This window comes from Ichthyophthirius multifiliis (assembly GCF_000220395.1).
Source record: "Ichthyophthirius multifiliis unplaced genomic scaffold scaff_1120509251397, whole genome shotgun sequence".
NCBI lineage: Eukaryota > Ciliophora > Oligohymenophorea > Hymenostomatida > Ichthyophthirius > Ichthyophthirius multifiliis.
This window is the reverse complement of record NW_004085913.1, coordinates 1-69,866: the sequence shown is the minus strand read 5'-3', so window position 1 is coordinate 69,866 and position 69,866 is coordinate 1. Positions and strand designations below refer to the sequence as shown.

The 69,866-nt window shown below is 15.5% G+C and overlaps 11 protein-coding genes and 1 non-coding gene across 12 annotated transcripts, besides 143 other annotated features; 3 read left to right on the top strand and 9 right to left on the bottom strand. All coding sequences in view use genetic code 6, as the record gives it.

Moving 5' to 3' along the window:
• Positions 1-15: 15 nt before the first annotated feature.
• Positions 16-86: a microsatellite.
• Positions 22-73: a microsatellite.
• Positions 87-1,838: 1,752 nt separating the features above from the next.
• Positions 1,839-1,878: a microsatellite.
• Positions 1,847-1,909: a microsatellite.
• Positions 1,910-3,832: 1,923 nt separating this feature from the next.
• Positions 3,833-3,866: a microsatellite.
• Positions 3,867-4,226: 360 nt separating this feature from the next.
• Positions 4,227-4,271: a microsatellite.
• Positions 4,272-4,516: 245 nt separating this feature from the next.
• Positions 4,517-4,550: a microsatellite.
• A 1,472-nt stretch (positions 4,551-6,022) lies between these two features.
• IMG5_195560 (peptidase family c54 protein, putative) lies at positions 6,023-7,735 on the bottom strand. Its single transcript, XM_004024335.1, has 3 exons — positions 6,902-7,735; positions 6,686-6,855; positions 6,023-6,626 (listed from the first exon to the last, which is right to left on the bottom strand). The coding sequence occupies exons 1-3, from the start codon at positions 7,411-7,413 to the stop codon at positions 6,154-6,156; spliced, it is 1,155 nt and encodes a 384-aa protein (XP_004024384.1). The 5' UTR covers positions 7,414-7,735; the 3' UTR covers positions 6,023-6,153.
• Positions 7,736-9,644: 1,909 nt separating this feature from the next.
• Positions 9,645-9,689: a microsatellite.
• A 961-nt stretch (positions 9,690-10,650) lies between these two features.
• Positions 10,651-10,675: a microsatellite.
• Positions 10,676-12,142: 1,467 nt separating this feature from the next.
• Positions 12,143-12,181: a microsatellite.
• An 803-nt stretch (positions 12,182-12,984) lies between these two features.
• Positions 12,985-13,036: a microsatellite.
• Positions 13,037-15,462: 2,426 nt separating this feature from the next.
• Positions 15,463-18,387, top strand: IMG5_195550 (tubulin-tyrosine ligase family protein, putative; the record flags this gene model as incomplete). The annotated part of the gene is made up of 5 exons (XM_004024334.1): positions 15,463-16,791; positions 16,830-17,271; positions 17,509-17,668; positions 17,711-18,132; positions 18,179-18,387. The coding sequence occupies 5 exons, from the start codon at positions 15,463-15,465 to the stop codon at positions 18,385-18,387; spliced, it is 2,562 nt and encodes an 853-aa protein (XP_004024383.1).
• Positions 17,358-17,399: a microsatellite.
• A 110-nt stretch (positions 18,388-18,497) lies between the features above and the next one.
• Positions 18,498-18,545: a microsatellite.
• Positions 18,546-19,783: 1,238 nt separating this feature from the next.
• Positions 19,784-19,826: a microsatellite.
• Positions 19,791-19,830: a microsatellite.
• Positions 19,831-19,987: 157 nt separating this feature from the next.
• Positions 19,988-20,369, bottom strand: IMG5_195540 (hypothetical protein; the record flags this gene model as incomplete). Its single annotated transcript, XM_004024333.1, has 3 exons — positions 19,988-20,060; positions 20,115-20,248; positions 20,301-20,369. 3 exons carry the CDS (start codon positions 20,367-20,369, stop codon positions 19,988-19,990), a joined length of 276 nt encoding a protein of 91 aa, XP_004024382.1.
• Positions 20,370-20,679: 310 nt separating this feature from the next.
• Positions 20,680-20,717: a microsatellite.
• A 123-nt stretch (positions 20,718-20,840) lies between these two features.
• Positions 20,841-20,888: a microsatellite.
• Positions 20,846-20,888: a microsatellite.
• A 1,194-nt stretch (positions 20,889-22,082) lies between these two features.
• Positions 22,083-22,119: a microsatellite.
• A 115-nt stretch (positions 22,120-22,234) lies between these two features.
• Positions 22,235-22,341: a microsatellite.
• Positions 22,264-22,343: a microsatellite.
• A 434-nt stretch (positions 22,344-22,777) lies between these two features.
• Positions 22,778-22,832: a microsatellite.
• Positions 22,785-22,832: a microsatellite.
• A 145-nt stretch (positions 22,833-22,977) lies between these two features.
• Positions 22,978-23,066: a microsatellite.
• Positions 23,067-24,350: 1,284 nt separating this feature from the next.
• Positions 24,351-24,387: a microsatellite.
• Positions 24,355-24,472: a microsatellite.
• Positions 24,473-24,544: 72 nt separating this feature from the next.
• Positions 24,545-24,602: a microsatellite.
• Positions 24,563-24,602: a microsatellite.
• Positions 24,588-24,646: a microsatellite.
• A 31-nt stretch (positions 24,647-24,677) lies between these two features.
• Positions 24,678-24,719: a microsatellite.
• Positions 24,720-25,684: 965 nt separating this feature from the next.
• Positions 25,685-25,723: a microsatellite.
• A 15-nt stretch (positions 25,724-25,738) lies between these two features.
• Positions 25,739-25,803: a microsatellite.
• Positions 25,804-25,843: 40 nt separating this feature from the next.
• Positions 25,844-25,890: a microsatellite.
• Positions 25,852-25,925: a microsatellite.
• Positions 25,865-25,923: a microsatellite.
• A 554-nt stretch (positions 25,926-26,479) lies between the features above and the next one.
• Positions 26,480-26,532: a microsatellite.
• Positions 26,533-26,917: 385 nt separating this feature from the next.
• Positions 26,918-26,965: a microsatellite.
• Positions 26,937-26,997: a microsatellite.
• A 953-nt stretch (positions 26,998-27,950) lies between these two features.
• On the bottom strand, positions 27,951-29,771 carry IMG5_195530 (selenoprotein o, putative). Its single transcript, XM_004024332.1, has 3 exons — positions 29,649-29,771; positions 28,293-29,540; positions 27,951-28,232 (listed from the first exon to the last, which is right to left on the bottom strand). Exons 1-3 carry the CDS (start codon positions 29,742-29,744, stop codon positions 28,050-28,052), a joined length of 1,527 nt encoding a protein of 508 aa, XP_004024381.1. The 5' UTR covers positions 29,745-29,771; the 3' UTR covers positions 27,951-28,049.
• Positions 29,743-29,780: a microsatellite.
• A 128-nt stretch (positions 29,781-29,908) lies between these two features.
• Positions 29,909-29,948: a microsatellite.
• An 854-nt stretch (positions 29,949-30,802) lies between these two features.
• Positions 30,803-30,849: a microsatellite.
• A 478-nt stretch (positions 30,850-31,327) lies between these two features.
• Positions 31,328-31,386: a microsatellite.
• Positions 31,330-31,394: a microsatellite.
• Positions 31,395-32,994: 1,600 nt separating this feature from the next.
• Positions 32,995-33,053: a microsatellite.
• Positions 33,001-33,051: a microsatellite.
• Positions 33,007-33,054: a microsatellite.
• A 676-nt stretch (positions 33,055-33,730) lies between these two features.
• Positions 33,731-35,630, bottom strand: IMG5_195520 (hypothetical protein; the record flags this gene model as incomplete). Its single annotated transcript, XM_004024331.1, has 4 exons — positions 33,731-33,786; positions 33,968-34,026; positions 34,125-34,310; positions 34,469-35,630. Coding segments are annotated over 4 exons (1,463 nt in total), but the record flags the coding sequence as incomplete, so codon positions are not given.
• Positions 33,807-33,947: a microsatellite.
• Positions 33,807-33,948: a microsatellite.
• Positions 34,068-34,120: a microsatellite.
• Positions 34,358-34,412: a microsatellite.
• Positions 34,358-34,420: a microsatellite.
• A 327-nt stretch (positions 35,631-35,957) lies between the features above and the next one.
• Positions 35,958-35,991: a microsatellite.
• Positions 35,992-36,220: 229 nt separating this feature from the next.
• Positions 36,221-36,254: a microsatellite.
• Positions 36,255-37,166: 912 nt separating this feature from the next.
• Positions 37,167-37,240, bottom strand: IMG5_195510. Its single transcript has one exon. It is a non-coding gene; the product is annotated as a tRNA-Asn (tRNA).
• A 64-nt stretch (positions 37,241-37,304) lies between these two features.
• Positions 37,305-37,370: a microsatellite.
• A 1,070-nt stretch (positions 37,371-38,440) lies between these two features.
• Positions 38,441-38,492: a microsatellite.
• Positions 38,454-38,492: a microsatellite.
• Positions 38,493-38,853: 361 nt separating this feature from the next.
• Positions 38,854-38,902: a microsatellite.
• A 3-nt stretch (positions 38,903-38,905) lies between these two features.
• Positions 38,906-38,936: a microsatellite.
• A 186-nt stretch (positions 38,937-39,122) lies between these two features.
• Positions 39,123-39,158: a microsatellite.
• Positions 39,159-39,266: 108 nt separating this feature from the next.
• Positions 39,267-39,324: a microsatellite.
• Positions 39,314-39,356: a microsatellite.
• Positions 39,339-39,374: a microsatellite.
• A 1,553-nt stretch (positions 39,375-40,927) lies between these two features.
• Positions 40,928-41,014: a microsatellite.
• Positions 40,928-41,058: a microsatellite.
• Positions 40,928-41,105: a microsatellite.
• Positions 40,953-41,157: a microsatellite.
• Positions 41,158-41,361: 204 nt separating this feature from the next.
• Positions 41,362-41,508: a microsatellite.
• Positions 41,509-41,639: 131 nt separating this feature from the next.
• Positions 41,640-41,699: a microsatellite.
• A 1,070-nt stretch (positions 41,700-42,769) lies between these two features.
• Positions 42,770-42,809: a microsatellite.
• A 389-nt stretch (positions 42,810-43,198) lies between these two features.
• Positions 43,199-43,228: a microsatellite.
• Positions 43,229-43,268: 40 nt separating this feature from the next.
• Positions 43,269-43,321: a microsatellite.
• Positions 43,322-43,597: 276 nt separating this feature from the next.
• Positions 43,598-43,645: a microsatellite.
• Positions 43,607-43,647: a microsatellite.
• A 416-nt stretch (positions 43,648-44,063) lies between these two features.
• Positions 44,064-44,127: a microsatellite.
• Positions 44,110-44,175: a microsatellite.
• Positions 44,176-44,841: 666 nt separating this feature from the next.
• Positions 44,842-44,917: a microsatellite.
• Positions 44,853-44,937: a microsatellite.
• Positions 44,871-44,940: a microsatellite.
• Positions 44,871-44,961: a microsatellite.
• A 96-nt stretch (positions 44,962-45,057) lies between these two features.
• Positions 45,058-45,115: a microsatellite.
• Positions 45,076-45,116: a microsatellite.
• A 474-nt stretch (positions 45,117-45,590) lies between these two features.
• Positions 45,591-45,651: a microsatellite.
• Positions 45,643-45,694: a microsatellite.
• Positions 45,695-45,726: 32 nt separating this feature from the next.
• IMG5_195500 (hypothetical protein) lies at positions 45,727-47,070 on the bottom strand (the record flags this gene model as incomplete). Its single annotated transcript, XM_004024330.1, has 3 exons — positions 45,727-46,245; positions 46,465-46,775; positions 46,845-47,070. The coding sequence occupies 3 exons, from the start codon at positions 47,068-47,070 to the stop codon at positions 45,727-45,729; spliced, it is 1,056 nt and encodes a 351-aa protein (XP_004024379.1).
• Positions 46,254-46,307: a microsatellite.
• Positions 46,257-46,338: a microsatellite.
• Positions 46,974-47,023: a microsatellite.
• Positions 47,071-48,285: 1,215 nt separating the features above from the next.
• Positions 48,286-48,342: a microsatellite.
• Positions 48,316-48,365: a microsatellite.
• A 1,446-nt stretch (positions 48,366-49,811) lies between these two features.
• Positions 49,812-49,877: a microsatellite.
• IMG5_195490 (ribosomal protein, putative) lies at positions 49,837-50,602 on the top strand. The gene is made up of 4 exons (XM_004024329.1): positions 49,837-49,879; positions 49,929-50,143; positions 50,198-50,330; positions 50,439-50,602. Exons 1-4 carry the CDS (start codon positions 49,877-49,879, stop codon positions 50,502-50,504), a joined length of 417 nt encoding a protein of 138 aa, XP_004024378.1. The 5' UTR covers positions 49,837-49,876; the 3' UTR covers positions 50,505-50,602.
• Positions 49,882-49,923: a microsatellite.
• Positions 50,350-50,410: a microsatellite.
• Positions 50,593-50,629: a microsatellite.
• Positions 50,630-50,967: 338 nt separating this feature from the next.
• Positions 50,968-51,022: a microsatellite.
• A 25-nt stretch (positions 51,023-51,047) lies between these two features.
• Positions 51,048-56,457, bottom strand: IMG5_195480 (hypothetical protein; the record flags this gene model as incomplete). The annotated part of the gene is made up of 7 exons (XM_004024328.1): positions 55,830-56,457; positions 55,499-55,767; positions 54,101-55,363; positions 52,644-54,020; positions 52,402-52,591; positions 51,980-52,340; positions 51,048-51,799 (listed from the first exon to the last, which is right to left on the bottom strand). The coding sequence occupies exons 1-7, from the start codon at positions 56,379-56,381 to the stop codon at positions 51,048-51,050; spliced, it is 4,764 nt and encodes a 1,587-aa protein (XP_004024377.1). The 5' UTR covers positions 56,382-56,457.
• Positions 52,613-52,642: a microsatellite.
• Positions 54,022-54,081: a microsatellite.
• Positions 54,022-54,088: a microsatellite.
• Positions 54,023-54,076: a microsatellite.
• Positions 55,773-55,828: a microsatellite.
• Positions 56,458-57,180: 723 nt separating the features above from the next.
• Positions 57,181-57,246: a microsatellite.
• Positions 57,247-57,964: 718 nt separating this feature from the next.
• Positions 57,965-58,013: a microsatellite.
• Positions 58,014-58,100: 87 nt separating this feature from the next.
• Positions 58,101-58,161: a microsatellite.
• Positions 58,113-58,161: a microsatellite.
• An 80-nt stretch (positions 58,162-58,241) lies between these two features.
• IMG5_195470 (hypothetical protein) lies at positions 58,242-59,718 on the bottom strand (the record flags this gene model as incomplete). Its single annotated transcript, XM_004024327.1, has 2 exons — positions 58,242-58,929; positions 58,997-59,718. The coding sequence occupies 2 exons, from the start codon at positions 59,716-59,718 to the stop codon at positions 58,242-58,244; spliced, it is 1,410 nt and encodes a 469-aa protein (XP_004024376.1).
• Positions 58,413-58,460: a microsatellite.
• Positions 58,421-58,461: a microsatellite.
• Positions 58,935-58,980: a microsatellite.
• Positions 58,939-58,986: a microsatellite.
• A 135-nt stretch (positions 59,719-59,853) lies between the features above and the next one.
• Positions 59,854-59,934: a microsatellite.
• Positions 59,883-59,934: a microsatellite.
• Positions 59,935-59,937: 3 nt separating this feature from the next.
• Positions 59,938-59,976: a microsatellite.
• Positions 59,977-60,104: 128 nt separating this feature from the next.
• Positions 60,105-61,512, bottom strand: IMG5_195460 (ribosomal protein, putative; the record flags this gene model as incomplete). The annotated part of the gene is made up of 4 exons (XM_004024326.1): positions 60,105-60,338; positions 60,400-60,532; positions 60,587-60,801; positions 61,495-61,512. The coding sequence occupies 4 exons, from the start codon at positions 61,510-61,512 to the stop codon at positions 60,273-60,275; spliced, it is 432 nt and encodes a 143-aa protein (XP_004024375.1). The 3' UTR covers positions 60,105-60,272.
• Positions 60,158-60,194: a microsatellite.
• Positions 60,344-60,377: a microsatellite.
• Positions 60,814-60,846: a microsatellite.
• Positions 60,938-60,970: a microsatellite.
• Positions 61,417-61,488: a microsatellite.
• Positions 61,513-61,651: 139 nt separating the features above from the next.
• Positions 61,652-61,690: a microsatellite.
• Positions 61,691-62,082: 392 nt separating this feature from the next.
• Positions 62,083-62,124: a microsatellite.
• A 91-nt stretch (positions 62,125-62,215) lies between these two features.
• Positions 62,216-62,278: a microsatellite.
• Positions 62,279-62,425: 147 nt separating this feature from the next.
• Positions 62,426-62,483: a microsatellite.
• A 413-nt stretch (positions 62,484-62,896) lies between these two features.
• Positions 62,897-62,950: a microsatellite.
• Positions 62,913-62,978: a microsatellite.
• Positions 62,953-62,977: a microsatellite.
• Positions 62,979-63,105: 127 nt separating the features above from the next.
• Positions 63,106-63,174: a microsatellite.
• Positions 63,107-63,185: a microsatellite.
• A 276-nt stretch (positions 63,186-63,461) lies between these two features.
• Positions 63,462-63,522: a microsatellite.
• A 1,308-nt stretch (positions 63,523-64,830) lies between these two features.
• Positions 64,831-64,864: a microsatellite.
• Positions 64,865-64,898: 34 nt separating this feature from the next.
• Positions 64,899-64,955: a microsatellite.
• A 130-nt stretch (positions 64,956-65,085) lies between these two features.
• Positions 65,086-65,114: a microsatellite.
• A 660-nt stretch (positions 65,115-65,774) lies between these two features.
• IMG5_195450 (protein kinase domain protein) lies at positions 65,775-66,120 on the top strand (the record flags this gene model as incomplete). The annotated part of the gene is made up of 1 exon (XM_004024325.1): positions 65,775-66,120. A coding segment is annotated over one exon (346 nt), but the record flags the coding sequence as incomplete, so codon positions are not given.
• A 673-nt stretch (positions 66,121-66,793) lies between these two features.
• Positions 66,794-66,846: a microsatellite.
• A 171-nt stretch (positions 66,847-67,017) lies between these two features.
• Positions 67,018-67,060: a microsatellite.
• An 81-nt stretch (positions 67,061-67,141) lies between these two features.
• Positions 67,142-67,187: a microsatellite.
• Positions 67,142-67,220: a microsatellite.
• Positions 67,221-67,410: 190 nt separating this feature from the next.
• Positions 67,411-67,451: a microsatellite.
• A 10-nt stretch (positions 67,452-67,461) lies between these two features.
• Positions 67,462-67,524: a microsatellite.
• A 258-nt stretch (positions 67,525-67,782) lies between these two features.
• Positions 67,783-67,884: a microsatellite.
• A 175-nt stretch (positions 67,885-68,059) lies between these two features.
• Positions 68,060-68,102: a microsatellite.
• Positions 68,103-68,268: 166 nt separating this feature from the next.
• Positions 68,269-68,317: a microsatellite.
• Positions 68,318-68,351: 34 nt separating this feature from the next.
• Positions 68,352-68,412: a microsatellite.
• Positions 68,356-68,403: a microsatellite.
• Positions 68,407-68,467: a microsatellite.
• Positions 68,413-68,468: a microsatellite.
• An 861-nt stretch (positions 68,469-69,329) lies between these two features.
• Positions 69,330-69,360: a microsatellite.
• Positions 69,361-69,778: 418 nt separating this feature from the next.
• Positions 69,779-69,866: a microsatellite.
• Positions 69,795-69,866: a microsatellite.

Genomic DNA, 69,866 nt, shown 5'->3' with positions numbered 1-69,866 from the left:
TTAAATGTTTTAAAATTAATATTATTAATAATTTTAATTGTTATTTATTTATTAATCAATTTTATTATTATTTTGAATATATTAATTTTCAAAAGCATTATTATTTAAATTATAATTTTATTAATTTGATTTTACTCCATTAAAATTTATCATTTACCCATTATTTAAAGAAAATTTCTAATCAATTATAACATCATTTTTTATAAAATCATTCTTATTTTAAATTTATACAACCTACATTTTCTCATTAATAGAAACACTCTAACTATTTTTTTTATGATTCGAGAAAATACTCTAAATCCACTAAATAATTCGATCATTAACTTCTTAACTTCTAGCATCGTTATGATTCCCTTCCACATACTATAATTACTTTAATCCTTTATATAACTTATACAATAATTCCGTATGTTCATAACTAATAAAACTGTCTTATTAAGAACACATAAAAAAGCACGGCACATTAATATTAGCAATAACCTTAGTCAAATCAATTGAGTGTATATCTAAATCACATTTTTCCTTTACTTGATTTTCCACATACAATAAAACCGTTTTAGCCATAATTTCAGGCATTCCTGTTTTTTATTTAGCTAAATCTAACGCCAACATTTTTAAACTGGCAAATCCGCTATCAAAAATTACTGCTTTTATTAATTTTTAAAATTCTTCATTTTTTGATAAATATAAAAGTATAGTTACTGCACCCATACTTTTTTTTTTTTAAAAAAAAATATTTATATATTTATTACCTCCTACCCCATAAACATATATTATTTATTAAAGGTTTTTATTTTAAATATTCAATAACACATTCTAAATCTTAACTTTCATTTTTTCCTAAAGTTACATATTCTCCATCAGATTTGCCACTTCCTGTAAAATCAAAACAAAACAAACCTAATCCCTGCGATAGGACTTGTGGTAAGATATATAAAGCTTCTAACTTCGAACCTGAATTGCAATGACAATATACTATAATATTATATTTTTGGTGAGGTTATTCATCATTTTTTTAATATTAATTTAGAGGTTCGTAAAATGAGCATTACAATGATTATTTTTTTTTATTTTTTATTATAAAATCAGTTCTTTTGGATTTATATCTACCATAATTTTAAATCGAATTTCCTTATTTTTTTAGTAGTTTTTATGTTTATTTTATGATTTTACCTAAATCTTATTGTTCATATTCTTATCTTATTGGCCTAATAAATGCCTTCCACATTAAATTTTTGAAAATTATTTATAAAAAATTAATATGATATATTAATAATCATTTAAAGTAAAACAATTTATAGAGAAAAAATAAATATATTTTTTTTAAATAAATAAAATATAATTAATTTTTTTTTTTAAATATAAGATAAATGGAATAAAATTTAAATTTTAAAGAAACAGATAAACAATAAAGTTGAATATATATAATATATTATTTTTTTAATTTTTTTTTTTTTCAAAACAATATTTTCTAATTAATCATACTTTTTGCTGATTTTTCGGTCTCTATATTTAATATCCTCCCCCTACTCTAATTTCTTCATTTTATTTTTTCTAAATTTTTTTAGCGTCTACTTTTTCCTCATCATCGAAATCAGCATCGAGCATAGCTAACGATTTCTATTAACTTACACTTTCCAGTTAATTTAAAGTTTTAACTTTATTTTTAATTTCTTTCACTTTCTATTCCAATTTCCGACTTATTAATATATATTATAAATCAGCTTAAGAATGCGCACCTTTTGAATCAACTTTAATATTTTTATTATTATTTTTTCCAAGTTATTCATCGATATTATTTATAGATTTACATACATTAGGAATATATTTGAAATTAGTTTTATTATTTTATTTATCATTATTTTATCTTTTATTATTATTTTTTACTTAATTATTATCATCATTTTATTGACCAATCTATTATTTATCTTCTTTTATATCCTATATTACATTCGCCGAAGATTCTTTTTCTAAATTATTTTTATTCTAATTTTCTTTTCCATTTAAAATTTCTGAATTTTAATTACTTAATTATTAATTCAAATTTTCATTTACTAAATTTTTATTTGACATAACCATACTAAATTTAACTTACTTTTTACTATCATTTTCTATATTTTCATTAATTTATTATTGATTCTAATTTTAATCCAATTATTAATATTCCGGTGTATTAATTTCTATATTTTAATCTTTAAAATGGTCCATTTCAATATCCAATTTTAAATTTTTCAAATTTTCGTTAGTTGGTTTAACACTTGTTTGTTTATCATAACATACTTTTAAAAATAATGAACTTATAAAAAGAATTAAAATCTAAAGAACAAACAATATTATTTAAAAATTCAAATACCAATTTTTAAATTTTTGATAATAATCATCTATATACGCATTAGTACTAGTATTTGAGCATTACAACCCACTTATTTTTTATAAATTACTATTATACATATACACAATAATAAAAGTAGCTAAAACAAGAAAAGACTAAGTTAAAAGCAATATTCCAAAACATATACCAGCAAGCTTGTTTAATTAAAAATTATAATATCTTATTTTTAAAAAATAAGCCTAAACTACAAAAAAAATAAGCAAAAGGCTATTAAAAACAAAACTGATAATCCAAAAAGTATTAATTTAATTATATTTCTTATCTAAATTTATAAAAAAACTCATATATTAATTTTTACAATCTCCTTACTACTTCCAAGGGATATAATCCTTTACATAGAATTTATATTTATAATTTATGCTAGTTTCATAACTCGGAATTTTCTCCAATATTTCTAAATAATTATTTGCTTAAAAAAATTAATTCTCCTATTATTATTATATTAATTTAAAAGTATTATCTATATCTGATTTTTGACATCCACTTTTAAATTCTTTCATAAAAAATAATTGTCTTCGTTATGGCGTTACATTCTAGTTTTTTTTAAAATACTTACACACGCCTTCGCCTTCGGAAACTATCCCTTATACTATAGGATATCCATCATTAGAGGATCTTGAATAATAAAATTAATTGCCATTTGATTAAATGATAGTTGTACTGTTCTCAGGTTTATCTTTTCCATATTGAATAAAATTTATAGGACATTGAAAGGTATTAGGCAAACAAAAACTAAATAATCCATCACCACATTTATTATATTCAGAATTAGAACAATCAGATTAAATATAATTAAAACCTTTAGCTCTTTGAATACAAAACTAAAAATTTTGAGAATCAATATTCCAATAATGAAAAACTTTTGAAGGGACTCCAGCTATTGGAATGCAATTACTTTATATCATCTAACTTGTGCATTTTTATTTTATTAGATTATTTACATATTAAGGCAAGCTTGATTCAGTGCAATCACAACCTTCTACTGTACCTGGAAACTAATAATTAATTAAATATTCGTTACATTATTAATCACTTGAATATATATCAGTTATTGGCTCTGTTTTCCAATTTTCAATTACATAATAATGATCTAATGGAATTTCAGGAAGAATAGGATAAACAGCAGATTATATAATAGTGAATATAAAGGCTAATAAAATTAACATGCGTATTATTTTTAATTTTGTACTATATTAATTTTTATTGGGATTATTTTCTAATGACAATTCATTTTCAATTTGTTTTTTTGATAATTCATTTTTCATTTATTTTTTAAAAATGAATAAAATAATGTTATGGGCAAAAATTAAGTATTTTTTATAAATTAATAAAATTTAAAAAATAAATTTTTATTTGATTTTAATTCATTCATTCATCTGTTATTTATACTAATATTAAATTTTTTAATTATTATTATATATATATTTATTTGAAATAAAATTTAAAATAAGTTATTTTTAAAATAATTTTTTTATTAAATATATATATAAAAATAAATAATATTATGTAATTATATCATTTATTTAAATAAAAATAATATCTTAATAACTTATATATAATATAATTTTTAAAAATAAATATATATATATATTTTATTTATATATTTCTATTAAAATATTATTTATCCTAAATTAAAACAGAAACTAATATAATATAAATATTATTTATTTATATAATTTTAATTTGGTTTTTATTATTTAACTTTTATTTTAATAAATTCATCTTTTATTAACCTTAAAACTTATAAAATATTTTGTAGTTTTTTAATATAAAATCTTAAAGTAAGTGAATTTATTAATATCTGTTAACTTATGATTCTTTTTTATTATATTGAAATAATTTATAAATAATAATATAATAAATATAAAAATATTATAAAATCATTAATTATATTTTTAATAATTTTATATTTATTTTAATTAATCTATAAAATATATGTATTTAAATATTTTGCATTTTAATTGATACTTTTCAAATTTATCTTATATAAAAATATCAAAAGATACAATAAATTAACTTTTCTGTTTAAGATATAAACTTATTTTACATAATTTTTATAAATTTATTTAAGATAAATCAAATTAGCTATTATAATCTATACTACTTTATATATTATTTTAAATTAATACTTTATTTAAAAAATACTATATTAAAAAAAATATAAATAAATCATTATAAAAATAAGATTTTTGATATTTTTTTTTTATTGAATTAAAATAATTTATTTAAAAAATATAAAAATAAAAATTATTTTATATTATTTCTAAATTCCATACATATAAATTTATTTGGATTATTATATTTTTAATTATTTAAAAAAAAAATATAACTATTTTCATTATTTATATTTTTAAAGTGCTTTAAATTTATTATATAAAATACTTAAATAAAGTTTTAAAAATTTAGATTTAGATATTTAATTTTATAAAATATTAAACTATATATTAGTTGATAAAAATATATATATAATTAAATATTATTTATATAAAGATGTATCAATTTTAAAATAATTTAATAATAAAAAATAAAATAAAAATTATTCAATATTTAATTAACATAGAATATTTTAAAAATATTATTAATACAATTACAATATTTTCTTTTTATTTTGAAAAATATTAAATTCAAATAAATACATTTTATAATTATAATTAAAAATTAAATTTAAATATCAATTTTGTTTTTTGTTTTATGTATTTTTTTTTAAAAAAAACCTAATCAAAATATGATAATAAGTTCTCTATTTTTTATTGTCTTTTTATTTTTGTTTATTTGTTTTTTAAAAAAATATCAGATAATAGAAAAAATATGGCAAAACATGTGATAGATTATATCTTTTAAATATAATAGCTTTATTTTAATAGAAAAATATTAATATTATTTTTAAGGTTAATTTTAATGACTTGTTTTAAGATATTTTAATAAATAGTTTGACAATTTCAGTATTTAAAATAAATTTAGTTAAAATATTTAAAAAAAATTCTTAATATAATAAAATATTTATATATTAACAGGAAACTACGAAATTGGTTTTAATTCGAAAAATATTCAAATCAAATCGTAATTATTATTAAAAATTTAAATTTTTTTTCATATAATATGTTTTAATTATGTTTAAAGTATAAAAGCTAACATTAAAAATCATTATTTTTTTATTTTATTTTAATAGTAAGATATTAATTGTTAAATTTATTTCAATTTTATAATTATAATATTATATATTAAAAATTTCTAGTAATAAAATATATTAATATATGATTTATTTAAAATATTTAAATAATTAAAATTAATAAATAACATATAGTTTCAAAAAACTAAATATATATATGATAATTTAAATTATGAAATGTAAAATAAAGTATAAATCATATTTATAATAAAAAATTGAAATAAGAAAATAATTTATAAATCTTATATTAAAAAAAAAACTTAATATAATTAAATAAATAAACATTATTTTAATTATATATAAAAATAAAATATTATAGGTTAAATATTATATAATAATAAATTAATTTTATTATTTAATAAAATAAAAGCCAAAATTAAAATTTTTCTAATAATTTTAATTTATTTTATCCATTACTATATTTTTTAATAATTAATTTATAATTTTTTACATTAATACATAAAAGGGGTATTAAATTATATAAAAATACAAAGTACAATTTTCAGATTTTTTTATATTTTTTTAATTAATCTTTTTGTTTACTTTTAAAAAATCATCCATTTACTCTATTATCTTAATGTTTGAAATTTATTCATATTTTTAATTCTTATTTAAATTTTAAATATAATTAGTTAAGTATTTCTTAATAATCAATATCCTATTACTATTCATCTTACTAATCACTATCATAATTTTAATTTTCATCATAATTATTTACATTTTAAAACCCGAACTAATCAATCTCAAATTCAACACTAATTTTATTTTAGTATTTTTTTTTCTTTTTGTATACTTAAAAAAAATCATCTTTGTAAAAATACTCTAAATTCTTTATATCCTAATAAAACTATTCTAATTCTTGTAAATTTTTTATGTAAAATCCAAAAGCAAGCGAACTTTCCAATTTTTTCTAACTAACTCTATTTATAAACTTACAAAAATAAGTGTCAATATTCTAAACTGTTTTTTCATTTTAATGTGCTTCTTATATATAATGTGGATCTAAATATATAAAATCATTATCAATAATTCCTAAAAAATAATAGGCTTTTCCAGGAACTCCACCTATTTATGTAAATATGATTTTCATATATTTTATTTATTTAAAAAAATATAATTTTAACCAATCATTCCTATTGAAAATTAATTTTTAAGTAAAGATATTACAACTTCTTGTTATTTTTTATTGGATATTTTATTAGTATTAGTTAAACAAGAGATAAAAATTAATAAAGATTTATCTGATTAATGGCATTTTTTACATATTAAGTTATCTAAAGTATTTTACTTCGAACTTTTTTTTCAAAAAAAAATAAAATAAAAAAATTAATTTTTTTTACGATTTAGTTATAACTTCAAATGAATCTTCAATTAATTATGAACTGTTATTATTCAAATCTAAATTTTGTTGCTATTCATTATGAATATTTTAATTACATAATTTTGCTTAACTATCAACCATTAATTTAATTAAATCTTCAAAAAAAATCAACTTATGATTACTAAAATATTTAAATTTTAAATTTTCAGTTCCTTTAATAGAACTAAAATTATATAATTTTTCGAGGATAAAACATATTCTGTTCGGATCATACCAATTTTAAGGTTTTAAATCAAAATAAAAATAAGCTAAAGCTGATATTTTTTATATACTAAAAAAAGAAATATTTTTATTTAATCCATCATCATAATCTAAAAAGCCTATAAAATTTAAAAATAAAAAAAATAAAAAATATGATTACAATTTATAATATTTGTAAACTCTAATTTTTTTTTGACAATATAATTTTTTATATGAACTTTTAAACCTTATGCTAACATCATTTAACCTGCTCTTATCATACAACCCCATCCTTAATCGGTTTATATTTCTTATTAATAACCTAAGCTTTTAAGAAGAGGGGGAAAATTTTTTCTATATGTAAACCAAATAGTATTTGTGAAAATATTTAAAATTTCTTCTCTTTTTTATTGAATTTGTTTTATATTTTGTATATTAATTTGCTTCCCAAATAAATATATCGTGCTATCTTCATTTATTTCTATTATTTTTTATTAATTTCTCCATTAAATTATATTATATCCTAGCAAAATTCTTTCATTAATATTTATTTTTTAATAATTCTTTTTATATTTTTTTTACGTTTTTTCTTTAATATATTCTGCAACTGATTAATCTTCTTATTATGATGAATTTCTATTTATTTAATTTTTTTGATAACCAAAATATTATTTTATTAATATAATTACTTTTATTCTAGATAACCTAAAGAAAAATAAAATTAATGTTTATTTTTTTAATTGTCATTTTATTAAATCATTTTTTATTTTTCAGTATTTATTAAAAGCTTTTTTTATGTATTTTTTCTATTTTTTATTATATTAAAAATTACTATTTTTTTTTTATAAAAAGTAATATTCAATCGCTTATATATATATAATGCATGTAAGACTTTTTTTATTTCTTATATTTATGAATTGATATTTTATAAAATTTTAAGGATTATTATTTTAAAAAAAAATAATTTATATTATTTTTGTAAAATAAATATATTATATTATTTATTCATATTGTATTTTTAGATTTTTTTAGAATTTATTTTAAAAACTCATTAAAAAATAAAAAGATAAGATTAAAATGATATTTTGCTTTTTTAAAAAAAATAATAATAATATAAATAAATAAATAAAAATATATCGACAAGTAATACATTTTTTTAAAAAAAATCAATTTTTATTACTTTAAAAATTGTTCATAAAAATTATTTATTGAAAATAAAAATCCTTCGTTAATTCCTAATAATTATCATTTCTTTTTATATTGTCCAAATAATAAAGTTAATAAATTTCACGAAAATTCATGACTTTTACTTTCCCTTACATAATAGAACAAGAACCTTAAAAATGAAAAGAATGCAAAAAAAAAAAATTTATCCAGATATATCGATTATAATAAAATAGTGAAAGTGCTACTATTCCATAATCTTTTGATAATTGTGAAGTAATAATAGTATTCAATGATACCACAATTAAATTATAAATAATATAAAACACCGTAAATATTATTATACATAGTATTAATCATAAATAATACTCAAGGCCTCACTAATGTCCAAACCCAACAATAACACTAGAAAAAACATTAGCCATGTATCCTATAAAATATATAATTACCGTAAGTTACTAAAAAAAAATTAACATCATAAATACTTACTTTATTTCAATAAGAAATAGTACTCATACTAACTGCAAAAGTGTTATATTTATTTTTTTAATTTTTAAAATTTCCTTTAATTAAGCATTAAATCCTTTCTAAAATAGTACACTTTTTACTATTTTTTCATTTTAATTGCTATAATAATAAAATAAAATATCTATTTTATAAATTTTAGATACTCTAAAAATACTAAAAATTGTCAGAGTAATTATTACCCAACTTCTAAAATTTTTATTTAGATGAATAATTCGCATTTATATAAACTATGGATTAATACATCACTAAAACAATAATTATTCCAAGATTAAACACCATATTTAACAAAGAACCCCAGTTATTCTTGTATGATTATCAGGTGATACTTCTTTTATATATTATAATATTATTCTATTATTTAATCAGGGATAAAAAAGTCTCACAGTATAGATTAAGTCACTTAAAAAATTTTAAATCTGTAGATAGTTTATATTATATATTTTGATAAATAAGAACTTAAAATTGTGCCTAAAAAAATAATTCCTGTTAATGTATAAACATTTTGAAATTCTTATGTTATTTTGCTGCCATTTTCGAATTTTCAGATTTTAAATAAAGGATAATTAACTAAAAACTATTGTAAGTTAGGTAATTGTGTATCCAAAATAAAATTAAATTAAAACAGGTAATAAAACATTAGGAATATAAATATTTTACTTATACTTTTTTTACTGTAGACATATATTATTGTTTAATTTTTTAAAAAAAATTTCCATCAAAAAAAAGTCATTATAACATTTTTTTTTCGACTTTTTTGTTGTTGTTGTTTGAGTTTTCAAAAATAAACCACTCAAATATTTTTTTTCGGTATTTTCTTTTAACTCCTTTTATTTATATTAATATTTTAATTTTTATTATTATTATTTTATATTTTTTAAAAAATAATAATAAAGAATTTGCTTAAATGTTTAATTTTTATTAAATATAAAAATTATAAAATAACACATAAACTAAGAAACAAATATACTAAAAATACTTTGATATAATTTTATATCTCTTTTTTTAAAAAAAATTATTTACTTTTTATAATAAATAAAATGACTAATATAAAAGATTTTATAGAAGCTTAAGAAAATTCTTCAAATTTACTTAACCCAACTAGACTAATTGAAATTTAAAAGGCTTTAGAAATATAAGAAAAAGAATGCAATAAATATTTAGAATAATATTAAAAATCCTGTTTTTATTATAAATAAAATTAATTTTTTTATATTTTTTGTTAAAATAAAAGATGATTGGTAGAAATTTAGAGAAGGATTTTTAAGTTTAAATTATATATTCAAACCTTAAGATTTAATTAAATTTTAACTTTGTCCTGTAAATGTGAATTAAATATCTTAACTTAAGTATAATGAAAAAAAAGTATTATTAAAAATTTTTAAATTATATTTTTATTTTTAAATAAAAAAAAGTTAACAATATGCTATAATCATGTTTTAGATTAAAATCATTTTAATTAATTAGTAAACTTTAATGTAATTTACTAAATATGATTTTAAATAGTTTGAATAAATTTTTGTTTTTAAAAAAGTTGACATTTTTTTATGATTTGTAAAGGGCGAAAATAAATGAAGATAATTGTGATTAGGTTGCTTGTATATTAGTAAATAATTTTTTTTAAAAAACTTTTTATAACATTTACTTATTTTTTTTTAAAAAAAAGACGAGAGCTCTTAACTTATCAAAAACATGCAAATCAAGTTAATAATATTATTTTAAAGTTAAATTTATTTATTTGTATATATATTTTAGATGATAAAAGATGTTTTTAAAAAAATGTAAAGACCTATTTAGAAAAATTTAATTAATGTGTTGGTAATTTTTATAATTTTATTTATAAATATATAAATAAATATATAAAGGAAAAGAAGAAGATACGTTTTAAAAAGTTTACAAGTAATGTATTGTTGATTTAGCTCCTATTGTTTAGATTAAAACTAATTAATTTTGATATATTTCACATATAAATATATATATATATATATTGTAATAATCTAAATAAATCAAACATTATAAATAAGTTTATCACCTATACATTCTATAATAGCGTACATTTCGCTAAACCATTATGATTCTTAGTCTTAAAATTATTTAAAACATAATAAGGGGAATAAACCTAAAATTAACTAATCATCATTTTATCCAAATCTAAATTAAGTTAGTTGGGTTTATTCAATCTTTTTTATTTTTTTTAATAAATATAAAAATATAATAATTACTTTTCTATTCGGAGCGATTAAAGGTTCTTTTCTAGAAGTAGGTTTAACATCTAATTAAATATTTTCTGAAATAGGTTATTATACAGGAGTTGTTAATTTCATATATTCTACAATAATTATTTATAAAATCGAGCTTATTACAATTGAATTACTATTTTTTATTTTAAATAAAAAAAAAAAAAAAATTATACTTATCAATTAAATCTGACTTTTTAATTTTAAGAACACTGTATGGATTGCATATTATTTTTAAAATTAAAAATCTAATAAAAACTAAACAAAAGACAATCATTATTTTTTAATTTTTTTATATATTTCTAGTTTATAAAAAGTTATATTTATATATATATGTATATAATTTAACTTTAATCCTGAATAAGTAAAAAAATTTAAACGAATTAATTCAAATTTAAAAAGATAGTTTTATGGCAAATATCTATAATTAGAAGTTAATTATTTAAATAAAATAATTACACCATCATCTAACATATTTTAATCATTCATGTTTAAAATTCCATTTAAAATTAATTTAATAATCGCCTTTTTTATTAAATAAATAAAATAATAATAATAGAAAATACATATTTTAATAAAATAAAAACTTTTATTTCAGTATGACGTTTAGTTTTATCATTTCCTTAATATTCTTATCCATTATTTTTTTTTAAATTTAAATCAAATTTACATTTAATTAACTATAAGAATTTATAAAATTAATTTTTTTTTAATAAAATATTAAACTTTATTAATCCCATCTTTAACTGCAACTTTTAACTATTCAATAACTTTCTATATACATTTGTTTACAAATATTTATATTTTTTATAAATTATATATAATAAAAAAACACTTGAATTTAAATTTAATGAATTTAAAACTTCTTATATTTAGTATTTTCTTCTATCTTTTAAAAGATTAGGAATATGTTTTTTAAAAAAATATTAAACAAATGAAATTTAAATAAAAAATATTTTGTTTTATTTCCTTTTTTTAAATTAATTTTATTTTTTTTGATTTAAAAATATATATAGCTTAACTTTTTTTAAGGCTCATTAATAGTTGTTTCTTTATATTCTTTTCTTAATAATTCTAATTATTATTAAAAATCCTATTTTTATTATTCTAATTATTTTTCTTTTTCTTATTATATATATTCATTTAACTCATCATATTCTTTTTTTTTTTTTTTAAGTTATTTTAGTTCTTTTTTATAATCTTTAGCAAGTATATCTTTTTCATTTATAAAATTAACACCTGGCTATATATTAAGCTCTTTTTTTAACTCAATATTTTCATATTTCTATAAAAATTAAAATTTAAATATTACAAAAGAAATAATATATACTATTTATTTATATTTCTGAATAATATTAGTAGCTAATAATAATATTAAAAAAAGAAAAAAAAATAAAAAAACCTAAAGTGCTCATTAAAGGATTAAAAGGTTAAAAAAGGGAAAATTATTATTATTATTATTATTAAATTTATATTGCATTCCTTTTTAAATTTTTATTAAAGGATCTCCCATAAACTCATGTAATAATTTATTCTCATAAAGCATCTCATGGTTTTCTCTTTGAATATCATCAATTTTTTATTCCAAATAAATTTTTTCTTAATATTATTATAAACCTTCGCCCATAAAAGTTTCGTTTTTTAATTTATTTGTAATTTAATTTAAACGCTTTTTAATATATAAAATCATATATAAATAATATAAAATTACTGAGTATTCTTAATCAATTGATTTCATTTGCTTTTATTAATAATTAGTTCCATATTATTAAATAAACTATTATTCACTTTCATATATTTAATTATGTTTTCTTTATTCTATAGGAATATATTCTAATTTATTAATTTAACTAATATTTTTATAAGCTGAATTAGCAAGCGTATTTTTTGGAAAATTTTAATTTTAATTTTAAATAAACTAATATTTTTATATTTATTATTATTCATAGTTTTTTTATTATAGAATATTTTATTATTATTCATGTTTTAATAATTATTCAAGTTAATTAAATGGATCATTTTTATATGTTTATGGTAAGTTTTTATATTATCTATTCTATAATTAGTCTAACATATCTAATAAACATTCTTCCTTTAAATAATTTTACTTATTTTTTTATTAATTGATTTAAACATCTTTATTTTTTATTTTATTTAAAAAAAAAAAAATATTTATTAAAAATATTTTTACATCTTTAGTTTTGCATTTATATTTATTATTATAATTATTATTACAAAAATTGCTATTTTTAATTCATTTACTATAATTTTTAATGCTGATAGTGCAAAGCCATTTAATTATGCTGATTTTAAAACTTTATTCAAATAAATTAATTATTCATAAATGTCTATTTATATAAGATATTTACGTAGTTTTAATCATTAATATAATTTAAATAATCATTAAAAACTTTTTATTATAAGTCTTCATTCTAATATAAATGACTTGCATTATATTTTTAATCCATTAAATAATAAATAATATAAACAGAATATAAAATTTATATATTTAAAATAATTTAATAAAAATATATATATATATATTGATTAATTATTTTTTATATATTTTATTTTTAAAACACAATCAAAATAAAATATAAAGCTTGAAAAATTAGAATAAGCTTTTTTTTATTAAGTATTTTAAAGCAAATTTAATTAAAATAAAAAACTATATGCACTTTTTCTCTTGCCCTCTAAAAGTTATAAACTTTTTTTTTAAAGTTCGAAATACTTAATTTTCATATAAATTTTAAAAAAAAAAACAAGAAACTAATATAAAATTAAATTTAAATAAAGCTAGAGATACTCGTTTTAATTTTCTTCTTTTGTATTTTGAATTATATTATTAACACCATCTATATTTTCGATTATTTATTATTCATCATATCATTTAGATTATAAATTAGTAAAAAACAATTGAATATAAATTATAAAATTCTTCCATGGAAAAAAACTTATTGAATAATAAAAATTTAGCAAACAGATTTGAATTTAAATTAATATTATTGTATTAATTCAATATTTACTAAGCAAATAAAAAAATTATTTATTGTTAAAAAGCATATTTATTAAAAAATTTCTAAAAAGACTCTTATTTTTTTCTTATAATAGTTATTTTACAAATAAAATTATAGTAAAAAATAAAAAAATTAAATAAAAATTTAAATTCTATTTACAAAAACTAATTAAAATTCATAATTCGAAATTTTATGTAAACACATACTAAATTGTTTTTAAGAATATTAATATTTCTTTTAAAATATTCCTTTAAAAAAAAAATTATTTTCACTTTTTCTTATTTACAAAAAAAAAAAATCTAAAATTTAATTTTTTTATTTATTTTATTCTATTTATTTAAGGTAAACAAAATAATTATTTAAAAAGCCATTTTATCCCAAATTATCTTCTTATTCTTAAATATATATTAATTTTTCTAAAAGCATTATCTATAAAAATTATACTAAATTATAAATTTATTTAAATATTTAAATAAAACATAAAATCTCCTTGATATAAATAGTTTTTTCAAAATCAGAATTATTTTTTTAACTTTTCTATTTTATACAGCTTTTATAATATAAATAATTTCACAAAAAGTCCACAAATAAATGGACTCTTTACAGAATAAGATTTACTTTATTTATGTCTAATAGATTTAATTTATCTTATATTTCAGATAATAGATATAAGTAATATATTGAAATAAAAGATAAAATCTTTTATTATCTTAAAATATTAAACATCCATTTTTTTAAAAAAAATTATTAATTTTTATTACATTATTTTCATATATTTGATTTTTTTAATGATTTTATATTTTTTTATATAAGAAATTATAATATATAATAATTTTTTTATTCTATTTATTTTAAAATTATTTAAAGTATCTTTTCTTGTCTTTTTTGAATTCTTTAATTATCATCAGCTTATTATTTTTATAGTTTTATATAAAGTATCTAAAATATAATATTGCTATTAAAAAGTAAATAGTTATTTACTAAGTAATGAGTTTTAAATATAAAATTAATTCAAAATATAAAAGTACTCGAAAAAAGTTCTTCTATTTATTTTAATAATTTCTCAATATAATTCTATTGCTGTAATAATTATTAATTTTTAATCTATTGTACATTCAAAAGGCTAATACTCAAATTTATATATAAAATATTGTATAGGATTTTAAATTTAAATGAAAAAACTTAAAATAAATATAATACACTTTATGTTTTGGTGAAAAGTTAAAGTTTTAGCATTATTAATACTTGAACTTTTTTTAAAAAAATGTTAGTATTATAGATTATCTAGTCACACCTTAAATATATGCTTTTTTAGTCTTTAATTTAACTCTTTATTTTTATAATGACTTTATTTAAGAAATTGATTATTCATATGTTATTTTATTTTGTAAAGATAAATGTTGCCCATATTTTTTTAAAAAAATAATAAAATACATATTACTTATTTTTTTAAAAAAAATTAATCAAAAAAAAGAGGCTGTTATCAATGTTTTTTACCTTTATTTTTTTAATTGAGTTTTTTAAAAAAATACCGAAAAAATAAAAAAGCATAAAGAATAGGAAATATTTTTTTATTGTATTTTTGCTTTATTAATGAAAAAATAAAATAAAAGTATTTATATAATTTACTTGTTTTACTATACATACTATTTATTTATTAAAGTATATATATTTTTTTTTTCAACAATTTATTTAATTTTAATAAATTTTATATTTTTATTTTAAAAAAAGAAAATGATTTTTCCGCTTAAAATTTAAGAAAGTTATAATATTTCATAAATTCCTGGTTTATCTTCACCAATTTAAAGATTGCCAAATTTACAAATTCATAAAAACAGTAAAAAAAAATTTTTAAAAAAATAAATATTGATAAGTATATAGATATTATTTTTAAACTTCCACCTGATTTCTATAATTATAAAAACTCAAATGATAATCAATTAGGAACCCAAAAAAGAATATCTAAATAATAAGCGATACTCTTAAAAAATACAGAATAACCAAAACTCAAAAAAACAAAAGACGATAGCATTTCTTAAGAAAACCAAAATAAATATTTTTTAAAAAAACTTGAAAAACACAATATCATTTCTAAAAGCAAACATAAAAAATCCTCATTTTCGAATGAAAATAACTTAACTTTATTAACAAGTCCAAAATAAATTTTAGAAAAAAAAAAAGGTAAAAATTACATATTTTTTCATTTTTTTTTTAAACAAAAAAAAGATATCTTTTAATTACCTAAAGTAAATATATTAAAAAGTTTTATAGAACCTCAATAAAAAAGCACTTAAAAATCTTAAATAAAAAAAGAAATAAAAATATAATAATAAATATACTAATCTCCTTAAGAAAACCAAGACAACACTTACAAAGTAAAAAATAAAAAGCAAAAAAATATTAAAAAAAAAATATAGTACTATGTAGGAGAAGGCAATAATAACGAAAGAATTAGAAAACTTTTACAAAAAAGAAGCTGGTGGAGTGAATGTACAGATAAGACAAGTTTTTTTATAAATTTTAAATGGCAATAATCAAGTATTGGATATAAATTTGATAAACTTACAGATTAAAATTAGTTTAAATAAGTTGTTAATCATTTTGAATTTCATAAAGAAATAACCAATAAATAGAATTTAATTAAAAACTTAATATAATTTTGTGAGAGCAACAAATTAAATCCTTTCGAAACAATAACACCGTTAACTTATGTTATAGATTTTAAAGTAAATAATAAAAAAATATATAATTAATATTATTGAAGGATGATAACTGTGAAATGTTTTTGAATAGTTTTTTAAAATTTTACGAAAATAATGTTCCTTAAAATTTGAAGAATAAAATAAATACTTAATATTCTGAAAATATAAAAAAACTAATAAAATAATAATAAATAACCTATGGTATTTATGGATCGGAAAAATATGTGAACCATGTATATGTAAAACAGACAATGCATGAGAGTTTTTTAGATAAATATAATAGCTCTTATATATGGATTTTAAAACCAACTTATTTAAATAGAGGAAGAGGGATTAATATGTTTAATTCTCTTTAATAATTGGAAAAAATAATTTCCAATTATTTAGAAGGATTCGAAGAATAACCGTTGAGGAAAAAAAATGAACGAAAAATCTAAGTTTAGAAAAATCAAGAAGAATAAAAATATTAAATTGAAGAAAATTTATTAAATACTTAAAGAAGTAGTAATAATGATAATGAAGATACTTTGTAAAAAAACAATACTTAAAATACTTAAAATAATTTTAATGATGATAATAATATAGATAATATTAATTAAAATTTAAATAATTAATTAGAAAATTAAGATAATGCTACTAATAATAAAGTTTAAGAAGATTAATAAGAAAAAGAATAATTAAATTAAAATAACGAAAATACAGAAAATTCTTAATAAAAAACAACTAATGAATAATAAAAAGAAAACTAAATCCAATAAAAAAATACTTAGTCAATATTATTAAAATCAAACTAATTCATAATCTAGAAATACATTGAAAAACCTTTATTATTAAACAACAGAAAATTTGATATAAGAGTATGGGCATTATTAACACATGAATTAGAAATCTTATTTTTTAGGTTTTTTTTTATATTAAAATATAAAATATATATATATTTTAGAGAAGGATATATAAGATTATCTAGTTCCGAATTTTCACTTAGAGAAAATTAAATAGATAATTAATTCATACATTTAACAAATAACGCAATATAAAAATTCAGTGATAACTATGGTTAATATGAAAATGGGAATATGTGGACAATGAATTAATTATGGAGTTATCTATATCAAATAAATAATAATTTTACTGAATAATATTATAAGGATAAAATTTTAAGTAAAATAAAAATAATTATTTGGATAACTTTTTGTTCTGTAAGGAAAAAAATTAATATGCACAATAGAAAACATTGCTTTGAAATTTTCGGGTATGACTTTCTTATTGACTCTGAATTGAATATTTGGCTTTTAGAAGTTAATACTAATCCAGCTATAGATGAATGTTCAAATATTTTAAAAAAGTTGGTACCTAGAATGATTGGTATATATATATACAAATATTTTTTTAAAAAATAAAATAAATATAGATGATGCATTATAATTAACTGTTGATAAAATTTTCTAAAAAAAAAACAATAAAAATATTTATAAAGATGACTAGGAATAAAAAGAAGAAGAAAAATATTCTGTTGATGGATATGAAGATGATTTTAATATGTGGTAATGTTTAAAAAGATTACATATATTTTATTAATATATAAAAATAGGGAATCTTTAGGAAATTTAAAAGATTTGAATAAAATTTTTATTAAAAAGTAAATTGCTTAAATAAAATAATCTAATAAATGATAAACTATTTACTATTATATATAAATAAAAAGAAAACTTAAATTATATATAAATACAATAAATTAAATATTTTTTATTAATAAATTAATTATTTTTTTTGTATAATCTAAACATTTTATATTTCATTAATTATTTTTATGTATAAATCGATTTTTTTTTTAATTATTTATTTTTATTCAATATATAAATTTTAATTTTAAAATTAAAACAAAAAACATTAAAAAAATTAGTAAATAAACTATTTTTTTTAGCTTTTGTTAATTTTTTAAATTAAGAGGTATTTCTTCTTTTTTAACTTTTTACTTCTCATTCTATAAATTATAAATAAAATATATTTATTCATGTATAATATAAAAAATTTTACATTTATATTATCATTTTATATTATACTTTTATTTATTTGCTATTTTTCTTTAATATAATCTTTATCTATTTTTCTTAAAATAAAAAGTTATTTATATGAGAAAAAAAAAAAAAACTTTTTCTCAAAAGGCTAAATTGTAGCAGGAATCCGTTGTTCAAACAATTTCTCTTTATATATTTATTTCTAATATAAAATTAAAATTTTAAGATATTTTTATAAATTTATCAAAAATTACATATGTATTTTAAAAATTAATCGGCGTTTTCATTTATTATTTAATGCTATTGTTTAGCTAATTTTGATTAAATTAAATTGGAATCTAACTAATAATAGGACTTTAAAATTAAATAAATTTTTATAAAGAAGGTTAAATATTTAATTTTAAATATATTTTTTAAGGTTCAAATATTTAATATTTTTTTAATGTTATGTCTGAATAAAATTTTAAATATGCGTACTATTATTTTTCAATATAGATTATTAATGTAAAATGCTATTATTTGGTAAACTAAAGGATGCTTAACTTTATTATTAACAAAAGTTTTCATTTGTTTTATCATAAATTTATTAATTAATTTAATCTTGGAATATTCTACGTTTTTTTAATTGAGTTTGATTGATTTAAAACTGCTTTTAATAATTTTTTTCTTTTATTTTTACCTGTTCATTATAGTGATAAAAATCTTAGAAAAAACGATTATTTAAATGTTGCATATAATAAATAATAAATTATTTGTAAAAAAAAATTAATAAAAATATTTATTCTTTAAATTTTATAAATAATAAAAAACAAAATTTTATTTTGTGTGAAATAAATAAAATCTATTTTATTAAATAAGAAAAAAAAAAAAACTTAATTTTATTAACTTATTTATATTTTTTAATTTTATATAACTTTATTTTGTAATAATTAAACTTTTTTTACACGATTAGTTTAATTTTATTGAAAAAAAAATATATATACATTTTTTATTTATAAATTATTGAATATAAAATAATTCATTAATAATATAAATATAATTTTAAATATTTTATTTATATCTTAAACAAACAAACAAAATAGATATATAAAATTTTTATACTTTATTAAATTACAAAACCTATAAAATATTTTATTTATATTTATTAATTAAAACATAGTTATTATATATTAAATTACGATACTTAATATATAATAGTTATATCAATAACCTTCATCGTTATCAAAATACCTATCTTCATCATCTTAATCTTATTATTTAAAATCATCTAATCCTCTATAAAAAAAATCAATATATTAACAAAAAAAGTATTATTATATAAATTATAACCCATTTTTATCGATTTCATCATAATTAATATATTCAGTATCCTCTCCTAAAATAAATCTATCATGCATTAATCTTAATAATTCATCTTCGTTTTCTTCTTGCTCTTATTCTGTAAGTTCTTTATTACTTTATTTCTAAAAAAATAATTAACAACATATTAAAATAATATAAACTTTAAATTTTTACTTAAGGAAAATTTTAACTATTTTCTTTAAATTGCTTTTCTAATTCTGTTCTATATTCTTCATTCATCATTATTTCTTATAAAAAATCCGAAAAATTAATATTTGTACATTGATGTCCTTTTCTTTCATATTATCCACAATATATATAATATAATAAAGGCTATTTTTATTTTTAATTTAAGGAAAAAAAAAAAAAAAAATGAACAAAAAAAAAAAAAACAAAATACATCTCTTAATTTTATAGATTATTCACTAAAATAATCGCCTTCTTGAATTAACTTTTATTTTTTTATTTTATTTATATATAAATTTTTTTACTTATTCAAGTTTATTTCTACGTCTATTTAATATTTTTGCTGGTATTTTGTTTGTTTGATTGGTTTTATATGATTATTTTATATTATCTATTTAATATTATGGCGTTTAGTCTTTATTATGCGTTTAGTTAAAATGCAAATACTCTTGTTCTAATTTTTCATCTATTTTATTTTCTTCTTCCATATTATAAATATTTATATATTTTTTTTTTTATCTTTCAATGAAAATAAAAATATATAAAAAAATCAATATGAAAAATAATAATATAAAATCACATAGACAAAAACAAAATTATACCTGAAAGGAATATTTATTCATGTAGAAAAAAATAATGGTATCCATAAGTTAATAAAAAATATAAATTGGAAACAAATAATTGAAAGTTAATTACTGGATAATCTTATATTAGACGAATATAAAAGGACTTATAAATAATCTAATTGAAAAAATAAATTAAGTAATTAAATAAGTTACTTTACTTTCTTAAATAATAGACGAAATATTAACTAATTAATAGAAATGTCTTAATAAACATAATCAATTAATATAAAATTAAAAATATATAAAATAAAATTAAAAGTTGAATATAATAACATAAATGAGTACGAGTAATATTTTAGATATTATATATAATTGAAGTATATAGAAACATATAAATAATGATAAAAAAAAAATCGATTAATTTTAATACTAAAATAAATATCAAATAAAAACTTAATTATTAAATGGAGAGTAAAATATATTTATGATTTATTATAAAAATAACCTATTTGTAAAAAAATAAAACAAAGATTTGAATTAAAAAGTAAAAAACTAACTAAAATATTTTAAGATAAAAAAACTGGAAAACAACTAATAAAATAGATATGAAAAATTTTTTGTAAAAATATATATAAAAAAATCTTTATTAAATAATATCTAATATCTAAATTAAAAGAAATAAAAAAATAAAATCAAATAAAAATTATTAGATTTAGATAACAAAGAAACGATATAAAAATTATCAAAATTTAATACTTACGTATATATGTTTAATATTAATATTTTTCATTTTATATTTAAAAAAAATAAAACTATAAATTATTGTCAATTTATATATATTTTTTTTTAAATAAAAAATATTATATAATTAAAAAAAAAATGCACAAATTAGTAGTTTGTTAAAATAATTTTTAGAATCTAAATAATTTATAAGCTAATAAAGATTAAAAAAACAATATTTGTTTATAAAAAAATGAAGCTAATGATGGTTTAAAACTAAAAAATCAACTTATAAAAAAATTAATAGTAAAAAACATTCCAGAAGAACTTTATAGAAAAAAATTAAATCCAATTTAAAATCAAGACTCAAAATTAGATTACGAATTTAAAAAATAAAATTAATTATATAGAAATTTAAACAAATAAATACAATAAAAAAATTCGGAAATTTAAAATTTAAAAGAATAAATATAAGCTTAACAGGAAATATTAATTTAAGAAAAAAATTTAATTTAAGAAAACAAAAAATTAAAGTAAAAATTGGAAATAATGAACTAATTCTTATAAAATATATAAAATGAAGAAGAAAAAAATATTTAAAATTAATTTTTTAATGTAAATATAGATTAAATTCTTTATAAATAAATAAAAAAAAATACTATTGAAATTATAAATGAAGAATATAATATAAAAGATTAAAAAAATAATATAGTTTAATTAAAAATAAGAATATAAATAAATAATTTAGATTAATTATAAATATATATAAGTCTTTTTTAAAATAAAATAATTAAAGACATATATAATATAATTGATTAAATAATAAATAAATAAAATTATAAAATTACTTTATAATATCCATTTCGATTTATAGAAAGAAATTCTGAATTAACATTAAATTAATTATAATTGTTTCCAAATGGAGTATTAAATATTATTAATATATGATTTTAACTTAAATATATTTTATTTTTAATAATTATATAAATCTATGGTAAATTATTTTAATTTTTTTTTATCTTTATGAAGTAAATATTTTATATTATAAAATATAAATAAATTATTTTTAATAATAATTTATTTTAAAAATATTATATAACTAATTAATAGATTTAATTCTTATATAAATACTTACAAATTTTATAATGACGAAAAAAGTTATTATATTTAATATTAATTTTTAATTTTTTTTTAATTTTATATTTTTGTTATATTTAATATTTTTAAATTTAATGTTATAATTTCTTCTTATTAAAAAAAAACATAATTTTCTATATTTTGATTATTCATAAATTATCAAATAACATAGATAATTCAATTATTTATATATTGATTCAACATTATAATATCTACCTTTAAATTATTTTTATCTATAATTCATATATATTATAATATATATTAAATATATTTTTATATATATATATATATATATATATATATATATATATATATATATATATATATATATTTAAAAAAAAATTAATAATTTTCAATATTTTTTAAATATACAAATAATAAATGGGTAATCTATGTGATAAGCAAAACCCCAATTCCTAAACTCATAAATCATCCTTAATTTTAATTGAAACAGTTAATAAAAATGATATTAAACCTAATGATAATTCTCCTTCTTCTTAAAACAAATCAAGTCCATAAAAATCTTTAAAAAAATAAAAAAAGAGATATCTATAAACGACTTTTTAATCGAAAAAGCTTTAGGAAAAGGTGGCTTCGGAATAGTTTATTTAGTTTAGAAAAAAAAAGTGGTTAAAAATATGCTATGAAATGTATAAAAAAACTAGAAATGGTAAATAAAAATTTAGTTTAATACACTTAATTGGAAAAAAGTATACTTTTAAATACTTAAAATCCGTTTATAGTACATTTAAAATACTGTATATAGACAGAATCTAAAATTTATTTATTTCTTGAATATATAGATGGAGGGGAATTATATTAATTACTAAAAACTATAGGAAAGTTTAACGAAAAAATGACCAAATTTATTATGGCTTAAGTAATACTCGCATTTTAATATTTACATGAAGAAATAAAGGTTATTTATAGAGATTTAAAACCCGAAAATATTTTAATTAAAAAAACGGATACATTAAATTAATTGATTTTGGAATTTCTAAAAAATTCGATAAAAAAGATCAAATTACATATACATTTGCAGGATCAAATGAATATTTATCTCCTGAAATAATAATGGGCTGTGGGCATAATTAAAACGTAGATTTTTGGACTATGGGTATATTAGCATATGAGCTTTCAGTAGGAAAATCGCCTTTTTGTTAAAACATTGACAAAAATTTTGATAAAATCTAGTCTAACATATTAAAAAACACGCCTGAATTTCCATCAGAAATGTCAGAAGACCTCAAATCGTTAATAAAAGCATTTTTAAAAAATGATTCAAAAAAAAGATTGGGAGCAAATTCATTTAATGATATAAAAAAACATAATTTTTTCAAAGATATAAATTGGGATCAGATTTATCATCAACAATTGTAATCTCCCTTAAATTTTTATATAGAAAATTAAAATACATCTGTAAATGCAAGAAAAAAAAGTAAATAATATAATATTTAAGAAACTCCAATAGGACCCAATATAAATTTGCCAAAAATAAAAGGAATGACTTATTTTTAAAATAGTCTTTAAGAAAAGGAAACTAGTGAAAATGAAGATGATTTTATTTAAAAATTTAATTAAGAAACAATATAGTGAATAAATAATATTAACATTAATAAATATAATATAAAATATAAATATATATAATAATAATTGTATATGTATGTAAATAAATATATATATATGTATATATATATAATATAATAAAAATATTATTTATATATATATACATATATACAAACTTTTAATTAAAAATATTTATTTATATTTTTATATTAGTAATATTAAATTAATTTTTATTTTTTTAATAATATATTTATAATACACTAAATATATTTATATTATAGTAAATATTTATTATATTATAATTATTGTTAAAATTATATTTAATTTATATATTATATTAAATTTTATGTTTTCATATAATCAAATATTCTTAGTAAATTATTTTTTGATATATTAATTTTTTTTATTATACTAATTTATCAAAATTAATTAAATTCTTTTTATAGTTTTTTTTTTATATTTTTAAATATATTTATTTTTAAAAAATATTGGTTATTTTATGTTATTAATAAAATATATTTTATTATTTATTATAATTATATATTAAATATATTATATTTTTAATTTATTTAATTTTTTTTATTATTATTTTATATTATAAAAAAATTCATTTTTTAAATTAATTATTAAAAATAATTATTTTTCTTTATAATATTTATTAAAGTATTTTATTATATATAATATTATACACATTTTAACATATTATTTAATAATAAATAATATATAAAAATTTAAAAATTACAATATATTTTATGGAATTATATAATTATTTTGTAAAAAGATTGTGTATAGTGTATAAAATAAAAAATCACATTTTTATTTATTGATATATTTTTTATTAGTAAAATTAGTAAAATATTATCATAATAATTACATATGTATATAATTTTATTTTTTTGAAATTCTATCTTTATTTAATATTATATTGATATTTTATATTCTTTTAAATTAAAATAAAGCATCTTTTATATTAATTTATATATTTTTTTTTCTTTAAATAAGTATAAAATTAAAAAAAATATTCATTTTAATTTTATAATGTAAATTATATATATCTAAATTTAAAATTTTTATATCAATATTTTAACTTTATTTTTATAATATATTATTTTATATATAAAATTTTTGATATTTAGGATATATTTAAATAGATTAAAATTTTATAATTTTTTTTTTTTTTTTCTTAAATTTTAAAAAATATTTAAAAAGAAATTAATATTATAAAATTTTATTATAAATTATAACTAATATTAAATATAAATATATATATATAGATATTCAGAATTTTATTACTATTAAAAGTATAATTATTCATAAAGTAATCAATAAATTTATATTTTAATTTGTTTATAAAAAAAAATATAAATATAAAATAAATATTTATTTTTTAGAAATGATATATTTTTTTTATAATATATATATATCTATATTTATATATATTATTTTTAAATTGTTTATTATTATTATATGTTTATATACTTTTTAATTATTTTTTATTTTTATTATTTCAAGATATAATTAATCATAATAAATTATTTAAAATAAATAAATATTTTTATTTATAAAAAATATTTATTCTATTATTAAATTATTAAAAAAATAATTTTTGTATTATTATATTAAATTTAAATTTAAATTCAAATCTTCTTTTTTTTATATATTAAATATTTACTTTTTTTTAGTTTTCAAAAAATTATTTATAATTAAATAAAAATATATTATTTTTTATTTTCTCAATATATATATTTTTAAATTATATTTATAATATACTATAATTATCATTTTAATATTATCAAGATATTAGATATATTTAAAAATTTATGTTTCCTTTATATCTAATTAAATAATTATATTTAAAATAACAATGATATTAAATACTTACAAGATTCTTTATTGACTATTTATAATAAATTATTAATCATTATTATCAACTAATACATTATTAAGTAATTATTGTAATATTTTTTAACATTTTCAAAATAACAACAATTATTTTATTTTCAGAATAATTAATAAATTTACTGTTTTTTTTATCCATAGTGTTAATTTATTTTCTTCTTTAATCTTCCTTAATGTTTATTTATTTTTAAATATATATTAGTATGTATTTCTTTATTAATATAGGAATAATTTAGCTTTCAGTTATATTAAGAAAATAATTTTTTTCCATATTTATAAAATTTATTATATAAATAATTTATTTTTAAATATTGTATTTTTAATAGATTTATATATTAAAATTATAAAATACAGCTTCTTTTTTACTATTTTTATGTCAATTAGTCATCTCTATATGTTTGTATAATTATAAAGTATAATAAATATTTAATAATTTTATAATTAAATAAAGAAAGTAAAATAAAATATGATATAATAAATAAAAATGATTTTTTTTTTATTAAATATTTCAGTAATTAAAATGTTAATATTTTTATTTGTATATAAATAAATATGTTTTGTTATCGAAAATTTTAAGATTATAAACTTAATTGATTTTTTTATAGAAGTTAAATATATTGATTTTACATATTTTTAAAAAAATCTAGATATTATATTAAATAAATTATTTATCTAGATTCTAAAAAAAAGATTCTTTTAAAATTTTTGTAAAGATATATATATATATTTATATAAATATTTTATTTATTATAAATATATTTATTTTAATTATATAAAAATATATATTCTATTAATTAATTTTAATTATTATATTTTTTTAAATATATTAAAAAATAAAAAAATATTCCCTATTTATAAAATATATATATTACTTTTATTATCACTTTAATCAATAAATAACATTTTATATTATACTTTAAATACATAATAAACCTAAACTTATAAATTTCCGATTATTGAGTTTAAAAATTTTAAAATTATTTAATACATTTATGTGTATAGCATTAATCATATTTATTTCTTCCAATTATATTTTTATTAATTTCTAATAATAAATCAATATTATCTTTATCTTTTAATTAGTAATTAAAATCTATATATATTATTTTATAAGAATTTTTATGAGTAATTCGAAAGCCTTAAAAAAATAAACTGGAATGATGTTTTGAATTTTATAATGAATGTACAGATGTTTACTTTAATACAAATATGACTAATATTATAAAATAACTTGGTATCGTTATTATTTTACTCTTAGTAGACATTAGTTTAAATGCTTATAATTTATTTATTTATGTTTTACTAATGTATTATTAATCTTAGTATATAAGTAAAAGTTTTACTTTTCTGAAAAAATATAGTAATTTGACGAAACTTGAATTTCGTTTATAATTTTGTTGTTAAATTACGAAAATTTGTAAAAATTAAAACTTTTATCATATATTATTTATCTTTTTAATTATTGGATAATATGAGAATATGTATAAAGCTTAAAAATTATATGAAAACAAAAAAACCCAAAAAACAATATATATTTATATATATTTTATAAAACTTATGTGATGAAATATATATATATACAAAAATAAAACTAAATATATAAATCAAGAAGAACAACTAACGCATAATTTAAAAGCCCATTATGGTGTTTTTTCATTAACTTATATATTCTTCCATTAAATATCCTCAAAAGGCTTTTAAATAGCCGCCATTAATTCTTCTAATTATTAAAAATTACCTTTATCTACATTTTCAATACATTATTAAAGCATATAATTTCTCAAAACAAATGAAGGATTAATTTTTTTCATTTTTTCTGCTCTTTCCTAAAAATCAATTTTTTCATTTTTCAGTATTTCCTTATAAGATTCTATCCATTTATATAATATATCACTATGTTATTTTATATATCTTTCTAATTTTCAACATACTAATTATATTTAATTATTTTCTATTATTCTCTTTCTATAATATCAATTGTAAATCCTCTCATTTACATATCTAAAGGATTACTCTCATATAATTCAGAAATCTAAAAAAAAAGAAATAAATATATTAGCAAAATTTATATAATTTTTTTTATATATATTACTTTTTCTAACATTTCTTATGTAAACCTAGGTTTTATTCTATCCATTAAAATATTATCAGGAGCTTTAAATAATAGAAATTAATTTAAAATATCTTCAATATCAGTATTTAATATATTAACAGTAGATAATTTCCTGAAAAAATTAGTATATTCTAAGCCTAATTCGTGCATAACTTCAATTAATTAATCAACAATTCTTTTACAGTCTTCTTAATTTTATGAATAAATTCCTAGTTTTTCCCTCATTATATTATAGTAGTTTTCTTATAAAATAACATCGAAATTTTCCTCTATGTATTTTTTGCTTTCTCCAAAATCTAAAACGTATTTTAAGCTTTCGGCTAGTCTCAAAAGATTCCATTTACATGCTTTTGGTTAATTTTCATATGAATAATAGCCATCCTGATCACTATGATTACATATATGTTCCTTATTAAAATGCTCCATAAACCCAAACGGACCAAAATCAATTGTAAGCCCTAAAATACTCATATTATCAGTATTTAAAACGCCATGACAGAACGCCACAGTCTGCCATTTAGCAACTAAAATAGCCGTTTTTTTAACTATATCTTCGAAAAAAAGTCTATATTTATCTTCTTTATCCTTCAAACCCTCATAAAAAAGATCAATTACATAATCTGTTAGTTCCGGGATCATTTAATCCCCTAAACCTTCGGAAGGTCCTCCTTTATCGCAAATTTAAAAGGACCCAAACCTTATAAAAGTAGGAGCAAGCCTCAAAACTATACAACACTTTTCTTATATAACATTCCCATTATAGTAAATATCTCTCTAAGCTAAATCATCAGTCTGGACAATCGAAGCAGCCCTCGTAGTCGGAATATCTAAGAAATATAAAAACTCACTACATAAAAATTCCCTTATAGAAGATCTCAACACTGCATTTCCATCCGCAAAACGAGAATAGGGAGTAACTCCACTTCCTTTTAATTATAATTCGATTATTTATCCTTTTTTATTTCTTATATCTCCTATAGATATTGCCCTACCATCTCCTAATTAACCAGCCCATGAACCAAATTAATGTCCACAATAGCAATGAGCGATAGGGACTTGGCTTTCATTTAGGAGATTACCGCAAAAAAATTAAGTAAATGAATTTTAGTCTTTTAGGATTTCTTCTTTTGTAAGGTCTAGTAGATTTAAAGCGGGATCACTTAAAATTATTATTTTTGGATTAGGACGTATTTTTGGTTCGACCTTTGAATAAAAATATCCTCTAACCTATATGAAAAGTATATTTATATATATATGTAGATCTTTTTTTTATAGTATATAGATTTTTATTTTTATATATATATATATTTATAGATGTTTCTTATTTTATTTTACTGTTTATGGGTTAGTGGTTGTAGGTGTTTATATTGGTAATTTGTTTATTGCCGAGTTTATGAAATTTAAATTATAAAAAGATTATTTAGAATTCATTTGTAAGTTTTTTTTATTTATTAGTTTTTTTATATTATTTTACATTTATATATTATATAAGACTTTTTTTATAATAAGGAGTTTTTTATGTATATATTTAAAAAAATTATAGTGTAAGATAGAAATTGATATTTGGTTTTTTGTTTATATATATAAAATCGGCAATTTTATTTAAGAAATTTCTTTTATTTATAAATTTATTTTGAAAATATTTATATATTGAAAATAATCTCGCTATTTTTTTATTTAATATAAAAAAATGATGCAAATTCTATTAAAAAATTTATAAAAATACTTATAATTAATTAATATAATTTATATTTTCATTTTTATTAATTATTTTAAGAAACGAATTAATAAAAAATATATTATTTTATTTATCAAATAAGCATTTCAATAATAAAATATAATTAATAATAATATTTTTTTTTAATTTATTTTTTATACTAAATATAATTTCATATCAGAAAAAAGCAAATAAAAAATGAATAAATTATTCACTTAAAATGTCATAAATAAATTAACTAAAATATCCATATATAATTTTTCTAATCATAAGAAATCAAGAATAATACTATTAAAAAAAAAAACCGAACCTGAAAGAATAGAAAAGGAAGCAAAAAAATAAAAAATAAAATAAATGACCTCAAATATAATAGAAAAAAATTCACAAAACATCCAAAATGTTCCTTTTGATTAATTCACCTAAAAATTAAAATAAGAAAGTTAAATTTTATATTAATTAAAGAAATCATAAACAGAATAAATCACTTCAAAACTAGAAATATTATTACCTGAAAATATATAAGAAAATAAATCTTAAATATAGGATTTTCCTTGGGATTTCGAAGGGTAAAAAACCGATTTTTTTTAAGAAAATATAAAATGTGTGATTGATTTTAATTCTTTTTTAAATGAAAAAATTGTTATGTAATATTTCCTAGATTATATACAGGCATTAAAAAACGAGGATTTATAAAAACTTGAAGCAATTCTTGAAAGGACTTTTTATAAAAAATTAAAATAAAAAATAAACATATTGAAAGAAAATAATTTAAAAATATATATAAATAATGATAAAAATATAGAAAATATAGATATAAATTTATTTAAAGTAAATAATATTTTTGGAGTAGGGATAAAAGAAAATAGGAAAAAGAATAAATATTAATACATTGTTTTTGATAATATAGTTAATGGAATTTAACTTAAACATATTGTCAAAAAAAGAATTGAACCCGGAGAATTAGCCTAAATTTATGTTTAATTTTTTTTAACTTTTGAAAGTGAAATTTCCTTAAAAATTGGTAATTAAAAAGATGAAAATTAAGTTTTTTTAAACGATTAAATATCAAAAAATAAATAAAAAAAATAAATTCATTCAATTGTTTTGGAAAAAATAATTCTCGAATGTGATTATAAAAGTATTAGAAATAATTCATTTGAAGATAAATCATTTACTTAAATTAAAATTAACTTTTTTAATGTTTAAGGTTATAAAAATCTCTCATAAGACAGTAAATTTAAAATTATTGATTTTGATTATTTTATGAATGAAAATCCTATTGTTTAAGATAACAATTGAAAAAAATAAATAGATATATAAATATTTAAAAAATAAAAAATAGAAAATAAATAAATATTTAAAAACATATATATGTATTTATATATATATATATAATAAAAAAATATTAGAGATTTTGTTAATATATATTAAATTTTCAATTTTTAAACTCTATAGTTTTATTTAATTTTTTAAAAGCTAAAATACATGATTTACCTATTTATTGCATTAAAATTTTATTAATCAGAATTATAATCTTTAAAGTAATCACATAAGGATCTACAGTTGCAATAAATAGACTGTAAATAAAATTTAATGCAAAAGTAACTAAAGCCATAGCATTAAAAATTAAAAAAGCTTTCGCAGTTCCATATGAACAATTTGTTAGAAGAAAAATTTCAATAAAAAAGGCAAAAACTATTGATAATGGAAAAGGAAAAAATAAAAAAAATACTTCAAATTGAATATCTTTTTAAATGAAAGCATAATAAAGATTATTTGTATAAAAAGTGGATATTACTATATCTAAAATAATAAAAGAAAATAAAATGCCGATTATAATTTCTTTAGAATAAGCCGATTTTTAATGAGAAAGGAACAAATAACGAATATATCCTATTAAATAATTAAACGATATAACAAATTTTTAAAATTTTTTAATATCTTATTATTAAAATTATTAATGTTATTATTATTAATTTAAAAAACAATTATTATTAGTTTATTTATTTTATTCATCATCTAATAATATACATTCACTTTATAATTCAATAAAACTTTTCATAAGACTTTAATAACTATTACTTTTTTCATTATTACTATCTGATTCATTATATTCATTATTATATTTCTATTCTTCGAATAATCTTTTATTTATAAATTCAGAATTTTGTTAATTATTATTTTCTTCGCCAAAGCAAATGCTGACGTCAAGTTCATTCTTTAATGTCAGTTTTAAATTTTCCATATTCTATTTATAACTATAAATAAAAATTGAAATTTTAACATCTATTTCTTATTTTTATAAATGTATTTATTTTATTCTTCTAATGGTTTCATTTAATTCTTCCTATTATAAATTGTTTTTTTGATTTTCAACTAAAGTTATCCTTTATAGGTAATAGCTGTTATTATAAGTGTATTTATCTTTATATATGGACTATTATTTCAACAAAAGCTAATTTGAAGGTACTTCTATTATCAAAAGTATCAATTAAAGCCCCAAATTTTTAAAAAATACTTTATTTTATACCTATATATAGTTATTCATTAATTTAAATTTTTCAACTAATGTTTTAATGTGGCTATTATAATCAATTTAATAAGCATATTTATTTAATTTAGAAATAAAATTTTCAAATTTAACGCTATTTTCTCTATGGAAATTATAATTATCACAAAATACATTGATCTTTTTAGGATCATCAATATTTATAGACTCTAAACTATTAGCAGAATAAAAAACACTCTATAAAAAATGATCTCGAGGCCATATATAATATGGTTTAAGGAAATCTCCTATACCACTAAAATGCACTATAGTAGGAATAGTTAAATTAAAGTATTTTTAATTCCTTTTTTTAAAATTAAATATATCAATATAACATATAGAATAATCATCAGTTTTAGTTAATTTCATCTTTAAATAATCTAAATAATCAATATTCATATTTAATATAAAATCCTATATAAATAAAAATATAAATATATATATATATATATATATATATATATATATATATATATTATTATTTTACAGGAGTGCTTTTTTTTTCTATATATTTTTTAACTCTTGCATATATTTTTTTTTAAATTAATAATAGGAAAAACCAAAACAAAGGATAATATAAATATTTAAGTGTTTTTAGAAAAATAATTTCACACTTATTCCATTAGAACAATTAATTTATTTTCTAGAAAATTATTATTTTATATTTTTTTTTATTTATTTAATAATTTTAAAAATATTACTTTAGAAAAGTTTTTATATTCTTTTTTATCGAAAAATTTTTCACTATTTTCAGGCAATTAAGGTTGCATAAACCAATAATTATCCAAGTTATTTTCACCATATATCTAAATCCTATATTTATGATAAAGCATATCTTTATATTTAAAAATATTGCTTTATTTGCATTCTGAAGCGAATTAATTATCATCGAAATCAAATTTTACATATTCAATCGGAATACTATCTATTCTTTTAGGTTTCATTTTAAGTATTCTTCTACAAATATAACCCAAACAAATAATAAATATATAAAAAATAAAAAATAAAATTCCATTTAAAGATAAAACGTTATTTAAATAAAATTTAATAGGATTACAATAAAACTACTAGCATATTTCTATTGCATCAAAAATAGATCGAAAACGTTTTTAATTTTAATTTAATTATACATTATTTGAAAATTATGATATATCAACCTTTTTGCAAGAACCAAAAGAACTAGTTTTATAGTAACCTTATTTACATAACTATAAAATTTTATAAATTCATATATATATATATAAAAATATAAAAATAATATATGGATATATAAATGCGTATATATATATATATATATATATATAAATATAATTATAATATATATATATATATATATGTATATATATGTATATATATGTATATATATATATGTTTATATTTAATAAATACATCACATCCTCCATTTATATTAGGTTCATATTCACTTTAACATATTTATGGTATAAAAACTATGTATAATAAATAAGTATAAATATAAAATATTTGATTAATATATATATATATAAATTTTTATATACTTATATATATATATATATATAATATTGACCTCCGTTATTAGCTTTTATTTATAAAAAAAGTTCATTTTTTATTAATTAATTATTAATTTTCCGAAAACCACTTTAAACATTAATAATACCATTAAATTATTAAATTTTTTGATTTAAATCGAAAAATCCTATGCAATTTTATTAATCAATTTATATTTTTCCTCCTGAACCTTCTCCAAATAAACCTAAAATATTTTAATAATAGAATAAAATAAATAAAATATGAAAATACATATATTATTTATTTATATATTTTATATTTTATATATATATAATATTTTATATATTATGTATTTAAATGTCTGATATATTGTAAAAAATATTATCAAATTTATTTATATACCTTCATCATCTGAATCACCTCCTTATGCCATTAATTAAGCATTTCCTTATATTATATTACTTTTAATAAGTATTGAACCTCCGGATCCTCCACTTCCTTTAACATTCCAGAATTTTTGTCCATTAGATTCTACTTTACCTCCTAATTAAACTTATTATACTCCATAAATTATTACTACACCTCCTCCTGCACCCTCTCCTTCTTTTTTTTCCTCAATTTTTTCACTGCAATTTTAACAAGAGCCTCCACTTCCTTCAAAGAACATATTTTAGTAATCATACGGGTTGTTTTTGAATATAAAGTTTATATAATTGAAATATTTTATGCAATATATTGCATATTATTCGATCACATCTGCCTCTAATTTCCCCTAAGGTAACCCTATGCCTCCATAGCCGGCATGATGAGCCCCATGGGCAGCACATTAATACTCTGTATTGTAATAAAGACCCTTTCCTTTACCATTATTAGGTTGGCAACCCATTCCAGTTGAATTTAAATTTCCATTTGAGGCTATATTAAGTGAAAAAAGACCTATTTTAGAAGCCTTAATAGTTGTATTAATGTCCATAGAAATATTTTTTTCAGCTAAAAAAAGCAGTGTAAAATCAGTTTAAAGAAATTAATAAACAATTTTAAATTTTGAGTTTTTTTCTTATTTTTTAAAAACTAAATTTGCCTTTCCTGTCTATTTATCTATAAAAAGCTCAAATAATTAACTATAAATGGATTTTTTTTTCATAGAAAAATTTAAATCATCATCGCATCGAATAAAATTTGCTGAAAAAAATGAGTTTTTTAAAATAATTTCTTCATTTGTTTATAACCCTATATGCCCTGATTTTATAAAAATATTATTATATATATCAGTTTTTGGAGGTTCTATATATATATTCTTATCAGCAATAAATATTAATATGCCTAAATAATTATCCATATGTGTTATATTTGCATTTATTTTTATATATTAATTAGATTCTAAAAATACATAATTTTATACTGATTATTATTATTATCTTTATTTGAAACCAAAAAATATCTCTTATTATAAAATTAAGTCTTTTCTGGTATTTATTCTTATGTTTAAGCATTCAAAAATAGTCATTGAAATTGTCAATTATTCTAAATTTAAATAGTTTTCAGTATTTTAACACTTTATTGTTATGTTTTGGAATAAAGTTTATGTACAGTTTGTTTTTTATTGGTTTTCAATAATTTATTGTATTAATATGTTTGGGTTATCTTTGTAAATGCATTATGAATTAAATTTTATTAATAATAATGTCAATAATAAGTATATTATGAAAAACATATTTTTATTTATTATATAAAAAGATTAAATTATTTGATGTTATATATATATATATAATAAAATATTATTATATTTGTATTATATATATATATTATTAATTTTTATATAAATATTATATATTTTATCTTATATTTTAAATATAAAATAATGCAATTGAATTAAATGTAAATATACATATATATTTATTATATTTATTATTTTATTATTATTTTCAAATGACTTTCATTTCACTACAGAGCCAGGTTAAAGTTTCTTAATGACCACTTTCTATATATATATATATATATATATTTTATAAAAATAAATATTTTTTAATTACTTTTTATATTGCTTCCTTCTATTACTTTAGTCATCACTTTTTTATTTCTTATATTTTTTGATTATATATGTAAATAAATATATAAATAATAAATCGTAAAATTAATATAATTACTGAATAGTTTAATCTTATAATTATTTAATTTTATCAATTATAGTTTACTCCAATTACAAATCGCTTTTATTAATAAATATACAAACTGGTACATCACATAATGTTCTATCATTTAATATTTATTATAATTATGTAAAAGATTATTCAAACAAACTTATGTCTGATCCATCTATTAAATAAATTATTCCCTATGTCCCTACAAAATGGTGTCTCCAAAATATTCTTTTTCTTTCTTCTCCTGAAAAATCCTTTATTTAATTTTTTTTTTTTGATTAAATTAATTTTTTATTTTATTATATTTACATAAAATTATAAAGATAATTTTTATATTTAAATATCTTGTATATCTAAATCTTTTGTAGGAATATATTCATTATTAAATTCTTAACCATTAATTGTTTATATAAATTCTATTAATATTAAATTATTTAAATAAAAATATTATCAAATTACTTGTTTTTCCACTTTTTTCACACCCCAAAACTATTATTTTTCTTGTATTCTTACTAAAATTTTTTTCGTAGTTATTTCCCATTTTTTTTTTTTTTGTTATTTAATTTTTAATATTAATATTTTTAAATTTTTTTTAAAAAAAACTATGTGAAATAAATCAGTATATAAAATTTATATATATATAAAAATAATTTATATAATAGAGATAAAAAAATAGATAAAATTTAATCTATATTTTATAATAATAAATCATATTTTTATCGTATAAAAATTATATTTATATGTAGAAAATATCTTTTATAATATTTATTATATTTTTTTTTATATAATTAAATATTTTTTAATTAAAGTATAAATATAATAACCTATTATTCAATATTTTTTATTATATTATTAGAAATAGTGTATATAACACTAATTAATTAATATAAAATTGAATGTTTTTTTATAACATTTAAAAAATATAAATATCATATATATATATATAATAAAAAATAAAACGCTCGACGTAGGGATCGAACCTACGACCTTGCGGTTAACAGCCGCATGCTCTAACCAACTGAGCTAGTCGAGCTAATTTAATAGATTATAAACAAGTTAAATATTTAATATATTTTTATATTTAAATAATATGTAAATTAATTTCATAAAAAATTTATATTTTTTTCTTTAATAAAAATTGTATTTTTTTTTAATTTCAAAAATAAAAAACCAAAAAAAATTTTATAATTAATCTTTTTTATATCAATATATTATATTATTTTATTTTATTTTTTAAAAAAAAATTGACTATAATAAATATAATTTAAAACATATATTTATATTATATAATTAAATAATCAAAATTTTTTTTTATTATATATATATATATATATTTTTAAAATAAATATATTCAAAAACTATTTTTTCTTTGTTATCTATATTTTTTAAAGATTATTTAACTTTTTACTCAAAGCTTAATTTTCTTGAACTAAATACTTCAATTCTAATTCGAAGACATTTTCACTCGGTAATTAATTTAAAATTTCCTTACAAGAAGGCCTTAATAAAGGATTCGGGTGAATCATTTATTTAACGATATTTTTTAGGCTTGCACTATATTTAATCAAATTTTTAAGTTTGCTAAATTTACCAATTCTCAAAGAATCCCATTCTAACCCAAATTTAGGCAATTCCTGATCGATCATAAGTTCATATAATAAAGCGCCTAACGAAAATATGTCAGATTTTCCTAAATCGATGTCCTAATAATCAAAATTCTCACAAGTATTTACTAGTTCAGGAGCTAAATAAGGTACATAAGTATTATAAACTTAAGAACTTTTAAAATTTACTTTATTTTAAATTTTAGAAAATCCCAAATCTCCAAGTTTAAATCTTTATTTTTTAGAAAACAATATATTTTCTGGTTTTATTCCTAAATGAAAGCACTTATTTTAATGTAAAACATTTAATGTTTCACATATATCCTTTAAAATCTGTCTTATTTACTATTCAGATGGTTTTTTTAATTATTTTAAATTCATTTAACAATATTCTGTCTATTATAAATATAAATATATATTTATATTTTTTAAAATTTTTATTATTAACAACTAAATATAGATTATTATTTTCAATCCAAGAATTATAAAATTTTACTAAACCGCTTACTATGCTTGAAAATTTAACTAAATTTTATAATTCTTTTATTACATCATCATGATTTATTTATTTGTTTAACATATTTATAATTTTTATAGAATATATTAGGCCATTTACATTATTCTAACACTATAAAATATAAAATATAATATATATATATATATATATATATATATATATATTATTATTTTTATAATAACTAATTACTTTTAAAAGTTTAGATATTTCGTTGTCTTTTATTATTTATAATTATAAGAAATCTAATTAAAATCTATTTTCATATAATTAATATAATTTCAATATTTAACATTTGTTTTATTCATAAATATTATATTATTAAGATTAAATCATTTAATTTCTTATTTATGAATAATTTTAATAATCACAATCTAAATTTTTTTAACTATTTTATTGTTTCTCTTATATTTTATATAAATTGATTTTGTCTTATTTGTTAAACTTTTTTTTATTCAAATTACACTAAAGACCTGGCATAAATTATGTAAATGAATTTTAGCCAATATCAATACAATAATTGCTCTCAATTTCTAATTAACGATTAATTTAAATTTCTGAATTAATTTCTAATTAAAAAATTAATAAAAATATTGATTAATAAACATATTTATATTAATATATATTATTATATATAATTAAAAATATAAAAAAAAAAAAATTATTTTATATTTATTTTCTATTTTTTATAATATAAATTTACATTAAAAATCTTATTAAAATTATTATATATCTTCATAGGATAAATTTATTTAATAATCTCTATTTATAAAATTTACACTTTTATAATTTCTTTTTTAAAATTATTTAATATATTAAAAATATTTTATATAATATATATAAAATTATAAGAATTTATTATTGATAATGTATATTTTTAATTTTATATTCAATATAAATATATTTTTAATTTATATATGAATTAAAAAATGTTGAGATTTAATAATATATTATAAAAATTAAAATAAAATAAATTAAAAATTAATAAATATATATATATATATATATATATTTATATTTTGTATATATATTTTTTTATATATTTTTTTTACAAAATATAATTTTTTTATTATTTATCTTTTTCTTCATCTTCTATTAAAATTAATGATACTCTATTTTTTTCTTTTATATTAATTGCTTATTATTATAACATATTATTTTCTATATATATTTCATTTTGTGATAATATTTAAAATGGTTTAACATTTTATATGTTTTAATAATTTTATGCAATTTATTTTTAAAAAATTTTTATTGTTGATTATTATTCATCAAATATATCTTGATTCATCTATATGTTTGTTTATTTTTTTTAATTAAAAGGTGATTAAATTAAATCATTTTATTTTATATTTTATTTAATAAAAATATTATTATATTTATTTAATTGTTATTTAGTCATTAAATTTTAATATTCTTCATTTAATTCAATTTATTGTTCCATTATTTTTATTATTTATGATATTTTTTATTTTTTTAGAGAAATAAATTAAATTATATATTTTAAGCAAACTACATAAAAAAAGTTTTATTTAAATTTTAAAATTAAAAAATTATGTAGATTTTCTTATAATAATAATTATATTATATTTTCATCTATAAATTGAAATTTATTTTATAACTATTATTTTTTATCTAAATATCTAAAAAAAAAATTATTTCTTCCTATAATATATGAGATATATTTTTTATTATTTTTTTTAAATTATGAAAAAATTAATTAATATTTTTTTATTGTATTATAAGAAAATAAAAAATTATTTTAATATTAAATTTATATATATATAAAATAATTAATATTTTAAATATATATTATGAATTTTTTTTATTTTAAAAATTATTATTAATTATTATAAATATATTTTTATTATATTTATTATGTATATTTTTTTTTTTATATATAGTTATTTTAAATAATTTTTTATTATAATCCTAATATAAAGTATGTTAATATATTATTATTCTATTTATATTTTAAAATAAAGTAAAAAATAAAAAACCTAATTTATAATATTAATTTTATTATCTTTAAATTAAATATATCTTATTATAGTTTGCATTTATAGTTTTTTAAAAAAAATCATTATAAAATATGATGAATCAGATATACAAATTTAAATAATTTATTTAAATATATAGTTTATAAAAAATATAATTCATATATTTTTTTGTTATTATTCTTAATTAAATTCACTAAATGGATTTAATTTTTATTTAGTAGGTTTAATTTCTATTCTTTTAGAATATTAAATAATCTAAAATCCAATTTATTATAAAAACCTTTATAAATGAGGACAATTTTACCCACATCTTTAATGTTAAGTATAAACTTTAATATAATAATTTTTAAATTCATCATAAGAAATCTATTTATTTTATCCTTTATTATAATATTTATTTATTAAATCTTTAATTATATCAACTCTCTTATTAATATTTTTTTATAATTAGAGAAATATTTTTTAATAATAAGTTCAGACAAGAGATTTTTCTCATCAATTTCTTCAAAATTTTTAATATTTTAAACATTTTTTAATCCTCTAAATTATCATCTTGAAACAAGTTATTTAAATCCATAAAATTATCTTAAATATTAAGTATCTATTATTATTACTATAATTATTATAATTATTTTTATTATTATTATTATTATTATTATTATTATTATTATTATTATTATTATTCTTATGGTTATATTTGTTTTTGTTATTATTTTTATTATTGTTTTTATTAATGTAATTGTTTTTATTATAATTATAATTATTACTATTTCTATTATTTTTCATTTTCTTTTTTTTAATTATTTTAAATTATATATTATTATCTTTTATTGTATTCATTTTCACAAAGCTTCTAATTATTTTAATAAAAATTAATTTATTATTAAAAATTTTCATCACAGAAATTATTTTTTAAATCATTTATTTTATCTTCTTCTATATTTAATTATCTTAATATTGTTTCAATTAAAGGATACATTAAATCAATATAAGTTTATGTATTTTAAGAATTTTGTAAATTATTTATTTATTAAGAATTATTAATATATATATTATTTATATTATTATTATTATTATTATTATTATTATTATTATTATTATTATTATTATAATTATCATTATCATTTTCATTAACGTTATCATTTTTATTATAATTATCATTATCATTATTTTTTATATATTAATCTTAAATCTCTTAATACTAATTTTTTTTTTTCTTATCTTTTTAATTCTTTTTAAACTATCTATTTTTTATTAAAATATGTTTTTATAATAAATGTTTATAAATTTTATTAATTTTTTACATATATCTTAATATATTAAATATATATATATATATATATATATATATATATATATATATATATATATATAATACATTTTTAGAAATTTCATTTTTGATTTTAAATTAATTTTAAATATTTATAGTTGAAACATTATTTTTTTTAAAACTTCTTTGATAGTCTCTATTTCTTAGACTGTAAAATGATCGTATGTAAAATCTTTTGAAACATTTTTTCTTAACATAAAACATTATAATTATTTAAATTTGATTCTGTAAATAGAATATTATTAATAATTTTATTTTATAAAATATTTTATTGACCAGTTTATTAATTGTTACTTATTATATTTTATATTTATTATAGATTTATAAGATTAATATCTATTTAATCATTATTATCCACATTTTAATCAATATTATTTTATTTATTTTCATCTATCGGAATAATTTTATTTTCAATTTAATTATTACAATTATTATAATTTATTTCTTTATCAATATTATCTGATTCATTATATAATTATACTTACTAATAATTTTTATACATATTTTAAAAATAAATATAAATATATGTATATTTATTTATAATGTTTTTGTAAATTTTGCATAAATAATTATTTTATTATATATAATTATTTTATTATTTACTTTTTAAATTGTTTTATTTTCTAAATCATTATTATTAGGTTATATATTTTTTTAATATCTTTATTCTATATCTATTTTACAGTTTTCTTTAAATAATCATCTTCTTAAAATGTTATTAAATGTTTATAATTTCCTTATTCTAGTATTTTTTTTTACTTTATTATTTTTAAATATTATATAAAGCTTTATTATTAAAACTAATTTAAGTTCTCTTTTTTTTATCTGAAGAATTACTTTATATGCTTTTTGAAGATTAAACTTTCTCAAAAAATTTATTAGGCATAACTTTTTAATATAAACTATCTGATTATTTGCCTTAATTTTCGCATTTAACAACAAAATTTTTATTATTTTGATTTATAATTTTACATGGCACATCGATTTCTATTTCTAAATCTTCTTCAGTTTCTATTTAATTTTATACCTTTATTAAATAAAAATATATAATTATATGTATATATATACTTCAATCTCATTATCTTCTCCTTTAGAATTTTAAACAATTTATTTATTTTTAATAATTTTTTTAACTATTTATTTAATATTTTTTTTTTCTTTCATATAAAGGTTCATCTCTTCATTATTAAAAATATTCATTGTATCTTATATTTAATGTTTACTTTATACAGAAATATTATCACCCATATTAAATTATTATTTAGTTGACAAACTCTTCAAAGACTCATTTTCTAATGAAGATGTAATTTTTCTTTAATTATTAAATTAGTTTATGAATTATTTTAAGTATTCTTATTTATCAGAACTCTCTTTTTAATTTATTTTTTAAAGTTTATTTTAAATATTTTTTTATGTTTCTGAATTTAAACCGCATTCTTATAAAATTTATTTTATATAAATAATATTTTATTGTTCTTTTGTTTCAAGATTTTTTATTAGTATTATTTTTTTTTATATTTCTTCCTTTAATTTAAAGTTATGCTTATCTAATTCTTATATTATCTATTCTTATTTTTTTAAACGATTATCTTATTTATTTTATGATTATTAAATAATTTTATTATTTAATTCTTAATTTTATAAATTAAGTACTTAAATTTATTATAAAAGTTATTTTTAATAACTTTAGTTTCTTTTGTTTTCATCTTTTATTATATTCATTTCTATAGATTATTTTCCTATTTCGATTTCTTTACTTTCTAAATTAAATTTAAAATATTAAATCTCTTTATTTAAAATTTATATATTATTTAATAAATCTTAAGTTTTTATTTCTAAATTTTATATTTTCTCCTTTTAAATAAAATACTCTTAAGTCATTCTAAAGTTAAGTATATTTGGATTACTAGTAATATTATTTTCTTATAACTTTTTTAAAATAAAAAAATAAATATAATTATATATAAAATAAAATATATAATTATATATATATATATTTTTTAAAATCTTTTAAATATCTATGTAATTTTGAATTGCTTTTTTGTTATTTATTCAGTAACATATTGTTTAAAAATTCAATTATAAAAATGAATAATTTATTCTTAATTAGTTTTTATGAATTTTGATTTGAAAAAAGATAATAAAAAATTAATATGTAAAACAATGAAATAATAAAATGTTTTATAAATAAAAAATATATTACATATTTATTTCTATATAAACTTCTTTCCTTAAATATTCTATTTATATATTCAATAATTTTAATGGCAGTTTCTTTTTATACATCTATAAATTCCTATTTTATATATTATTCAATATTTTAAAGATTTGATTCAATAAATTCATGTTCATAAGTATATAAATTATTTGCTAAGTTATATTTAAAAATAAAATATAAAAAATATAATTATATATATATATATATATATATATATATATATATATATATATATATATATATATATATATATAAATTAATATTATTTTTTATATATATTTATAAATAACTTGCTATTATTTATTAAATATCTATTTTATGATTTTTCAAATTTTTCCTTATATTTTATATTTTCTACTTAGTTTCTGAATAACTATTTTTAATTTTACTTTATTAGTATTCTTTTAAATATTTATTTATTTCTATAATATTATCTTCTTTATCTCTATAAATTTATTCTATTTGACATTCTTTTTCAAATTTATCAAATCTATTTCTAGCTTCTCTATAATCTTCTTATGTATCTGTAGCTTTATTTATATATATTTTTAGCTTTTTTTTAAATAAAATATACTTATTTTTTTATTATATAAAAAATACAGTTTTATCCTCTTTTTTTATGATTTTTTTATTAATTAAATTATTTATTTTTATTTAATGTTATTTTAGTCTATAGTCTTTTAATGAAATCTAATTTTTTTGCACTAAACTATATTTTCTATTTTATATATAAGATGTGTTGTTTTAAATATGTTTTGTATTAAAAACTTTAGCATTTTCGAAATTTAAAATAACTCCATCTAAATTTGAATAATTTATTATATTATCATTAATTATTTAATTTTAATTATTTATAATCTTTAAATCATTTAAGGATTATAAACTATTACTTTTTGCTCTCTAAATTTTTTAATTTGGATCTAATTTCCTCTTTTATTTATTATTAATAATTGGATATTATAAAAACATTTATTATTAATATATTATTAAATATGTATTTATTTATTTTTATTATTATTTGATATTTTTAATATTATTTTTTATAATTATTTATTTTTTATATTATTGTTAAACTTTTTATATTTTTTTAATTTAATAAATATTTAAAAATTTTATTATCAAAAAATGTTTTTATAAATGAATTTTCTAAAAAAAATCAAACTTTTAAATATTTTAATAATTTTTTTTTTAATTTTATTTTCTAAATTATTTTATAATTTATATTATAAATATATATTATAAAAATTATTTAATTATTAAAATAAATTATTAATATTAAAAGATATAATTATATTTTATTATAAATTCATGGAGATTATTATTTAAGATTTTATAGATTATAATTAAAAGAATATGGAAGTTTAGCAGACGAATTATCCATATCCTCAGTATAATATTTAACACTAGATATTTATTTTTATTTGGACAATTATTACTACTAATATTATTTTTTCTTTTCCTCAATATTATAATTTAAATTAAATTATATATTTGAATGAGTAAGATTATCATTATTATTACTATAAACCAAATTTTAAATTACATTTTAAGTCCCAACCATAAAATCAACAAATTATTTACAATTAGTAAATTCATCTCTAACAAAAGCACATTATTTATCAAATTATTCTGACAAATTAGTTTCATCCTCTACATATTTTAATTCCCTATAAATATAATTTATATATAAATAGGTAAAAATAAAACAATATTAATATTAATTTATATATTAAAATATTTATAATTATACATAAATATTTTTAATTATTTATATATATATATATATATATATATCTATATAAAATATTCTTATATATATATTTATCTTTTACCTACATATTTTTTTAAATAAGTCAGTACTTTTTCTTAATTGTCTTGTTTAAAAAATACTAATATTTTCTCCTTTTCTAATTTTAATTCTAAACAAACCTGTTAAAAAAACAAGCTTTCCTGCGATTTCTTTCACATTTTATTTTATATGTAATTTCTTTAATATATTTACAGATTTTTTTTCTAAATTACTCATAGTTAATATATTTGTTAGACTGTTAACTAATATTGAAAGCATAAAAGTTCCTGAAATAATAGCCAAAGTAACTATAAACCTCCCCAAATTAGTAACTGGATATTTATCTCCATACCCCACTGAAGGAATAGTAATCAAAACCATCCACATAGCTGTAGTAAAATAACTATAGTCTTGATAAGTTTATGCTTCTTTATTTCTAAGAATAGGTCTTTCGCATACCCTAGCCCCAAAACTGAATATAAATAGAGAAAAAATATAGCAAAATAAAAATATTTTTAAAGGTTATTTTTTCATTAAAACTCTTATTATAAACAAACTGTTCATTTCTATAGCATACATATTACTAAAAAAATATATTTATAAATAAATATAAATTTATATATATTTAATAATATATATATATTTTTAAATATAAATATATAAATTTTTATTTATACTTATTATTTTTTTTAAATATACAACACATATATAATATAAATATTTTATATAAATTTTTTTTATTTATATTTTAATTTATTTATAAATTAATATTTATTTTATGTTTTATCCTTTATAAAATTACCATATTCTATTAACTTTTCACTACTCCATCGTGTAGTTTAAAGAATTATTTTACCATAATAATTACTCTTAATAACATAATAAATGTTAAAATTTCATTTAGTTAGTAATAAGTAGAAACTTAATAAAATTCAATATAAAAATCTATTTTTATACTCTTAGTCAATGGAAGTGGGATTATTGTATAAATAAACATTTCTAAAATCATAGTCTTCCATTCTCCAGTATTAAATATAGTAGTTTATGGTCCTTAAGATTTTGTGGATATAAGAAATTCATTTTTAGAAATATAAGTAAAATAAGTCATAATAACTTTTATATTATTTGAATTATATTAAATTATATATATCAATATATATATATATTTTATAATTATAATACTTAATAATACTGTACAAAATAAGGTTATAAATAAAAACCAATCTACAAATATATTTTTGTCTTCTTATTCAATAAATTCAAGTTCATACTATTATTATAGATTTTAAAATATAATTTTTACTATTTTATTTTAATATTTATTATATATAGATTTACATATATATTATTTAAATTTACATCTAAAACCGATACTCCTTAAGCCATTAACATGAGCATAAATCTACATAATTCTAAGCATCTATATTTTTCGAAATAAAATTTTGATTCTCTAGCATCTTCTATTCTATCAACATTTTCCTAATTTAAGTATGCTTTATTAATAACTCTATTTCAAAATTTTAATTTATAAATTGAGTATTATATTTTATTTTTTTTAAAAAAAGAACTTTTATCTTTATCTTTTTAAATATTTTTCGATTTTTTTTTATGTATGAGGGTCAGAATATAATTCTTCTTATATTTATTAATCTGCGAAATCATGTTTACTTTTATTTTCTTCTTCATCTTGTTTTTGATTGTCTTCTTATATTTATTATTCTTCTTCTTTATTTTATTAAATTTTATCTAATTGTTATTAATCTTATTTATTTTCTTATTCTTATATTTATATTTATTCAATATTTTATTTCTATTAATCATACTTTCCATCTTTTTTGTTTTATTTATTTAAAAATAAAAAATGAAAATATTCATTTTTTACCATTTTTTTTAATTTCTTCTTTATTCATTTTTTCTTTTATTTTTGAATTTTTTTTTTTTTTAAAAAAAAAAGTTAAGAAAATTAATTAATATATTTTTTTTTTTATATATATTTAAAAAAATAATTAAAATTTAATTATATTAATAGAACATACCTACCTTTCAAACTCACGCTTCAAAAAAGGCTGGTGCCTTAATATTTTAATAAATTTATTTTTAAATAATTAATTATAAATAAAAATAATTCTCGAATTAAAAATTATAAGCCTAAAAAACCACTCATTTAATAAAACGTCTAAAATTATTCATCAGAAACTTGCCCTTCTGGTATTTATTCTTCGGGAATTTGTCCTCCTTCTTATTTCCCAAGTGCTTATTCTAATTCTAAAAGAATTCTTTTACTTCAGAAATTTTAATAGATGTTTTATTACATTTAAATAGACTTTAATTTTTTTGTTTAAAAAAACAAATAAATTTATATTGTTTCTTAATACTTGATATATTTTTAGATATAAAATTTCCAAATAAGAATAAAATTAGTATTAATATTTTTTAGTTTATTTTATTTAATTATAAATAATTTTAATAATAAGAATTACGTTAATATTTATATATTGTATTATTAATAATTTAATTTAAATATAAATTAATTAAAAAAATCATTTAATAATAAATATAAAATTGTCTATTTAATACTAATTATATGTTTAATCTATATAATATTAAATATAATGCATATTTTAATTAATAAAATAATTAAATTTATCAATATATATAAAATTAATATAATATATTAAATATAAATTATAAATAAAATATTAATATGAAGTTAGAATAATTTATTATTAATGAAAATAAATATAAATTACTATTTCATTATATTGTTCATATTATTAGAATTTTAATTAATTATATAGTTTAAATTATATTTTTTCATTAATAAAAATATATCAATAAATTAATTAAGTATATAATAAATATTTTAAAGTAAAAATCTAATTAATAAATAAATATACAATAAAAAGATTTAATATATATTAAAAATGTTATATTATTTGACAATAAAACTAAATAAAATATAATTAATAACTTTTTTAGATTTATTTTAATGAATATTTTCATTTTATAAAAAATAAAAATACTAATAAGATATAATTAATATATAATTATATATATAAAGAAATTATAATAAAAAAATAAATTCTAAAAATATATAAGTCAATACAAAATATTTTATTTTTTTTACTAAAAAAAAAAAAAAAGATTTAGAAAAAAAAAAAATATATAAAAACTAAACTAAATTATATTATATATATATATAAAATAAACAAATATTTTTTTTTAAAAAAATAAACAAGAATATCATTAAAAATAATAAGAAATAAAATAAAAATGCAAAAAATTCGTTTTAAAGCTATCCCACTAATTTTTCTAAAAGAAATATTCAAGTAGTAATGCTCCAAGATTATCCATAAGTAGGCTTTGAAGGACAAATAGTATCAGTAAAGCCCGGATATGCCCACTAAACATTAATCCCAAAGTATATTGCTGCTTATAATTTTCCAGGATTACGTCAGCGTATATTTCCTAATTTATAAGAAGATTTAATTACAGTTAAAATTTAGAAATATAAAGACTTAACAAATTTTTAAACAAAAATCGAAAATATTGATTTTGAAATAGTTAGAACGAGTTCTTTTGCGAATGCAGAATTATTAAAAGATGTAGTTTCAAAATTGGAAATAATAAAAGAAGTTAGGGAAAGATATGAAATAGAATTAAATGAAGATAATTTATTGATTAGTGATTAATTAAATAAATATGGGTATTTTAATATTAATGTAAAGGATTATTTCAATAAAGAATTCGAAAAGAAATTCAGTTTTGTAATTGGAATTAAAATAAAAAACCCGCAATTAGAGAAACAATCAAAAAAGATGGTAAAAAAGCTGATAAAAAAGTAGAAGACTCTAAAAAAGAATTAAAAGAAATTAAACTTGAAATTTCAGATAAAAAGAAAAATATTAAAACTAAAAAAACTAATATTTTGAAAGGTAAGAAAATCAAAGAAGAAGAAAAAAAGAAAAAAGCAAAAAAATGATTTTATAAGAAAATTGTTATTTTTTATTTATTTTATTAACTTAAAAAAAATAAAATAAAATATTATTTTTCCTTTTAATTAAAATAAAAAATATGAAAAAAATAATATATAAATATAATTATATATATATATATATATAAATAATTAAATTTAATATAGTATAAAATAAATAAATATAAAAAAAAGAAAGAAAGAAATAAATAAAAAAAAAATATAAATCAAATAAATAGAAATGGTAATAATATAATTAAAAAAAATATAATTGAAAAAATAATATAAAACAGGTATTCAACAAATTCGTTTAAGTAGGTAGAGTAGTCTATATCAATTTCGGTTCTGATAAAGGCAAATTAGCCGTAATTGTAGATATTGTTAACTAAAATAGAGTTTTAGTTGATGGCGATAATGTTAAAAGATAAGTTATTCCCATTAAAAGAGTTAACTTAACTAAATTCCACATTACAGATGTTAAATTACATTAAAGAACAACAGTTTTAAGGTATTATTTTAAATTTATATATATTATTAAAAAGCAAAAATTATATAAAAATAGAAAAAAAATCTAAAAATTTGATTTGAACAAGAAGTATGCAGAAACTGCGTTCGCTAAAAGATAAGCAGTTAAAGCTAAAAGAGCTTCTTTAACTGATTTCGATAGATTCAAAGTTATGGTCTTAAAAAAAAGAGTAAATAATATTAACAATTTATAATATATATAAATATATATAAATAATATATATATATATATATATATATATATATATATGTTTTTTTATATTTTTAATTTTATAAAGCTTGCCAGAATCAACACTAAACCTAAATCAAGCAAACCTAAATAAGTCAAGAAATCTGCTAAATGATTTTTTTTTATAAATAATAAAAATATTTAATAAAAATTTTTGTTTTTATATTTTTTGCTTTATACAATTTTATTTAAATATTTTTCAAAATATATCTATTCTTAATATATCTTAATCTTAAATATGTATATTTTTTATTTTTTATTCTTTAATAAGTTCATGTTATATATAATTATATTTTGTCAAAGATATTATATTATTTAATAACAAATTTGTAATATTTTAATATTATTTACTTCTAATTAAATATATTTATTATTAGATTTTTCAAACTTATTTAAAAATAATTTTTTATGATTATTTAGGCATAACATTTTTTATAATAAAATTTATAATATATTATAATTTTTTTTTGCAAAATTAGAATGATTTTATATAATTATTATCAACTAAAAAATATTATTAAACATTTAAAATATACCTTAAAAAATCCTTTATTTAATAAAATATATAAAAATTAAAATATTTTAAAACAAAATTATTCATTTTAATAATAAAAATATTTATTTAATATTAAATTTCTTATTATAATATATATTTATTTCATTATTATTCATTATTTAATTCTTTAATTAAAAATACTGTTGATTTCATGATATACTTATCTATTATACTAATCTTCTCACCTTATCCTTCTATAATTTCATATAGCCTATCCATAATAACTTTTTAACTATCCTATTATTCATTTTGTAATAATCTAAAAATATAAATAAGATTTAAAATAGACGCACACTTAATTTTTTCATCAAATGATTTTGTATATTCAACTAAAGTTTCCGCATATAAATATATTTTATTTGTGAAATTTTTAGAAAGAAAAGAAATTAAATTGAGCATTAATTTTTCTTCTTTTTCCAAAAAATCTACATTAAATTCATTATCGGATAAATTTTCTTATAAAATATCATTTATAGGTTATAAAGAGAGCATATTTGATACTTTTTCAAGATTAATTTTACATATTTCCTAAATTTATTTACTTTCGTCCATTAAATGTACTATATTTGAAATTATTATATAATGTAATTAGTTTTCAATATATTCTTCTTTTTCTTCACATTAATTTAGTTTTTCTAATAATTTTCCATATAAATTAAATGAAGTTATTCTTAATATTGTTTCTTATCTTTTAGTTTTTAATAAAATATAAATACATTTATATAAATATTAATACTTTTCGAAATTAATTGTAACTTTTTATAATAAATTTATTAAATAAGGATTTAAAAAAGACGGATTTATAAATTAAATTAAATTTTGTAAACTATTTAATGCGTCTTTTACACAATTATCTGATAAATCATCCATTCCGTAAAAAAGAACTTCCAAAATTTAAGTATATTTATCTTTTTCAATACAAAATAAATGCTTTTAATTATTATCTTATTCTTGTTATAAAAACTAATCCCCATTTTCAATATCATCAAGAAGTTGTTTTTTTTAAAAAGGACAAATATTATTTTCTTATAAACACTATTTTTATTCATTTATTAAATTATTATTATCTTAATTAGAAATATTATTAAATTCCTATTCTAAATCAGTTTTATCATCTTTATATAAGGCAATATTATATTTGTGTAAATAAGTAATATTTCCTATTCCTTTAAATACAATAGATCTAATCTAATCGCTATTATCTTATGAATTTTAGAGTAAAGTATTAATTAAATACATATACCATTTTTCGATTAAATTAATGTTTATTTGATCATAAAAATCAAAAACAAAATGAGTGGATTAAATTAATTGGCTTATGACTATTAAACATACACTTTTTTATGATTTTAGACTTTTTTAAATAAAAGCTTTTAAAAAATCAAGAATTCCATTCTTTTTTTTTTTTTTTTGTTAATAATAATAATAAAAAAAATATTAATAAGTTATTTATTACTATTTCTTAAAGTTTACTATTTTTACATAAAATCATTAATAATTCGGAAATTCCGTCTTCAAAAGAATCTTCGTAAATAAGCTTTTATTATAATCCAGTAGAAAAATCATCTAATAATTGCATTTTATAAGAATTTTTTAAAAATTATTAAAAAGACCAAAAACATATTTTAGAAGAATTAACTTCTTTCCTATAAATATACATATTCATGTATTTATATATCTATATATTTATATATTTACAATTAATCTTTATTAAATTCATAATCTAAAGATGTTGAAAATTTTAAAAGAAACGTTCCAAAAATTGCACAGAAATATTTTTTAGAAACCATTTGAATTATATCATTATTAACTTCAAATAAAAATCCAATAAAAAGTATAGCATGACTAATCGCATTTCCTTTATTTTTAAATAATTTATCTTCTGGATTATTAACCACGTCCGTTAAATGATTAAAAGTTTTAAAAAGCAGACCTTTATTGCCCACAATCCTTTTCAAAACCTTTCCTGAAAACGCATTTATCGGGAAAACGACTTATTCTTCCAATAAAATATTTAAGCCTTTATTTAGATTTTTCTCTAATAAACATATTACATATTCAATTAAGCTTTCCTTTTAGCTTTCTTCACAATTAAGCCTTTCTTAAACTTCGAACACCTAATAATAGCTTTATAGCACTTTTTCTAATTAATCACTAAGTTCATTTTCTTTCAAAGTATAAAATTTATTATGCAAAGAAGTAAATCCGTTCAAAACTTAAAGATTTTCCTCTATAATAACTCTTTATATACTTTCATTGACTATACTTTAAAGTTCCTAAAATGACATTTTTTTCGATAATTAAGAAACTAAGCTTTCATTTAATAAGTCTATATTCCTATTATTCACATCTAAGTATATATTCCATGAAATAATTATTTTTTCTAAACAAAGCAAAGAGATCTTTTACAAATCACAGTTATTTTTATATATATGAGACAGAAAAATGACCAAAATAATCGTAAAATGTTAAATATCTTCGTTTTCATCGAGTTTTAATTATTTTTCATATAAAGCTTTTAATAAGCTTGTATAATATATTAATAGTGTATTTTAGTCTTTTGTTTTTTCTATTTTTTTAATTATTTCAGAAAATAATTACCAAACCGAAATATATTAATTGACTTTAGTTTCTTCTTCTTATTTAAGTTTTTTATGGTAAAGAATCGATTAGAATAAATAAACAAATTAATTTTCATAAAAAGAGATATTTTCTATTTATTTTTCTACAGTTTATATACATAGATTAAAAAAATATATATTTTATTCATATGAATATGCAGGCTCTAATTTAAATAAAGTACAAATGCATTCCCATGAAACAGACTTTATTTATTAAATTTTACTATTCTTGAAATTTTAAAGGGATGTCTTATAAAATACATCCTTATATTTACAGAAAATCTTTTAAATTTCAATCACATCAGGTTATTCGCAATTATTTTATATAAAAAGTACTCCTTTACTTATCATTTCCATACATTTTTATATATTTAATTGAATCTCATCTCCTTATTTTTCTAAAAAAGCGGCAAATATATTAATAATATTTCCTTCTAATTTCTTAAATAATTTTCTATAAATAAATAAATATATAAATATATAAATATATATATATATAAATATATAAATTTATAAATATATTTATATTTTTACCTACTATCTACCCTTATACATATATAACCTAAAGCTAAAATCATATTAGATAATATAGGTATTAAAAAAGTATCATCGTTTCCATTTTTAGAAAAAATTCCTAGAATTCCAATACCAAATCCCTACTATTATTTTTTTTAAATAACCTAAGAATTTAAAATATTTCTTATTTTATCTGTAACTAGATCTATTTTTTCAGTGGCTATTAATGCAAATGTATCTGCTAGAGCAGTTTTCATTTATATTGGAGGTTCTATTTTATCTATATTAAGATTAATAGCATGATTAGAGTAATCATTATATACTTAATTGACAAATTTATCCATTTAATTCTTAATAACCTCCTAGCTTTCTATTTTCGTTAAAATTAATGCATGCATTTTCATCATATGGACTTATAAATCTTAAATTTTATTATAATTACCATATACAGCGATTATATCTTCATGCAAATTCATAAAATGTTCATTACTATCAAATTAATCAAGTAAAACCTTCCATAATTAATAAATTTTTTCACAATATTTTTTTTCGTCGTTATTATTTTCTTACATTATTGTAAATTCAATTTCATTACATATACTAATTATTTCTTTCTTTTAATCTTTTCTTTTAGTATAAAAACTTAAAAGAAAAGGTAAAGCCTTTATTATTTCTACTCCTAATCCTTTAAAATACTATGGGATTCTTAAAAGGATAACTAGTCTTACTAATATACTCGAAATTTTGGGAATTTTTTAATCCGAATTATTAATAGTTGGAAATTTTGAAAAATTTTCCTTATATTTAAAAAAAAAACACTATATACACTTCAAAACACAACTCAAGCCAGGGGAAAATGATGGGTTTGGAATAAACTCTAAAATTTAAGGCCAGATTAAACTTTAGGTTTGCAAAACGAAGCTATTTGTGATGATTTAGAGTAAATATTATGCACGATTTTTGAGATTTTCTAATGTTGTTTAAAAAGGGAGAGTTTTTATATGTTTTTTGTCCTCAATTTCTTAAGGGTGGATTGATGCCTATTGGACTAGGTAAAAAAGCATGAAAGAAATATCTATATTATCTTATTTTAAGTCTTAAATTTCTTCCAGAAAAGTTTTTTAATTAAATAAAGTAAAGATATTTTCGATTATAACATACCTTAATTCAACATTAGATTCGAAGGTAATTTTTTAAAAAGAACTGATAAGAGTTTTTTTAGTTTATAAAGATATGTTTTGGAAATTTCTTTAAAGGAGAAAATTAGTTATCCATAAAGAGCTTATTTTTTCAATCATATCTTTAGATTAATGCCGGCTTATATATAATTCTAAAATATTATCGACATTAAACTAAGCCAGGTTTTATAATAAAGCCAAAAGCTAATTTTTCCTTTTAATTGTTTCTGGATCGAACTCAAAATTCAGAGAGAAAATCGGATTTTTATATGCCTCATATAATTGAACTTATATCGACTTTATTTAATGTTCAAAATATGCTTTATTTGTTTTTAGTAATTTTTCCAATAGTTTATTAAAGCCTATATATATTTAACTATTTTTCTCATTTGCTTTTTTTAAATGGGTTATAAAATCTTATATTATCTTATCGCATACTTTATATATTTATTCTTTTGGGAAAAATTAAACCATATGTCCAATTAAATTAACAGTAATTTATTAACACTATTTATATATATATATATATATATATATATATATATATATATATATATATATATATATACTTCAAAATCTCCTTAGCTTATCCATTCAGTTGATATCATAGAATATATTGAAATAGTTATGTCTTCTATAGATTGGATATTTATTTCGTCTTGATTTTCTACACATATAGATAAATTATCATATATTTTTAGCATTAATTCGGAATATATAATCCGGTTTTTAGGATTTTATATAAGAGTACATGTTGATAAAAACTTACTTAATAATTCGTTAGAGTATTATTTTATATTTTATCCTATATATATATATATTAGTATTATTATTATTAAATTACCTTAAAAACTTACTAAAATATTCAAAAGTTTTAGTATTAATTAATCAGGAATTTTTCCTGGTGTAAAAAATTCTATTATAAGTCTAACTGTATCATAATCATTAAACTTTATTACATTTTAAATTATATTTTATATTATTTGCTTCCTTTCTTATTATAGATTTGGTTGTTGTTTATTTGTAGTTTTATTATTTTATTATTATATTGAATGAATTATTGATTTTTCTAAAAATTCATGTACTTTTTGTTTTACTATTCGAAAATTTGAATCTTACATATGCTATATTATGTAGTTTAAAAGACGGAAAAGCTCAATGTATTTTTAATCGATTTCAAATAAACTTAAATGCTTTATTAATATTAATATTACTGCTTTTATATTTGCATCCGCTAAATTTCGAAATAATTTTTTCAAATCATCATAGTCTTGTTTGTAATTTTATATGTAATGATTTAATATTTCTATTATTTAAGTTTTAAAATAAATATTGAATATATATATTACTTTCTAAAACTTCTTTTTAATTCATTTTTTTTTAAAAAAAATGATTTTTATTTAGATTTTTTGTTTCTTTTAATTTTTAGGTTTAAAATAAATTAGAATAATAATAATAAAAAAAAAAAAGTTATTAATAAAATAATTTAATTAATTCATTCTAAAAAAATAATTAAAAATAATATTATTATTTAAACATTATATAATTTAAATTTTCTCTTTTTTTTTTTTTTTTTCTCTATCTAAATATTAACCATTTACATAAATTTATATTTTAAACAAAAAAACAAGCAAAAAATAAAAAAATAAAAAAAAATAAAAGAAAATATATAAGTTTACAAAAAAAATACTAACAAAAAATGTACAATCCTATATGTGAATTTCATAAAAAATAAATAATTTATTTTTGCGCTTAATAATAATGTTAACAAAATAGAATATTATGTCAAAATTGTATAAAAAAACATAAAGAAAGTCATACATTCATCGAAATTTAATAAATATATGAAATAATAAATTCCGGAAAGTAAAAACTATGCGAAAAATTCTCAAAAGATATAGACTAATATTCAATAAGAATATTTAATTAAATATCATAAATAAACTAATTTGTTAAATAATAAATACTAAATTAATTAAATACATACAACTCATTATTTTAAAATACTGATTATGGGAGTTAAAATATGTTAGATTTATATAATTTTACATAATAAATACACTAGAATGAGCTTTTTTTAACAATTTAAGCCTTTATTTAAAAAAACTAAAACATTTGTAAAATTTTCGATGAGTTTAAAATACTTTATTTTAATATTTGTGAAAAAAACGAGTTCTAAAGAATCGGAAATGAACTGTAAAATTTAATTAAATCAAATTTAAGTAGTTTAGCTTATAATTCATATTAAAAAAATAAACATTTGTTAAAGTTAGAATAGCCTTCTTTAGAAAATTATGATGATTAGCATTTTTATTATATTCATGATTCTAATAACTACCTTTATTCATAAATGAACTACAACGGAGTTCCAAATGGAAGATCTATTGGAATATATTCAGGAGGTTTGTATTATGGATATATAAAAAATTAAAAAAGAGAAGGATAAGGGTGTTACTTTTTTAGTGATGGATCAGTTTATATAGGAGAATTTAAATAAAATTTAAGAAATGGAAAAGGAAAGTTTATTTATTCGAATGGATTTGTGTATGTAGGTTTTTGGAAAAATGGAAAAAAACATGGAATTGGAAATCTTTATAGTGAAGGAAAAATCGTTAGAAAAAATATGCATTATATTTATGATGAAGAATAATGATATTTTAAATTATATATGTAATTAGTCTAATATATTATTAATTTTATTAAAATATATATAAATATATATATATATATATTAAATATATAAATATATATATGTAAAATAATTATTATCATAATTTTTTTATTTATTATAATATTTGTTAATATTAATTGATATATATTAGAATATATATTTTACATTCTTATTTTTAATAAATTTTTTTATTTATATTAAATTTTTTATTTATATTTAATTTTTTTATTATAAATATTATACTAATTTAAATAATATATTTAATTGTACACTTATTATTTAAAAATTAAGAATATTAAAAAATTTTATATCATTATATTTATATATTAAAAAATTAGGTTTTATGATTACATAAAAATTAGATAATTATTAAAATATAAACAAAAATAAATATTAATTATTTACATTTAATATATATTCTTATAATAAAAATAATAAACCTTTACTCTATTTAATTTTTATTATACAAATAAAAATAATCATTATTTGAAATAATTTTTATTTTATTAAAATAATTCTTATTATTATTATTATTATTACTATATAATAACATTAAAATATTAAATTACAGGTTTAGGATACCACTTTTTTAAAATAAATGAAAAAATATATATAAATATATATATATATAATTATATACTCTTTTTGGTTATTTTCCATAATACCAGCAAACATGTGCCCCATGACTAGTTTCAACTTAAATAATATTTTTATTTTCTAATAATTATTCTTAAGGTACACACTTATAAGTAACAATAGGGTCATCTTTCGAATGCATTAATAAAGTTGGAACTTATATATTTTAAGTATGTGTATTTGTTATATCTGATAAATTAAAATACTCATCTACCGAATTAAATCCATATAGTTTAACTGTAAATTCACTATGAAATTCTTTTATAGTGCGCGTTTTTTGCAATTTATTTAAACATATTCCATGTGAATTTTTTAATTTTTCTAAAATTTCTTTATGAGGATTTATACAATTATTTTTCATTCTATTTTTTTATATGTATATATATATAAATTTTTATAAATATATATATATATATATAATTTTTTTACAATTAAACAAAAAATCCTTCATATATATAACCCATTGATTAAATGCATTATTTTATACAAAAAGGAGTAGATAAACCCACTATACCTTTCAAAAAATTACTTCCTTTAACATTTCCAGCCCATCTAATTAACATATTAGCCCCATAACTAGCCCCAACTGCAAAAATATCAGCTTTTGGGTATCTTTAATGCACTAAATTCATCGAATAATCTAAATCTTTCAAACAAATACCATTAAAAGGGTAAGGAGTGCTTAATTCAGTATTAACTCCTCTAGAATTAAATGCTACGCACCTAAATGCTTATTTTTATCCTTCTTAAACAATGGATTTTATATAATTCATATTGGAACCACCTGTTAAACCATGTATAATAAATAAAATTTTAGTATCAGGAGATGGCTCATATTCTTAATGGTTTTAATTATTAATCGGATTTGCCCAATCTAATGATATTTAACCCCCGTCAGATAATTTTATATATTCTCTTTTATAATTTATTATCAAATTTCGACTGTAACGAACATTAAAAAGACTTTATAGAAAAGAATGGGATAAAAATGGAGAAGGACGATATTTATTATCAGTTAATAAAGTCAGTTTTTAGGATATTTATGTGTTTTATAAAGTTTTTTAATATTTTAATTAGATTTAAGGCAAATCTGACAGTACTTTGAGTTTCTAAGTAGTAGTTTTTATGTTTTATTTAAAGTTATTTAGCATATAAATATAGTTTTTATAATTTTTTATATATTTATGGTGTTAATCAAATATTTCTATTTTTCTTATAAAAAAAAATATGTTTAATATGTAAATTTTAAAGTAAATATAAAAAATTAAATTATGAAAATAAATTATTATAATATTTATATGTATATCATAAATAAATATATATATATATATATATATATTTATATATATTTATATATATTTATATATGAGAATATTATTTTTATAATATAATATTATTCTTTAATAATAATTTTATACATGAAAATAACTTTATATTTTTTATTTATTAAAATATATATAATCAATAAATATATAAATTATAAAAAGATATTTTTAAAATATAAATTATAATTATATATATATATAAGATTTTTTATTTTTAATAATTTTAAAATTATTATAAATGAAAAAATAAAAAGCACATTTAAATATTAATTACAAATAAAAAATTAATACTAAATAAAAAAATAAAATAAAACTAAAAATCATAACTAAACAAAATATAATTAAATTTGAATTTTAATTTTTTATCAAAATTAATTTAATCATTTAGCTGCTTTCTTGGCTTATTTGGTTTAATTTGATTTGGCTTTAGTGTTAGTTCTTGCAAGCTATTATATATATTTATATAATATTTATTTATATATATTATAAATTGTTAGTATTATTTACTCTTTTTTTTAAGACCATAACTTTGAATCTATCGAAATCAGTCAAAGAAGCTCTTTTAGCTTTAACTGCTTATCTTTTAGCGAATGCAGTTTCTGCATACTTCTTGTTCAAATCAAATTTTTAGATTTTTTTTCTATTTTTATATAATTTTTGCTTTTTAATAATATATATAAATTTAAAATAATACCTTAAAACTGTTGTTCTTTAATGTAATTTAACATCTGTAATGTGGAATTTAGTTAAGTTAACTCTTTTAATGGGAATAACTTATCTTTTAACATTATCGCCATCAACTAAAACTCTATTTTAGTTAACAATATCTACAATTACGGCTAATTTGCCTTTATCAGAACCGAAATTGATATAGACTACTCTACCTACTTAAACGAATTTGTTGAATACCTGTTTTATATAATTTTTTTAAATTATATTTTTTTTAATTATATTATTACCATTTCTATTTATTTGATTTTTATTTTTTAGTAATTTTTTTTTATTTTTATACTTTATTAAATTTAATAATATTTTTTTTTTTTTTATAAAAAAATATTTAAATAAAAATAAATTTAAAAATATTTATAAATTTTTTCATGTAAATATTTTGAAAAATATATTTAAAATATAATTTTATGAAAATCTTACAAAAAAATAAATATTAATAAATAATTTTTTTTTTTTAAAAAAAAAAAAAGAATATAAATTAAAAATATCAATAAATTAAAATTTAAATGATGTTTAACAATATTATTCTTATTATTATATATAAATTCGATAAAATTATTTTAATTTATTTAAATGCTTTTTTATTATTTAATAAATTTAAAATAAAAAAACATTTAAAAAAATAACATTCAAATGAAACCTAGTATAAAAGATGAATTAAAAAAATACAGACAATTAAAAAAAAAATTCGTAAACATAAATTATTTAATTAATAAATATAATGGAGTATAATTTGAAATGAATAATAATAAAAAAATATATTTTAATAAAAGCAGTGACGAAATTTGATAAGAAAATATATAATAATAATAATAATAATAATAATAATAATAATAATAATAATAATAACAATAATAATAAAAATAAAATTACAATAATTTCAATAATCATAATAGAAGTACTTATAATAATATCCTTCTGTTTAATAATAAAATTAATATAATATTTAAGAAAAATTATAAAATAATAATATTTAAAATGATATTTTAAATTAAATTCTTAGTCCAAGTATATAATTATAATAAAAATAATATATATATATATATATATATATATTTATTTATTATATGTTTAAATTAATTTTTAATTATAATAATATTATTTAAAAGGCACCTTTTAAAAATTAGAAATTGTTAAATCTATATCAAATTTAGATAAATAATAAATTAATATTTCTTAATAGTAATAAATATAATGTAAAATATCCTACAAAGAAAAAATGTAAAATAAAAGATATTTATCCACTAATGAAAGATGTAATAAAAATAATTATAAATTATTAATTTAATTTTAAAGCTATTTCTAAAAACACTATTTTTACAACTGAAAAATCATTAGAATTAGCTGAACATAAAAGTTTTGTATCTAAAAAGAATAATTTAAATAACGAAAACACATATATATTAAGTGACTAAGAACGAATATCATTTGAATGTAATGAATAAAATTGTAAAACTCAAAATAATAAACAAAATAATGTAGATAATATACAAATAATCTAGAGCGAGATAGTTCCTTATTATTAAAATTTAAAAGCATAAAAAGAAAGTAAAAAAAAAAAAGGTAAGAATTAAATAAAAATTCAACACATTAAAATAACAATAATAATAATAATAATAATAATAATAATAATAATAATAATAATAATAATAATAATGATTAAATTAATGTTTAGAATGAATAATTAAAAAAAGAAAATCATGATCTTATAAACTTATTAATAATTACATAAAAAAATTATTAAAATGATTTATAATAATATTAGAATTTAAAAGATTAAAATATAGATTTATCTATTTCTTTAAAATAAAAAGATAAATAAATTTAAGAATTAAATAAATAAATAAAAAATATTTAGAATTCTTCAATTTTATCTTTTCCAAAATAAGATTAAAAAAATAAAAACTAAAATCCTTTGTATTAAAATTTTTTACATTATTAAGAAGAAAATAATTAAGTTTTAAAAACTTTTAGAAAATCTTTATAAATTACAAATTAATCTTTACCTAATAAAAATTCATAGAGAACAATTATTTAAATAAAAAGAGATTATTAAAATTATTTAAACAATGATTTTTCATGTAATATAGATTCTTTTGATCCAATAACTGAAAAAAACAATAAGAGTTTTTTTTGAAAAAAAATATAAAATATTAATTACTTCTTAAATATATTTTATTTATAATTTCGTATAATTTGTATATTTTTATAAAAAAATAGAAAAAAACAATTATAAAAATATAATTATTAGTTATGGTATATGAATATAATTTAGATAAAAATTAAAATTAAATAAATAAAAATTAAAATATATAAGAATAAATATTAATAAAAATATAAAAAGAAAATATAAAAATCAACAAATTTAAATCAAAAAAAGAATTTATTTTTATTTTAGCTGATTTCATTGACATATAAGTTATTTAAATTAAATTATAACTATTAATCATCTTAATTATTAGATTATTTGAAGAATTCTATTTAATATATATATATATATATATATATATTTATATAGTAATTAATTTATATTTTATATAAATATATTATATAAATACATTATACATATTCAATAACAATCTAAAGTTCTTATATTATGTTAAACTATTTTTCATTATGAATATTCATATTTTGTAATAATTTAATTTCTAATTTTTTTAGCATTTCATTTATTTAAATAATTTTGGTTTTGTAATTAATGTTAGTTTTGTGTAATTCATCTTATAATAAAAGTAATTACTATTCTTATTAACTTTCTTTTTAATATTCGTTTTATATCTTTTATTCTAATTATTGTCTTAATCTTTATACTATTTTTTCATATTATTTACTAATCTTTAATATATATATATATATATATATATATATACATATATATATATATATATAAAATATTATATAAAATACTTCTCCATTAATTGGATAAACATCAGATTCTAAAGTTGTTAGTGAACATTTATTTATATTTATTTCAGATGATATATTTCCTTTTATTTTTGCAAATTATTTACTACTAGAAATAGAAGTAGACCTATTAATACTAATTAATGAATTATGATTTTTTTTATTATTTAAATGTTTATTTAATAAAATTTAAAGTTCATTCTAACAACTTTTATATTATCTTTTAATATTTTCTCTTTTACTTTCTTTCTCATCTTTAATTTTTTAATTTAATGGGTACTAAGTCTTTTTTATGTAATTATTAAATTATTAATTTAATTTTAACTAATATTTATTCATATATTTGATAATCTTTTAATTATTCTAGAATTTATTTTTTATTTATCTTTCTAATTATTATAAATTTTCTATTTATTTTTAAATTCTTAATTAATGTCCATTTAACATAAATAATGACTCCCTAATTTTCTTATCTTTTTCCTTAATAAATTATCTAAAAAAGCATTAAATTAATTTTATCTTTTTTATAGTTTTTTTATATTTCTATTATTCAAAAAACATTCGAAAATTCCTTTATATTAAAATAGCACTTTTAATTTTTTAATAATCATTTAAATCTTAAAAAAAATTATTTTATAATTTATTTTTTTATTCATCTTCTTATTTTTAATTCTACTGATAATCATTTGATTAACTTAAAAAATCTTTTATTTTTATATTCTATTAAATATTTTAATTATTTTTTAAATCATTAAATGTTAATAGTTAATTAAAACTTTATTTTCTTATCATTTTTTTTATATTTAAGTTTAATATTATATCTTTTATTCTTTTTTATTTTGATTATTCTTATTTATTAAAATTTAAATAAAAATATAATGTTAAATTTTTTTTTAAAAAAAATTAAAAAACTTTATTTATCTATTTTGTTGAAATAGGGGGTCTAACATGTATTGTGTTTGTTTTATTTAATAAAGACTTTTAATAAAATGGATAATTTAATAGATTTTAAGTAATATTATTATTCATTTCAAATATGTTTGTTAATTTTTTAATTTAAAATTATATTAATATATTTAAATTTTAAAATTAACATAATATTTAAAAAATATATAAAAAAATAAAATATTTTATTGATTAATTTTTAGTTTAATAAAAAATTATTTTTTGTATTTATTAAAATAAAATAATATTCAAATAATTAAACAATATTATTAATATATGATAAAAAAATCATTAATCAATAAATAAATAAATATACTTTTATTTAAAAATAATTTATATATAAACTAAAAATTGTAATAAATATTTATTTATATTTATATTATATTTTTATTATTAATTGAGAAAAATCTTAATCTTAATATTTTATCACATAAAAAATTAAAATAAACATAAAAAAAAAATATACATAAATATAAAATATACATGTAAATATATATTTTTTAAAAAGTAATTTTGATTTTAAAAATAACACCAAAAAAATAAACAATTTATAAAATAAAAAGATCATATATATATATATATATATATAAATGGGTAACTTATGTACTAACCATTTTAATGAAAATTCTTAATAAAATTCTTAAATAATTCAAATATTAATTGTAGGCGATTAAAAAATTGGAAAAGACAGCCTAATAACTATTTTATTAAAATAAGGAAAAATCATAAATTAAAAAATGACTATATATAACAAAAAATAATATTATTTTACCCGCACAAATAAAAGCGACCCCTAATTTTTGCGTTTAGAAATGAGTAATAAATATAAAGATTTTAAAATAATATTATTTTGTCTAGACATTACATAAAATACTTATAGTGATTAAATAATTCCATATATGCAAATTTCCCTTAATTTTTTTAAATCATAGTAATAAAACCTTTTATATGAAAATATTAAATATATTATAGTTGGGACTAAAACAGATTTATTATTAGAAAAATAACTCGAAAAAATTAATGATTTTTAATTATTTTCAGAATAATTTAATATACCATTTATTGCCGTTTCGACCTTAAAAAACCAAAAAATTGACTATTTATTCCAAAAAATATCCCAATATAAATTTGTTTCCTAAACATTCGAAAACCAATTAAATTTCTTTTAAAAACTTTAATCCTATGATGTAAAATTCTTAGAAGAAAACTTTATATAGTAACAAAATCGTTAAAAAAAGCACCTCCTTTACCAACAAAAAGCCTAAAAATAAACCATTGACGAAAACATAGAAGAAGAAAGCAAAATGAACATCTAAACCCAACCCCAATCACAGGAACTCGAATAAAACTTTATTCGTATAATTCCACATGAAAAGATGAAGAATGCCACCCGTAAAGAAATAGGATAGGGTACATTCGGCTCAGTTTATAAAATAGCATTCGAAAATTAAAACTACGCGTTAAAAATATGCAAACTGCAGGCAAATGATGCCTATGTAATCCAAAAATTTAATCAAGTTTTTTCCGAAGCGGAGACTATGTAAAAATTTATGCTAATTTAAAATTCTCGAATAATGCCTTTAAAAGGAATTTCCTTTGAAGTCGACATTTCTAGAAAATCAGTCAATATAGGCTACTGGATTCCTTTATGTAAATTTTCGCTTAAAAAAATCATTTAAAAATCATTCTAAAAAATATCCATTTCTCAAAAAATAAACTGGGCAATATAAATAGCGGAAAGCCTAGAAATTCTCTAATCTTAAAAAACATAACATACAGACTTAAAACCTGAAAATATTTTGATTGATAATGATAATAATATACTAATTTCGGACCTATCAATGTCCAATATATACGAAAATAATAATGTTATTGGAAATACTGCTAAATATGCACATCCAGCAGCTGTTATATATAAATCATAATCACCAAAGTATGATATTTATAGTTTTGGATGTATTCTATTAGAACTTTTTACTGGAAAGGAGCCTTGGGATAATATAGATAAGATTTAAATAAAATCAATTTGTTATAAAGTTTTAGACGATCCAGTTGGATTTAATGTATTAAGTTGGTTTTAAGAAAATTATCCTGATTTAATTTAGGTTTTAAAGGAAAAATTATAGTTAGTTTATTAGATTTTAGAAGTTTGTTGTGTATAGATTTTATTAGAAGAGGAAAAATAGGAAATTAGTATTTAAAATATTAAATAGAGTTTAATTGAAATTTAGTAGATTTATATAATTAATTAAAAAAATTGAAATATATTTGTATTTTTATATATATATTATAAGTATATTTAATTTAAAAATTGCTTTAATTATTATTAAATTTTTTACTTGTTTTTATATTAACTTTTTTATTGTATTTTTTATTTTAAATACTAATTTTTATTTATTTAATTTATATGAAAAGCTAAACAAAAATAAGTGTTTTTTAATAAGCTGCATAAAATACATTTGTAAATAATAAAAAGAATAAGTTTTTTTAATAAAATTATATTAAAAGGAAAAATAAACATTATCGAATAAATAAATATCAACTTAAAATAGTTAAATTTATAGAAAATAATAATTATATTTTAAAAATATTATATAAAAAAGTATGGAATCTTAAAGATAATAAAATTGATAATTAATAAGATAATGATAATAAAAATCTAAGTATAAAAATATTTATATATATATATATATATATATATATATATATATATATATTAATTATTATACATTTTTATATTATTATTTATAAAAAGATTATGAATAATTATTCCAAAGTTAAATTTAATTTTTTTCTGAATGGAATTAATAAAATTAAGTAAGAAATTTAATATTTAATATTATGTTACTAATTTTATATTAATTTTAATATAGTAAATGTTATAAAATTTATAAATTTAACAATAAATTTAGGATGAAAAGACTTTTTAAATAAATAATGAATATAAAAAATATATACAATAAGAAAAATTTTTACAATATTAATATTTAAATAAAGTTTAAAAATAATAAGAATTGATAAAGCAAAAAATTAATAAAATTGAAAATTAAAAAAAATGTATAATTAATGATATAGAGAATATTTAAAATTTTAATAATTTATAAGAATAAAATATAAATAATGATAATTTTATCAAACTTTTATAAAATGAACTAAATAATTGCGAAAACAAAAAAAAATATTTATAAACACAATTAAATAATTTCAAATAAATTTAATAGATGTTAAATTAAAAAGATATATACATTAAATTCAATTAAGAAGAAATTTAAAATTATATTAAAGAAGATATATGATAATAAAAAACACATGATAATAAATAAATAAAAATAAAATAATTTTAAAATATATAATAATAATAATAATAATAATAATAATAATAATAATAATAATAATAATAATAATAATTATAATCGGATAAATTTTTATTACCTCCTTTTTAGTACCATTAAAATAATTTTCTTCAAAAGCCTAGTATGTTTGATTTATATTAAATGAGTAAATAATATAAATAAATTGCAGGATATCCACCTTATATTTTTAAAAATGATTAAACTTAAAATAATGTCTATTCAAATAGTATTTTATTTATTTATTAATATTAATATTAATATTTATTTATATTTATTTATTAGTTGACTAAATGGTTGATATTTTAGCTAAAGAAGTTAATTAATATTTATTACAGTTTTATATAATTATATTTCTTTTTTATTAGAGATTAGCTAATAAATAATATAGGCTTATTTATAACGAATAAAAAGGGACAGATATCAATAAATTTTTATAAGAAAAAAGAAAAGTATTAGAATTATAAAATTAAAAAGATTAAATTTAAAAATTAAAATATGAATAATTATAATAAAAGTATACACAAACATTAAAATAAGAAAACTATGATTTAAAAAATATAAAAAACTTAATTTAATAAAAAAGATAAACATAAATATTATAATAATATTAATAATTAAATTAATAATCATAAATATAATAATAAAAAAGTGCTATAAACATTGAACTTTAAAACAAAAAGTATTGCTATTTTTTTACTTTTATTTAAAAAAAGAGAATAATAATTTAAATTTTTATATTAAAAAAAAAATGAAAAAAAATAAAATTTACTTAATTTTTATGAAATAAATAACCTTTTTATATCTCCTATTTAAAAAAAGTTTAAATCATTATTTAATTTAAAAAAGAGAAAAATACATAAAAGAAATAACTGATTAAATTCCAAAAGCTATGGAAGTAACATATTTTTTTATTATTATCTTTTTCTTAAATATAAAACATTTAGGATTGTACAAATTTTATTAAAATTTCTTGTTAAAATGCTTTTTAAATGTTTTTAAAAGATAAAAATTTGAATTTGGATGTATTTTCATAAAAAAAGCTATCTTTGTAAGAATAAAAAAAAGATTTTAATTTTTAAAAGTACTTATGTATTATTATTTTTTTTAAAAAAAATTAATAATAAAAAGAAAATCACTTAAAGTTTTTTTGAAGGTCTAAAAAATAATACAGAAAAATAAAACATTCCTTAAAACCTTATATTATTTTTGATAAAATACATCAAAAATCAAGGCTTTCCTCCATAAAACTACTTAATGAAATTTGAAATTGATAGACTTTAATTTAATTCATACGGTTCAATAATGTAAAAAATAAGTATAAATAAATATCAATTAAAAAAAAAATAAGAAATTAAACAGATAAAACTTAAGAATTATAAATACTTTTATTTATAATAGTCAGAATTTTAATTTTAAAAATAATGAAAGAACCATAAACAATGATAGACGGAATATAATAGTCAGATAAAATTAAAGAGTTATAAAAATACAAACATATATATTTATAAATTATATTAAAAAAATTAAATTAAAAAAAGTAATGCTTATTATATATCAATTATATTACATTAAGCAATATTTGAATATTTAAAAAATATAACACCTTGTTTTGAAAAAAATTAAATACATATTCAAAAAAAATTCTAAAATATTATAAGATAAGCGCCTATGAAAGCTAGAAACGATATAGAAGTAGATTAATAAGAATAAAATGATTATTTTAAATACGGAGAACCTTTTATACTAGGATTTCCAAAAAAACATAAGTAGAAAAAATATATTAAAACGAGCCTTAATGGATAGAAAATATTAAAAATATAATAAATTAAATTGGAATTTAATTCTTAAACATAATTAAAGAATAAATATAATAAATACCAAAATCATTATAAATTATAGATGTAATGAATAATTATTTAAATAGTAAAAATATTTGATATCAAAATAAAATAAAAAAAAATTATATTTTAAATATATATAAAAATATATATATATATATATATATATATATATATATATATATATATATATATATATATATAT